General features: G+C 45.6%; 2 long non-coding RNA genes across 3 annotated transcripts; one reads left to right on the forward strand and one right to left on the reverse strand.

Moving 5' to 3' along the window:
* Window positions 1–23,832: 23,832 nt before the first annotated feature.
* LOC140696269 (uncharacterized) lies at window positions 23,833–28,046 on the reverse strand. 2 transcript variants are annotated; one of them, XR_012072409.1, is made up of 3 exons: window positions 27,811–28,046; window positions 24,221–24,575; window positions 23,833–24,002 (listed from the first exon to the last, which is right to left on the reverse strand). It is a non-coding gene; the product is annotated as an uncharacterized lncRNA (long non-coding RNA). The 2 variants fall into 2 exon arrangements; XR_012072408.1 differs by having other exon boundaries at window positions 23,833–24,055.
* On the forward strand, window positions 25,868–28,294 carry LOC140696270 (uncharacterized). The gene is made up of 2 exons (XR_012072410.1): window positions 25,868–25,994; window positions 26,715–28,294. It is a non-coding gene; the product is annotated as an uncharacterized lncRNA (long non-coding RNA).
* The last annotated feature ends 43,795 nt before the right edge of the window (window positions 28,295–72,089 follow it).

The following is a 72,089-nucleotide window of genomic DNA, read 5'->3' on the forward strand; positions in this document are numbered from 1 at the left end:
TAAAGCCTCTGCACAAAATATATAGTTTTCCACTTCAGTTGATTTCCCCAGGGTTTCATATTGGTAATGAGTGATTTTTTTTTTCTTTTATCGATATCAATTGTTGCCGTGTTCTCAGATCACTGAACATTAACAATGTTCCAATCTCATTTACAGAAAGCTGTAAAAAGTTAAATTTGGAGAATGAGGGACAATACATAAAAAGCATTCTAAAGTGTGTTACCATTTTCACCTAAAGAAATGAAGATAATTGTAATAATTTATAACATAATTCTGCTGAAGATTTCATTATGCTATGACTTTGGGATTTCATCTTTCAGAATTTATAACTGAAATGAATCTTAAAACAATAAAAGGAATCATAGAATAAAAGCAGAAGAAAATTGTTGATGTAAAAAATATATAACCATGGGATCCTTTAGGAAAAAAAAAGAACAGGACAACCCATGCACCAGTGATTACTCCCAACTAGATCATTAACTTATTTGCATGTCTTCAAGATGTTATCACCTGCCTGCAATATTCCACCTGGCTTCCTGCTCCAGAATTCTTCCTTTCTCCGCGGGTGAAGTGATTTGACATTATACTCATTTGACTTCTTTACCCTAGACTTCTTAATGGCTACATTCCAAACTATATTAAGAACTGTCACACAATGGCATTCTGAAAAATATCTGAACCACTCATGAAAATAAAAGAGATAAAGTAGCATTCTCCAAAATATTTCTTTCATACTTTACTAATACTTTATTTTCCAAAAAGTATTTGGGACATCTCACTATTATACATATAATGAAATATATGTTTTAAAGTAAGGGAAGAAAATAGAATAATGGGGAAAAAAGATAGAAAAGTAAGACAGTCTGTGCACCTGTGTTAGTCAGCTAGTGCCACAAAAGTGCTGTGTAACAAACAATGACATAACCTCAGTGCCATGCAAGTATAAACATCCTTCTTGCTCAGGTTGTGAGTCAGCCAGGGGTGGCTCTTACTTCAGGCTCTGGTGGGTCTGCTCCAGGTGACTTTCATCCTCCTTCTGGGACCCAGGGCCAGTTGGGGCATATTCTCCACATTGCAGTGACAGAATCACAGGAAGGCAAGTGGAAATGTGTGATGCCTCTTGAGGCCAAAGCTTAAAAGTGGCGATTATCACTTTCATTTTTCCAATCTTGCAGCTTTGCATAAGTTCTTCTCATGGCCAAACTCTAAACCAAAACTGCACAAGGAAAGGGATTCTGGAAAATGTAATTTCTAGCCTTAGACCCATGTGGCAGTGGTGGAGGTGTGGTGGTGGTGGTGGTGATGGTGGCACTGGTGGTGCCAGTGGTGGTGGTGGTGGTGATGGTGGCACTGGTGGTGATGGCGGTGATAATGGTGATAAACTGACACTAGATAATCTGCCATGGGATGCAAAATGTTCAATCCTTGAGCACTTTTCTAGAGACAGGCTAAAATTTTACCTTTACAATTTTTAGAAATCCATGCAAAGGGGAAAGGAACAGCTACATGATCAAAGAGATCATAAGATGTGCCTTAGGGTGGAGTCGTTTATAATTCATTGTGGACCAAGCCCTTTCAACTGATGTTTTATATTACACGTCAATTTTGAATCTCTCCTATATGTTATCTAATAGTTCCACTGTTCTGTCTGTTCTCTTTCCATGACCCTTATGTCTTATCATGTCTCTCTCATTTTCCATCTCTTTAATCTTTGGCAGAGATTTCCCTAACTTTATTTTTTAACCCCCAAAATGTGCTTTTGTTTTACAATCTTTTTTTCTTTTTCATATCCCCTTGCTCTCGGTTTATGAGCACAAACATTTAAATCTCTCTATTAACTGGAGTACTGCTCTTAGTTTTTATTTTGTATCCTGAATTACCCTGTTTCTTCTGGGGTCTATTTTTTTTGTGCATTGGTCCAGGCCGTTCTCAGTTGAGGGTCTACATCTCCTCCTGTGCCTGGTGGACCTTGGTTTTCTGTTTAGGTTTGAGAAAGAAGGCTGGATCTCTGGTGTTGTTTCTCTCTGCTGCTGGTCTATATGGTTATGGTATAGATTATTTTAGAAATCAGATTACAGGGTTTTTGTCTGTGTATCGACAGGTCACCTACTCTGTGGCTGGGGGAGTGGGGGTGCCAAGTAGAGTGGCTGTTACCTCTCAGAAGATGGAGAGCCCTGCTGCAGCCCCTCTGAACAGATGCCAGGGAGTGTCTTTCCCCACGTGTTTCATCAGGCAGTACATTTTGTCTGAAGAGTACTGTCTGCGCTCTCCATTAAAAAATCCATAACTTCTCTGACTATTTGCCTTTGCCAACTTCATAGAGTCAAATTCCTTCTCTCATAATAGAGCTAAATGGACTAAAAATTAACATAGCTTTATAGAATTTTTAATATTTGCAAAAGCCACTTCACTGGGTAATACTTCCATTTCCAAATATTAAAAAGTTTATTCTGATCACTTTACTCTTCCAAATTAACTTTGAAATTATTTTGGCAAATTTCTCCAAAAATACTATAGGGATTTCGTTTGGAATTATTTTAATTACGGAAACTGAGAAATTTTGTCACACAGAATAATTAGTCATATCATCCAGGCCATATTATGTAACATACTGTTACTGCACGTTTCTTGGTTAGCATAATAATAATATTTATATTAATAATTATGTTTTCTAAGTGGTTATAGAGACTGTAAAGACTTGATTTTTCTTTATTACTTTCTTATTTAGCCACTGAATTCTATCAATAGTCTACATATCACTTTGATCATCTCAGTGTTTGTATGCGATCATATTGGCTGGAAACAGTTATGCTTTCATCTTCTTCCTATCCAGTTCATATTCCTTATTTCGATGCTGTGTCCAGAGCCTCCAAAATAACACTGCAATATAATGATGATAATAGAGGTTCTCATCCTTCATGTCTAATTTTGTTTTGCTGTGATTTCTCCAGTTATTCCTTGGTTACACTTGTTTATTGCCTTTGCAAATAAATCACTTTTTGTTTTACTTGTTAATCCTACTGCTTTACTAATTTATTAACTTCAGCTTTTATCTAAGCCATGTTCTTTCTAATTCCCTGCATTGAATGATTATTTACATATTTATATTTTTTATTTTGCAATGAAAGAATTTTGTTTTGAAAATTGACCTCTCCAGACACCTCTCACAGACTTAGTAGTGCTCATTTTTATGATTTCCTAAATAATCTGAAATAATATTTGGTGGTGTTTTGATTCTATTTGTAATATCTAAACAATTTGGGTTATTCTTTCTAAATGTTTATTATATATTTTGAATTTTTAGAAGACTATGTCAGCAAATAATTTTTGCTTTGGGGTGTTTATAAAGCCAGATTTATGCCACTTTTGTAAATGTTCCACAGACACTTGAAAGTAAATAGTCCCACTGATGTGAGCTTGATCTTTATGGAGACTTACTGTTATCATTGTGATCGGCTGAGTAATGGCTCCAAAGACATACAAGTCCTAATTCCTGGAACTTGAGAACATGATTTTATGTGACAAAAGAGATTTGCGGGTATGATTAAGAATCTTTTTTTTAAAGACATTTTTATGGGGGGTTGTAATTAGGTTTGTTTGTTTGTTTGTTTCTAATGGAAGAACTGGGAATTGAACCCAGGACCTCATGCATGCCAAGCACGCTCTCTACTTCTGAGCCATACCCAACCCCCTGTAAATAAGAGCCTGGAGTTGGGGAGACTATCCTGAATTATCCAGGGATGCCTTAAATGCAATAACAATATTGTGACAGTAAGAGGAAGGCAGAAAGAGATTCAAAACAGAAGGAGGCCACGTGAAGACGAATGCAGGATGCCACGCTGCTAGCTTTGAGGAGGGAGGGAGGAGCCACGAGCCAAGGAGAGCAGCTCCAGGGCTGGAAAAGGCAAGGAAACAGATTCCTCTCCCGGAACCTCCAGAGGGAATGTGGTTCTCCTGAAACCACAATTTCAGCAGTGAAACTGCTTACAGACTCTGACCTCCAGAACTGTGTGAGACTAAATGTGTGTTCTTTTAAACCACCACGTTTGTAGACATTTGTTACAGCAGCCATAGGCAACTAGTACAATCATATAACTTTACTTCCTTTTCATTGATCTTCATAGAGTGATGGGATTGATAAGTCTCCCCAGTGACTGTATTTCTGACAATTTCTTCTTGGCCTTTAAAGTTTTCATTTACAGACGCCAATGCTATGTTTATCAGTGCATGAGGCTAATGACAGTTCTCAGTATTATTACCTTTCATAACATCACATGACTCTTATTACAAATCTAAGGCTTCTTAATCAATGTCTAGATTTTCTTTTTTTAAATTTTTTAATTGAAATGTAATTGACTTACAATATTATAGTAGTTTCAGTTGTACAACGTAGTGATTCGATACCTTCATATATTACAAAAGATCACTACTCTGTCTAGTTACCATCTGTCACTATATAAAGTTATTACAGTATTATTGACGGCATTCCTTAGGCTGTGCGTTAGATCCTTGTGACTTATTTATTTGACAACTGGAAGTTTTTACATCTTAACCTCCCTCACCTACTTCACTCCTCCCCCCACACCCTTTCCCTCCAGCAACCACCTGATTGTTCTCTGTATCTATGAGTCTGTTTCTCTTTTGCTGTGTTTGCTCATCTGTCTTGCTTTTCAGATTCCACATATACGTGAAATCATACAATATTTGTCTTTCTCTGACTTATTTCATTTAGCTTAATAATAAAAATCTAGGTCCATCCATGTTTTCACAAAGGGCAAGATTCTATTCTTTTTTATGGCTGGGTAATATTCCATCATGTGTATGTATGTGTATATGTGTGTTTTTATATATATATATGTGTGTGTACACCATGTCTACTGTATCCAGTCACCTGTCAAAGGACACTTAGGTTACTGCCACATCCTGACTATTATAAGTAACACTGCAGTGAACATAAGGATGAGTACTCGAATTAGTGTTTTTGTTTTCTTTGGACAATGTCTTTATTTTCTTGATGTTGAAACTGTCACCCTTCCTTTCTGCTGTGTAAGCTTGCCTCTCTCTTTGTCTAGTCCTTTATTTTAAATTGTAAAAAAGTCCCCTTCATGTCTACCTCTTGTATCAGAAAGTCAACTTCTGTTTCCTATTACAGGATTTTTATTTGATATAATAGAGTTAAACCTTTCAACGTTTATTATCATAACCCACAGGTTTGACCATAAGTCTCTCACCTTGCTTTATGTTATTAGATTCCTTTTTCATTTTGTGTTATGTGCACTGTGGGGTTTTTTTAAATTATACCAATGGATACTTTTAATTTTTTCAAATATCTTTTTCAATATGTAATTCCCTAATTAAGCCAAGAATAAAGTAATTACTTTGGCTCCTCCTTACATAAGACAAAATGTATTATATTTGATCTTTTCCTATGCTCTCAATTATTTCCTAGTCTTTGTTAAATTAATTTTGCATTATCATCTTAGGTTGACATTCTATTACCATTATTATTTTTAGTAGTTCAAATTAAAAACTATTTGGGTTTTTTCTTTTCTGTGGCCTTTTTTACAGAACTCATTTTGCACTCCACAGCGATCTCCCGAGGACCTGCTATGAGCCAGGCGCTGCACGCCGGGCTGTGGTCAAGCGCGATCAGGACCCACACGCCTCTGCCTGGCCCTCAGGGACTCTGACGCTGCGTGGTCTCTTAATGAGAAGGGGAAGGGGACTTGTCAGACCTGATCAGGTAGCTCTGCGTGAACCGTGAAATCTGCACCCTCGTTTTCAGGGGAGGAAGAGGAAGCTGAGGCAGTCCGTCAGATCCCTAGGCTGTGGTAGCTCCTGACTGAGCCCAGGACTGATGGAGAAACCCACACATGTCTTTTAGCTGCCTGTGCTCCTGCACCCTGCTCTCCCTGTCTGTTTACATCAGTGGGTTTCTGGGTCGATGTTTCTTATCTCATGGCTCCTGTGGTCCAGAGTCAGCAGAGAGGTTTGACCAGGCGTGGTCTGTGTTTGTTCTCTGGGACCTGATCTCCCACACACAGGATCCCTCCAAGCCCGGGGTTCTGGAGCAGGTGCACTGTGCCACTGGGATCGCCGCAGACAGAGCGGGAGGGGAGGGAGGCAGGTTGGTGGGGAGAGGCAGTGAACAAGGGGGTCCCAGGACCAATTAAGCGACGTCAGGCTCTGAAGCTCTTTTGAGACAATTAGAGGAGTCTGTGGGCCGGGGCTGCACACGGGGTCTGCGAGCATCTTGGGTGGGCTGAAGGGATAGTGAAGTATTCCCAGCAGAGTCCACAGGGAGGGGTTTGACCTGTCCCCTGGCCAGCGAATGGGGTAGCCACGCTCTGAACGCTGGACGCTGTCATGGGTCCACAGCTCATAAAGCACAGGGCTCCGGTGAGCTGTTGTCAGGAAGAAAATGGAGACCTGCCCCCTCCCTTTGGAGTCTTTGGGTTGATAGGAAAGGCAGACCTGGAGTCTGTGCATCTCGGCCTCTGGGAAGCGGGGTGGTACAACGTCTCCATCATCCCATCTGCAGCCACAAGCCCAGCACAGCCTTGCGGTCACCTCCAGCAGCTTGGCCATTCACCAGGCTGCAAAGTCAGGCAGGTTATTAACCTGTCTCAGTTCCTGCTTCTGAAAAGTCAAGATCATATGTCATGGGATTACCGGAGGATTAAATAAGACAGCGACATAAGGCGCCTGACACAGGAAGTGCTCCTGAAAGGCGAGGGCTCTCCGTGTCCCTCCCCGGCCACCCAGGCTGAGCCCCTGCTGACCCCAGAACACAACAAAGGCCGAATGACTTTTAGTAGATCAAACAGGTTAGCCAGGGCTCAGCTTCCATTTCTAAACCTTTTGAACAGGAAACCCGAGCTCAGAGGACGTTTGAATTGGCTCAGGCGAGAAACAATATTTGCTCGAGGTTAGCTCCTGTGTTATGAATTTTTAACCTCCCATAAATCAAACTGTAAAAATGGACAAAGGCTGAATTTCCTGTGCCAGGACCAAAATAGAAGCCGCCCTCTGCCTCTTAAACAATTCTGATTATGTTTCCATATCCAAATCACACTGAGATGAATAGCTGGAATATTTATATTTAGGTCCTAAAGTATAAAGTAAAATAAATGGAAACGGTCCGTCTTCTTAGCACTGGAGTCGCGCCATCTCTGCATTTGCAGAGACGACTCAGACCAGGCATGCGAAGGCCCTGGTGCACCAGGGGCCGGGATTTGGCTTCTCCACGCTCATTGCTTTTCCCAGTAGCTGTTGTCACCAGGTCCCCACCACGGAATGACAAAGAGCCAGCCCCCAGGAGAATCAGTCCGTAGCAAGGTTTAAAGCGCATCCCTCTGTGGAAGCTTTATACTAACAAATAGACACACTTTAATAAGAGACCCAGGAGGCAGCATCTTATAACTGCGGAGGATAATATGGTAATGAAATAATGCTTTCATCAATTTGACAAACGTGTCTTTTGTGACTCCTATGAGTTACAAACGTAGAAGAATACGAAAACCACAACTATAAAAACAACCAAGGGGTTTTTCTTCTTTTAATCTTACAGAAGAGGAAGGTATGAAAGCACCTGATTTACCACAAGGCAGGAAGAAGCCTTTGCTCGAAAGCGTCACAAGCAAATGTTACAGACTTCTAGAAGCAAGAAAGACGTCAGCACAAAAGGTGGAGCTGGAGCTGGCCTTTAAAGGACAATAAAGGTTTTCACAGGAAAAATGGAGCTGCAGAGGCCAAGAAAATTGTGGCTTGGCTGATGTGAGTATGAGGTGAAAGTATGTGATAACAAGGCTAGAAAAATAGATTGGAGGGCAGGACGGAAGCAGCTTGGGTTCCAGACTCAAGTTAGAGCCTCACTGGAAACCGGAGGCTCTTAAAGGCATTTAACGAGAGGATTGATATGATGTTAGAGGTGTGGAGACTCATTTGTTCATTAATTCATTTACTGAAATATTTACTGAGATCCTCAATGAGGGATAAAGTGGTGGGAAACAAAACCAACAGGACTCTGGCCCTTTGGACCTTACAGTCTTGTGGGGTGACAAGGATTAACAGACAAACCCGTAAGTACTTGTACAAGCAGAAGTGAGCACTGGGTGACAAGGCACGAGGCGGTGTCAGGGACAGCAAGGAATTATACTGGGGTCGGGGAAAGGGGAGACATTGTGAACAACTGACATCACGTTGAGTCCTTAAGGGGCCCCCGGGGTGGGAGGATGGGGTGTGTGTTGTGGTGAGGCTGCATCTCCAGTTGGGAGCATTCCAAGTACCCACTAGGAGTGAAGACCCTTGGGTAGATGAAGAGGTTGGAATGCTCAAGAAATCATAAGGAAAGAGAGCGGCATACAAGGTGACTCTGGAGGGATGGGGGCATCAACAGGGCCCTTCAGGGTGCACTCAAGTTTTTAATAAGTGCTACTGGAAGCCAGTAAAGTGTCTGGAAGGATAGACTCTGGCTTGCTATATAAGGCACTTGGGTTCTGTCAGCAGAGGGGATCAGAGAGGCACAAATTTGAAAGCCATTGTCATGGATTAAAGAGACATGGGCAGTGCTGGTGGACTGGGATAAAACAGGACAATCTGAGACCTACTTCAAATGCAGAACTGACAGCCCACATTAATGGGCCAGATGTTGGGAGCTGAAGAAAAAGAAAGAGTCAAGGTTGGCTCCATGTCCTGAGTTGAGCGACTGAGAGGAAGGAAACAGTGTTTCCCAGAGATGGAGAAGCCTGGAGTAATTCTAATGTTTAGGGGGCAAGGGAAGCGGATCAAGGAGTTAGCCTGGGATGTGGGAAAGGTGAGAGCCTAGGAGACATCTAGTACAGAATTCAAGTAGACAGTTCAAATTACAGGTCGGGAGCTGAGAAAAGAAGCCGGTCATCTGGGAGGAGGGCAGAGAGGAGATGGCAGCCTATGCAGTGCAGTTTTCCATCTCTGCTTCCTATGTCCAGGCTGCGCCCCACCTGGCCACTCCAGAAAGGCCAAAGGTGGTCACCTGCCCAGTCCATCACAAAGCTCTCCAGGCACATCAAGGCTCACCAGGAACTTCCCTTCCCACAGAGGGACCCAGAACTCTTCAAGCAGAAAATTAGCAAGCTCCTGGTCTCAGATCCTTTTGCAGTTGGTTACCTTCCCCCCAGTCTGGGCCCCCAGGCAACACTGACTTATTTTCTGTCACTGTGACTTAGCTGTTGCCTCTTGGATTCCTGAGTTCTTTTGATGTGACTGTGGGAATCTCTGATGGTGTCTTTACCTGATGTCATGACAAGTTCCGTCAGACTCACTCTGCAATTTCCTAGTCCCAGAAAATGTATCAGCCTCTCCAGGGAGCCCTGGCTCCTTTCAGTGGGCAATGGTACTTAGAGACCACAATCAGGGTTCTGAGGGTGCTAATTAGCACTGGCTTACTTGTTGTTTCTCAGCTTTTCTATAAAGCTTGGGCATTTTCTTAAAATTAAAATAAAACACATCTTGATTCATACCACTAACTTCCAATTAAGATTCAGGATACAGGCTTTTTACTAAAACTCATTAATCTACTTCTGTGTCTCCTCTCTCCCATACTGAATATTCTGGTTTTCAGTGACACCAGCATTATTCTTCATTTCTTTACACAAACAGCAGCCTTAGAATAAGAATGACAACACTATCCCAAAAATATAATAACTGAAAACCACTGACTATCTTTAGCAGTTCCTTTTGTCCTGACAGTACATCATTCCAAGGATGTATAATCAAATTACTGTGCTCTGAAATCACTTGAAACAGTTCTCTTTTGTGTAGTTACAAAATCAAATGCCTACATTGTGGAATTTGTACCATGTTTCTTTCCACTTTCCTGAATTGTTTAACTGTGATTTTGTTTTAAATTATGTAAAATATTAACAAGTTTCTGAAGTCAAGTTTGTACAAAACGGTAAATTCAAAGAATTCTAGTCTCTCTACCCATCACCCCCTTTCTACTCTACTCCTTCCCTTCCCTTAGAGGGAGCCTTTTCCCTTAAACTTTAAAATTTATACTTCTATTGTTTTACACACCCACCCACACACACACACCCACACACTATTCCCTTTTGCAGACATGTGGCCGCATTCTGTAGACGCTGTTCTTGTCTTTGCTCATCTCCTAATACTATGAGTCTGTTACACCCTATAAACAACGTCTTTCTTTTAGAGTGTGATACTCCATTATTTGGATTTACCACAACTTATTCAACTTGTCACCTATTCGTGAAATTTGTGATTTCTAGTCTTCTTTTATTACATACAAGTTTGCAATAAATCGTCTCACTCATCTGTCTTTTGATATTTTGAATATGCCCTACACTGTTCCAGGCCTTAATGCTATAGCAGTGAAAATCCTAGCCCTCCAAATCCTAGTCCTCAGTGAGCTGACAACCCACCGGGGAAGGAAGGGAACTAATAAGGACAGAATCCACTGGGTGGGGGTGGGTAAGGCCTACGAGATAAGCAAAGCACGTAAAGGAGGATAGAGAGGGTAGGGTGGGCCTCTGTGTTGTCTGAGATAAGGCGTCTCAGATAATAGGACAGTTCCGCAGAAACCTGGAGGAAGCAAGGGAGTGAGCCACAGAGGCTTGGGGAGGGAGAGCACCTCAGGAAGAGGCAGCAGCAGGTGCAAAGCAGAGCACACCTGGCGAAAGAAAATCAAGAGGCGAGTGAGGCTGGAACAGGATGAGTGGGGACGAACGTGGCAGGAGATGAGGTCAGGAACGTAGCTGTGGACAGACCACGAGGCTGGTGGCAGGGGGAGGTACGGTGTGTGCTAGGATGCAGGGTACCTGGCATCGGAGGGCAGGGGTTCCACAAGGGCCACCACACCCACAGCCAAGTGCTTTGCCTGCAGCATGGCATCCCTGGCCAGCTGCCCAACACCTTTTGTGATGCTGGCCCTACATGATCCACAGAGGCCAGGGGTGGGGGAGCTCCCACTGCATGGGGTGTCAGAGAGGCTGCGGTGGGAACCACAGAGGACACCCGACAGCAGCGGGGAGCAACTATGGACTTGTCCTCACCGCCTCCCATCTGTCAGCTCACTCAGCCTCCAGCCCTGCCTTCCACTCGCCGAGATCTCCCTTTGGCTCGCTGACCTGGCTGGAGTACTTCCCCGGCGCACACTTTGAATTTCTTTAAGTGATTAAAAGTGACCCCCACTGACTCCACGTGCTGTGACATTCCTGGGCAGGAAGCACCCCTCCTGACGCGCTTCCAGGCCCCAAGCTCCCCTGACTGGGATGCGAGGCTTTCTCTGCCATCACTCGCTCCCTCAGTTCATACCTGTACGTTAAACACAATGTCACAGGTCACGGGGGAAGAGTGACCATGGTGGGACAAAGAAGCCAAGCCGAATGGAGAAGCTGAAATAAAGCACGAGGAGACAGTGGGTTCTCTGGCCTTTGAAACCCCTTGGCCTCCACCTCCTCCTTTAAAGGGGTGGGGATAAGCCCATGCCTGTAAACAGGATAGATATGTGGGTTAAATGTTAACTGTTAACACACACGGCACACTTAGAGCAGTGCCAAGCACACACCGCGTGCGGAATAGGTCCTAGATGATGGCAATCAATTTCCTTCTCACCAACATCAGCACCACGCTTAGAAAAGTCAGGGAACTAGATCTGTGACTAGCGCCTCAGAAAAGTCTGGAAACTCTGTACTGGTCGGACTGCGTCCTTTATGTCCTTTTGGTGGTTGGGGGCATGAGCAAAACGTCCTAAGAGCTCAAGAGACCCGTGAGGTGGTTTGGGAAGAGTGAAGGATGGGCAGCGTCCCCGTGACAGTATCTGATTCCACACGGGAGGACAGCCGCGGGCAGTGAGTGGTGTTAACCTCCTCAAGAAGTTTTGTACCAGAAAGAGGAGAGATGGGAGGCAGTCAGAGGGGTGGCAGGGTCAAGGGGAAGATTTGTGGCATCTTTTAAAGATGGGTCCCTCAGAGCCGCACCAGGAAAAACAAAACCACAGCCGGGCCTTCAATCCAAACAGAAAGCAAAGCAGGGTCGTTGTGGAGCTGAGCGGGGCTGGGATGCTGAGCGGGGCTGGGATGCTGAGCGGGGCTGGGATGCTGAGCAGGGCTGGGATGTTGAGCGGCGCTGGGATGCTGAGCGGGGCTGGGATGCTGAGCAGAGCGGGGGCACATTCCTGGCCTCTCCCCTCCCCCGATGCTCTCTAGTCTTCTTCCACGGCCTCTCAGTGGCCAGACCTGCCCAGGCGGCCAGGGAGCCTGGGCACAAGGTCCCTGTGACCCAGAGCAAGTGAAATCTTTGAGTCAAGACCACCGCTGCCGTGCAGCACGGACAGGAGCCGTGGGCTTGGTGGGCTCAGCTGAGGAAGGTGAGAAGCAGAGGCCAGGATGGCCCTGGGAAGAGGGGCTGGAGGAGGTGGGGTCCGAGTCGCGGTTGCAAGGGTAGGGGAGGAGCAGGGGCCACACCGTCATTCCGAGGGGAAGGGGCCTTGGGCTTGCCGCCTCCCGTTCCCTAGCTGTTAGAGCAAAGCTCAGGGGGAAGAGTAGGGACAGAGCGCCACTGCCCAGGAGACCAGCCCGCCTCTGTGAGGATTCGCCGCGACCCACGGGGACACGGTGGCGAGGCCGCTGGAGAAGAGGGCACTGGCCAGCCCTAGAGGCCCACCCACCTCTGGGCCCAAGAAACTGAAGCCAGAGCGCAAGGCTCACACGACCCAAAGGGGCGGGATCGGGCCTGGAATCGGGTTCAGATCATGCCAAAGACCAGGTCCCTCCTGCCTACACGTCGCCAGACACGGCAGGAAGAGATGGGGGATCCAGTAAGGCCCCTGTGGGATGATCCCTCCCTCGGAGCCCGCCACTACCAGAAACCACGCCCACCTCTCTGGCCCCAGCTCCTGACCACACCCACCGCGCCTTCAGCCCCGCCCCGCCCCGCCCACCCCCAGCCGGATGCGCACCCACACCTGCCGGCCCCCGCCCTCAAGCACCCGCGCGCACCCGCGAACACACTTGCACGCACACACACTTGCCCTCCGGTGCTCCCACCCCTGGCACACTTACTCGCACACACACCTTGGCACCTTCACACACTTGCGTTGTCAGCTCTTGCACACGCACACTTCCTTTCTCTCAGTCACTCGACAGACACCACCACCCTCCATCCCTCCGCGGTCAGTGCTGACCCCGCACAGTCCTCCCTGTGGCCAACGCCCCTCTTTCAGGGCTCGGCGCTGACGCCCTGACCTTACCTCCAAGTCCTCAGAGGACCACATACCTCTTCTTTGAACCCTGTCTCAGTCACAGCTTCACCTTTGTTCATGGGGTCCTGGGATGAATTTCTGACTTGCCCTCTGGCCTAAGGTGGGCTGCAAGGCTGCTTTCACCGCCGCCGCCGCCGCATTTGATGCCCAACCCCCAGCGCAGGGCCGGGCACATGGTGCTTGATAAAACATGCGAGGGATGGATGGATGGGTGGATGGATGGAGCAAGGAAGCCAGACAGGCCGGCAGGGAGAGAGAGGCCGGAGGCGGGAGACAGGCGCTGACACACAAACAGGGGGGCGGTGGGCGGAGGCAGTGGGCGGTGGGTGAGGTGGGGAAATACTTGTTACCTGAAGATCTGGCGTGGGAAGCCCTCAGAGGAGAGGCCGGTCTTTGTTCAGAGCCTTCTAAGTGGGTGGCTGGCGGGGTGGGTGGGGCCGGGCAGCCACATCCCTGAGGCTGCTTGTGGGTGGGCACCTGCTTTGGGGGCAGAAAGGTTGCCCCACATGAGAGGGAGGAGCCCAGAGCCGGGCCTCAGAGCACCTGTCTCTGCTCTCTGCCCATTGCCTGCACCTCTGCCAGCAAGCCCTCCGGGAAAGTGCCCTCCACCTGCTAGTGACTTGCCTCACTGACTTACCTTGGCGGTGGGAGGAGGGGGCGGAGACAGAAGGCACTGAGCCTCACATGGGGACAGAAGACAAAGAACCATGTTTGCTTTTCTGCACACAGACGGGGACAGCTGCATGGACCTTCTAAGTAGATGGACAATGATGTGGGTTCATAAAATCCTCTGGAATTCAGTACTAGTGTCTTACTGGCAAATTTGGTTTAAGTCTGTCCCTAAAGTAAATTTGATCCAAAGGGAAAATAGCATGTCAATTTTTTTTAACTTTCTTGTTATTATATCAATGCCTCTTTCTTTTTACCCAAGATTCTCTGGTAGTACTGGCTTGTTTTAATTTTGCAGGTGACAGCGGAGTCTAGATGGCTGTCATCTAGTTGAAACATTGCATCTTCTACTCCAGGGGTCCTCAGGCCTCCCTGTGCTGCCAAAGCACTGGGGGTGGGGGGCTTCAAAGCCTGCAGGTGCCTGGCTCCATCCCCAGAGATTCAGGGCAGTTCATCTGGGCTGGGGCAGTCACACTTTTAAAAAGCCCCCAGGTGTCTGAATGTGCATCGTGGACTGAGGACAGCCACTAACTTGTGTCCAAGCCATTTCACCCAAAGTCTCAGTTGTTTACATGCCCAAACCTGTCTGCTGAGAACAAGCTTCTAGAAAACAGACAAAACCTCAATGCAGTTGGGTGGGGAGACCAAATGTTTGGGGTTCATTAGTAGTTTAGCCCAATACTTTGAAGTATTTCTTTTTTTTAATTTTTGTTTTGAAGTCAAGTCAGTCTACAGTGTATCAATTTCTGGTGTACATGTTTCAAGCATCATGTTTCAGTCATACCTATACATACATATATTCATTTTCATATTCCTTTTCATTATAGGCTACTACAAGATATTGAATATAGTTTCCTGCACCTATACAGTAGAAACTTGTTGTTTATTCATTTTATATATAATAGTTAGTATCTGCAAATCTCGAACTTTCAATTTATCCCTTCCCACCCCTTACCCTCCAGTAACCATAAATTTGTTTTTTATTTCTGTGAATCTGTTTCTATTTTGTAGATAAGTTTGTTAGTGTCTTTTATTTTAGATTCTACATATAAGCGATATCATATGGTATGTTTGTTTCTCTTTCTGACTTACTTCACTTAGAATGATGATCTCCAGTTTCATCCATGTTGCAGCAAATGGCATTATTTTATTCTTTTTTATGGCTGAATAGTACTCCATTGTATAAATATACCACAACTTCTTTATCCACTCATCTGTCAATGGACATTTAGGTTGTTTCTATGTCTTGACTATTGTTACTAATGCTGCTAAGTATTTCTTTTTGCAAATCAAATATAATGATTTTGAAGGTGGACAACATGATAGCAGAGGGGTACCCAGGGGTTTAGTTTGATAATACAGAGCTGAGAAATGAGGATAGGAACTCTGACTAGGAGTGTGTGTGTGATTACATTAATTATTTATAAGTGTTTCTATATAACTTCAAATTGTTTTTCTTGTTCAAATCCAGTGAGATCCAAAAACTATGAATTCTCTGAAATGTGGATGGATGCTGAGAACATCGTAGCCTCTTTTGCCTTGCAAAGGAAGAGGTCTTCACTGCCTCCATATAAGCTGTAGACACGGGCTTCAGGAATATAGTCATGTGACTTTAATTCATATTCAAGAAAAACTGAGCTTCCTTTTAAGAGAACGTACCACTAAGAATTCAGTTTCTACAGTGGGAAAAAGGGGGGTTCTTTTTTATCTCAAATTGCTTCGGCAATGATTAAATTTCAGTGTGGAAAAATTGGGGCAGCTTGTTCAGCATGAGACAGGAGAGAGGCATGCAACAGGAACTGAGTAATTGTGAGACAATCATCAGACGTCCCCAGCCCCGCTCCCAGGTACGACAAGGGGCAGTGGGAGCAGGTGATGCCTGGGTGCTGACCACTCTCCCAGAGCCTCCCCTGAGGCCTCAGCACATGGGGACCTGTGAGCAAGATGGAGGCCCCTGGATTCGGAGCCCTGTCCCCACCTCTCACCTACATTGTCATACGCCAGCAGTGTGACAGGTGATGCTGTTCCTAGTAAATTAGCACTGTTTCCACCATTGCCTCCCTTCCTGCTCACCCTCCCTTTTAGGAACTTAATATCCACAAGTGCTAATTAATGCAAGTGGCAATTAAACAAATTTATTTGTACACTGCTCTCTCCCCTGCTGGAGTGCAGACTCACCAGGGATGTGCTGGGACTGTCTCACCGGTGTGTACTTCCCTCAAGCCTAACACAGTGCTTGGGACTTAAGAGCACTCTTCTGTGGAACAACATTTGCATTTGAATATCTGTGTTTGCACAGAAATCTATGTATAGATTTGAGGGGCGTATGACAGGATATGCCAGCAAACAGCCCACTTTTACTCTGTATTCACGGGCTCTATTTATAAGAAGAAACTGTCCAGGACTCTCTCAAAATCCCCATTTTGTTGGCTCTGACTTAAGATAAACAAGATCTCAAAAAAGAAAAAAAATCGTCCAAGTAAGAACTGGTTGTTTTTCCTTTCTGGGTTACTTTAAAGAAAAGAAAAGAAAAAAAAAAGGCTCTCAAGAAACAGTCTTCTAGTAGAAGTAAGGATTCTGTGGACAGTGCTCAACACAAAGGGGTTCCTTTGCCTCTCCCACCAGATCTGTTTCCAAGGAAGCGGACACGTCATCTAGTCTTGAATGGTCATCAGTGCCTTTTCCTACAGCTGAGAAGATAAACCATCCACAAGTATTCTTGTCTTTCTCCAACCGAGAGGCAGTATCCTACAGCCAACGTGAGGGGATGGGGCAGGCAGGATGTCGGTGCCCTGATGTTACTGAACCAAACTTGAGTCATTCCGTTCGTCCGAGAGCAGCCAAGCCAATCTGCTGACATCGGGTTGTGGGGAAGGAAAGTGCAGCGTGTATTACAAGGCCAAACAAGGAGTACAGGCGCTCATGCTCCAAAGTCCCGAACTCCCCCATGACTTTCAGGGGAAGGTTTCTAAGAACACCTTTGTTGGGGGAACGAATATATGTATGTATATGCATGACTGGGACACGGTGCTGTGCACCGGAAATTGGCACATTGTAACTGATGGTACTTCATTATTAAAAACATAAATAAAGCATGAAGGAAAAAAAAAAGGAACCCGTTGAGGGAGAGGGTTGCAGGGTGCCTGATCAGCTCGTGAGCATTCTTCTGACGGGCTGCTGGTGAGGTCATTGAGCTCCACATCATCAGCCTTCTGGTTCCAACCCGTCTGGGGGTCTCATGCTGGTGGGCAGCACGCAGGTAACTTCTTCCACCTGGTGGGGGTTTCAGTGTCTGCAAAACAGCTCAAGAATGTGGCTCAGGATATTTTCTGTAGCCTTTGAGGACCAAATGTCCTTGACTTTGATTTATGCTTAAACTCTTATTGTGACAGTTTTCCTTTGTTTCTGCATTTTCTCACTTCTCTGATTAAATGTATTCTTTGGAGCTTGGGAAAGGCCTAGGAGACAAGTTTTTCTACAGACAGGCAGGTAGAGGAAATAGGGATGGGGTCTGTCCCGGGAAGACTCCACAGGGTCCTGCTTAGATCCTCTGATCCCCAAAACCTATGAGTATGTTACTTTACATGGCAAAAGGGACTTTGCAGATGTGATTAAGATAGGGTCTTGAGATGGGGAGATTGTGCTGGATTATAATGTCATCAGAAGGATACTTATAAGAGGGAAGCAGGAGAGTCAGAGAAAGTGATGCAAAGACAGAAGCAGAGGTGAAGAGACAGAAAAAGAGGAAGATTTTAGGATGCTCCGCTGCTGGCTTTGACGGTGGAGAAAGGGTCCATGAGCCTCGCCATGCAGGGGGCTTAGAAGCTGGAAAAGGCAAGGAAGCCAGTTTTCCCCTAGAGTCTCGAGACAGAGCACAGCCCTGCCAACCCATTTTGAATTTCTTACCTCCAGAATGGCAAGAGGAAAAATTGTGCTGTTGTAAATCACTAAATTGGTTTCAGCAGCAATAGAAAGCAATTCGGGGGGTGGGGAGTGAGCGGATTCCTGACAAAATGGTGAAGCAGACAGCTTGCTTTTACTCCCCCTGGGCTCTCCCCTGTATCTTCACTTTAATTCAATGTAACAAATGTTTACCAAGCACCTGCTAAATTCTGCGCCGGAGTTGAGTTCCTGCCTCCCCCGGGCATCAGTCTCTTAAAAGTGACCATCCTCCGTCTCCAGTGGGAATCCCTGTGGACCTGTGTCTTCCAGTTATGAAAGAAGCGTATGCTAACTTTCAACAACTTTTAAAAGATTTTCAAAAAGTAAAGGCAGCAAATGGAAAGGATCCGTAACCCGACGCTGAAGAGGGAAGCAAGTTCTCATGTGACAAACGTCCTGGCTCTCATCAGCTTTTAGGCAAGACAATGTACATTCCTTCCAGAAATTCACAGAAAGACTTTTGACACAAAGTCCAAAACAACTGAATAACTGGACCGCTTTCATTTATTCATTTATTTTTAATGTTTCATTGAAGTATAGTCAGTTTACTGGACAATTTTCAAGTGCCACACCCAGCACGTTCCAACGAATCGTCTCTCACCTGCCTTTTCATTGAGATGTGTAAAATTATTACGTGATCTCTCAGTGTGGAAAACCAACTTCTATGCAACAGGGGACTCAAGCAGGAATTCTTCTATTGTGTTCAAGAACATCAGATAGCACCGGAACTCTGCCTGAGCTAGCACGCACGTGAGCATTGCTCATACAGGAGTCTCTTGTTTCCTTTAATAGTCAATGAACGCCAAGCTGTGACAGACCTTGTGTCAGCCCCAGTCGCCGAGGACCCGCGTGGTCCTTGGGCCCTTGATCAGCCGCAGGGTTATGACCTGCCTTGGGCCTAAGCACGGAGACCATCGTTATTAACGTTTATGAGAGCAGAGTCTCATGTTGCCCTGGCACTCCGGCCCGCCCCCTGCTCTACTGCAGTCCGAAGTGCCAGCCTGCACCTTTCCCACCGGCAGGCCTCACACAGCCCGCACTTTCACGGGGAGCTCTGCCGGGACCCCGGGCAGAAGCAGTCCCTGCCTCCCCTGCGCGCCCGCAGCACGGTGCCCGCGCCTCCGTGGTGGCGCTGCTACCTCAGCCCAGGTGGGCTCTCATCTGCGTGTCTGCCTCCAGCGCCTTCTCCGGAGGCGAGCTCACTGGGGACAGGCGTCTTCGGTGCCTGGAGCCTCCGGGCTGAGCGAGCGAGCGAGCACACGGAGAACGACCGCGCGCACGCACGCTTGATCCACGAGGAACGTCTTCCTCCGTCGTCGTCAGCAGAAAATGGCTTCCAGGTGCCTTTGCAAGAGGAGACTCTCGCCTGGGCCCTGCTCTGCCTCGGGAGCGGGAGCATCGGTACGAAGCACGGCTGGACGCAGAGGTACAACCTGTGTCCGCGGAGCTGAGAAGGACCAGCGGGCTGCGACAGGCTTGGATCCACGACGCTGCACTCCCCACCTCATCTGTGGGCAAACAGGACCCAGAAAAATCACGCCGCAAAGCCTGAGGCAACAAATCGACCAGGGTCACACTTCTGCAGAAACAGGCTTATCCGATGTACCCCATGTGTAATCTGAGCCGCCTCCCCCATCCCCGCGCCAGAGCCGTGGCTGGAGCCCTCAGCGCGACTTCCCTGCGGTCCCACCGCCCGCACTTCCCTCTCCCCTGTGCCCGTGACCCCCAGGGCTGCCCTAACGGACACGGAGGCGCAGAACCCTGCCTCTTCAACGGTTTCCACAGGCACTCCGTTCACATCAAGGGTCTTGTGAATTTTGCTGGATGGGCGCTGAAGATTCTGCTTGTCAGAGAAACAGCCCCCACACACCCCACAAAGAGACCGTCTCGTGAGTTTCCTGTTTCCTTCTTCTCTCTTCCCCCTTCCTTCTGGCACAGCCAAGACGCCCCCCCCCCCATCTGATTCTGGCCCCATCGTTAGGTCTGTCCTCAGTTCCTTTAAAGTATTAGCTTCTATCCCTAGTCAGAGCATTAATAAAATTCCTCACAATGAAATTCCTCTCTCATGCTCTTATTACAGACTTTTGGTAATTTTGACTTTCTCCCTCCCACTTCGTCAAATACACAGTAGAGCTGAACTGCCCCCCACAAGCCACAGGACTCTTCTTTAGAAACTGGTATAAATAAAAATAGTGTGCTTGTCGGAACAATGACTGTGCTCGTGTTTCTACGAGGTCAGGGCTTTCGGAGCAGGGCGGTGGCATCCTGAGTGAAAGATGTCTGACCAGCAGTGAACACCGGGAGTTAAAGACCGTGACCCTGGAGAGACTGACAGCTCGTTCACTGCTGGAGACACGTGTTGACATTCCAAAGGATAACGAACCTGGAGACCTTCCTGTTCTCCACCCCCACCTCCCCCCCCCCCAGCATTTGTTTACGTCCCAGAGCAGGAGCACTCTTTCTGGGATCAGGGGAGGAGGCGCAGCTGTACCCGCAGCTCCTATATCAGCTTCAGGATTCAGAGTCTTGGAGTCCCTCTCCCGTGGTACAAACCCCTGGCCACGCACCGGTCATCCAGGTATCACCAGGGCACCCTGAGGGAGCTTGGAGCCTGGGGACCTGGTGCTAAACTGGGTGATTAAAAGTGTCTCTCTGATCTAGAAACCTCGTGTTTCCTATCAGGACAAATAAATAAATCTGGATATAAAAACATGCAGCGTGGGATAAGGACAGCCACTTTTTAAATTTTTTTGCAGTTCGACAGACGATGAATCTCTTGATTTGAACTGCGTTATTTCTTTTTTTTTAAATTGAAGTATGGTTGATTTACAATGTTTCAGGTGTATAGCAAAGTGATTCAGTTATACATATGCATATATATTCTTTTTCAGATTCTTTTCCACTTTAGGTTATTACAAGGTATTGAATACAGTTCCCTGTGCTCTACAGTAAGTCCTTGTTGTTTATTTTATATATAATAGTGTGTATCTGTTAGCCCCAAATTCCTAATTTATCCCTCCCCCTTTCCCCTTTGGTAACCATTAGTTTGTTTTCTATGTCTGTAAATCTGTTTCTGTTCTGTAAATAAGTTCATTTGTATCATCTTTTTGGATTCTACATATAAGTGATATCATGTGATATTTGTCTTTCTCTAACTTTACTCCATATGATAATCTCTAGGTCAACCTATGCTGCTGCAAATGACATTATTTCATTCATTGTTATGACAGAGTAATATTCCATTGTATATATATACACCACAAATGTATCCATTCATCTCTTGTGAACATTTAGCTTGTTTCCATGTCTTTGCTACTGTAAATAGTGCTGCTATGATCACTGGGGAGTATGTATCTTTTGGAATTAAAGTTCCCTCTGGATAGATGCCCAGGAGTGGGATTTCTGCATTATATGGTAAGTCTTTAGTTTTTTCGAGGAATCTCTATCTTGTTATTCATAGTGGCTGCACCAATTTACATTCCATCAACAGTGTGGGAGGGTTTGAATTGTGTTATTTCTTAAATATTCTAGCATGGGGTAGAGGGGTACATGAAGAGAAAACCAGGGGAGAGACCATGAAAATATCTGTTTTATGGTGATGTGTCATGATTTCATTAAATCTTAGATAGTAATAATATAAATAATTTCATCTACCACTAAAAAAAAGAAACAAGCTGCCAATTAATTAAACTATGAAACTATGCCTTCTAGTACCTAAGAATTTTAATTTTATGGAAAGAACTCTTTTAGGCTAATTTAGATATAGAAGTTTACTCTGTAAGGGGAATAATTTGGTGAAGGTACTCCTATCTTTTTCACATTTACAGTCTATCATATATGGATTTCTTTCCAATTTAGTGTCATCAATATTCATGTTGCTGACACAGCATTTTTTCCCTTTTTTTTGATGTTTGGATTTCCCTTCCAATTCTGCAGGTTTTAATACTGGAACTTTCTGGATCTCACCAGAAAGTGTCAGTGACAGTCAGGCAACCACCAGGGCCTAACTTCCTTTTTCAAATGGTCCTCTACTGTGTTGTTGACTGAACCACGGAGAGGTCGCCATGGTCCAAATAGTCCATCAGAAATAAACACAGTTTCACTTCACAGCTGTGCACTTGATGACAAAGACGTCCTCACTGTTGCCAGGACAACAAAGGTTGTAGGAAGCCACTCCCTGTAGTGTGCATCCCAATTTCAAATGTGTGCGATGTAAAGGAATGTGTACCTGTGAATCAAGTAAATATGGTATCTGATATCATCTTGTTGACCTAAAAAAAAAACCCTTAGAAGTAGCAGCAATTGACTGAAATTCTTCTATTAGCAATTTGAAGGAAAACGTATCTCGTAATCACTGTTAATTATCACAATGGAGTTTTTTTTAAGATAACTTGAGCCAATTCTTGAACCCTCTTTTCTCTCAGAATTCCCAATAAATGATTAATGCCACCAAAGACTTAGACATATGAAAAATACATGGACTCTGACTGTACTTCAATAAAAAAAAAAATACACGGACCAGAAAACAAAACAGTACATAAGCAAGACTTTGAGGATTTGATAGGAGATACAGCGCAGATCGAAGCAAGAGTTGATGTGAGCTGTAGCGTAGACAGAGATGGGGCAGAAGAAGTTGCGGGCACCCCATTGGCTCCAATCCCATACCTGTGACAGTGCAGCCCACCTGGACAGTAAGCGGACACGGTGCTAGTGGGAGAAATTTCACATATTGAGGCATGGGAAAGTCATTCTGGCTTATACATGAGTTGACTTGAATTTTATGCTAACTATAACAGCCAATTTGTGGCCTTTCAAACATACATTGTACATCTGCTTTAATCATTAAGGAAAATAGTGTATTGACTGGAAGTGGAGTATGTCCATGTTAAAATATTAAACCTTTCCTTCCTGGGATGCCAATGCCGGTGCTCCCTCAATGGTAAGATTCCCTTTCTAGGTGCCAAGGCTACACTGGCTGGCTGTTTTCCTTTTTTTAATCTGTTTTAAAGCGTGAAGGAATGTATCCCTGACTTATTTGATGTTCTTTGTTCTAATAAGATATAAAACTATGCGGAAACCATGTTTCTCCAGAGCAATTCCCCAGAGTTATCTGAGAGACTATCTCTTGGGCTACAGTTCCCAGTTTGGCTCATAAAAAAACTTTTTTCAATTCATATTACAGATTGCTTATTGATTATTTCTGTCGACCTCAAACCTCCAAACACAGAGCAGCAGGGACCCACCACAACAGCAGGATGGCGGCCGATGGGTGGGGGACAGGTATGCCAAGCAGAGCAGGGGCTCGTGGGTCCTCACCCTGAGCCAGCTCAGTGCTGGCTCCCAGCCACCCCTGAGACAGAAGTGGGGGTGCCCCAGGGAACAGAGTGTGTACCCACACAGGGAAAGAAACTTCTCCAGGGGGCCCATCCCTGTACTTCCTGGCCACGAGCCTGCCCCCCGAGGTGGGAGAGCCCACGTCTGTCTCCAGCACCCTCTCAGTGACTGGCACCAAGCAGGCCCTCACGGGCTGTTGAGTTCATTCATATATTTACTGAGAGCCCAGAAAGGGCCAAACGAGGTTGAGTTGCTGGGAATTCAGGAGTGAGCCGAGCAGTAGAGCGCGCCTCATCATGAGGACGACGTTCTCTCAGAGGCCACAGAGGAGCAGAGCCTGAGCCAGCAGGTGATGCTGACCAGTTGGAAGCTCAGGGGAGCAGGCAAGGGAGGGAGAGTTTAGGGGCGAGGTGAGGGTGATGGCTGCTTAAATGAAACGGCAGGAGTCACGCTCACACAAGTGCCGTGGGACCAACCTCCGTCTTCATCGAAGCCCACACTCTCCTGCACCTGTTTCACCGGAGCCTGAAGATCTGACCCCATACACACAGGATCGCTGAAAACTGCCACCTCAAAGCCCTGCCGTGAGCAAACGCTCCTTGGTAAGAATTCCAAGGAGGGAGCTCGCCGGACGGAGAAGGGATGAAGGAGTTGCAGAGAAAGGCGCGATTCTGATGAATTAGAACATGCGGCCCCGAGAGGCGGACCTGCTCCAAGGAGCAGGAGAGAATTATCTCCAGAGCGTTTTTTAATACACAGCTTTTACTCTCAATGCGTTTGAAGAGACAAGGCCGTTCTGGAAAGAGAACATCAACCGGAGGTCAGTGAAAATTGCTCGCGGTAGAAAAGCTATTACCAAATTTTAAAACACAATAAAGGAGATTAATAAAGTGTCCAGCTTACAAAATAAATCTATAAAAATCAATAGCTTTTGCTCTACACCAATAATAACCTAGCAGAAAATGTGATGGGAGGAAAATTCCGTACACAATCATAACAATAAATATGAAATACCTAGGAACAAGCCTCCTGAGGTATGTTGAAGTCTTAAATGAATGATTTAAAATGCACTTGCAGAGGAGAAGACACACCACGTTCCTTAAAGAGAGCAACTGATGTGCAGATCGAGTTTTCCGTGCTGGAATTCTCATCACACTTGTGTTAACTTGCTCCAGTGTCTGTATTCCCCATGGCGCCGTAAATGCAAGGATGCCAAAGACTCTGTGTCATTCTCTGCTGTGTTCTAGTACATGGTCAAGTTCCTGGTTCATAGCAGGTGCTCGTAAACATGGGCTGGATGAATGAGTGAAGAAGATGCCACAAATCCAAAGGTTTTTAAAGGAACCTCCAGAGAATCCAAGATTGAGCCCTGGAGTCCAAAAGAATGGTTTTAAGCCACAGTGGTTCCTAGACAATTAGGAATATTTTTGTCTCCCAACACAGTATTCCTGGAGCCTTGACAAAGAGAGTAAATATTAACCTCTTAGGCACCATTCCTGGCCTCAGGCAGAGGTGGCAAAGGGCGCGTCCCACAGAAACTACGTTCCTGTGGCCCCGTGAAGCAGCAAGGCCCAGAAGGACCCCTCTTGACTCCTTAGCAATGCTGGGGGCCAGTGAAGCTCCTTGGAATGTTCCAGAAACTTCCCTGGAGAACAGGAAATGCCTCTAGGACCTCTAACGTTGATGACATTAACAATTGTAATGGAAGGAAATGTTTGTTATTGGAAACGAAACCTAACCTGACAACTGCAGTCCTGGCTTCTTAGGGGCTGGGAATCAGGTGTGCAACCCACGGAGCAGTGGCACTAAATCCCTCCACGCCCCATTCTTCTTGAAGACACTGGTTAGGTGGGAGGAGGAGCAACGCTTGAAGCAGATGCCCCATCACAGGGCAGAGGACCCTGATCAGTCTCTGGTCTGCGGGGAAAGGCCCAGAGTCCAGTGTAGGGGTGAGAAACAGGGAGCACAGCCCTTCTGCACATGAAAAGGAGAAGGATTTGGGGGTTTGCTGCCAGAGGGGAGAGCATCTGAGCAGAGGACAAAGGAGAGAACAGGCAGATGGGAGGGCACTGGAGCCCAGGTTGGCGAGTTTAGTCCCTGGTCAGGGACTTTAGGAATCAGAAGTCCCAGGGCTCAGGGAAGCCAGGCGCATAGAAGATGGTTGTAGAAATCAAGGAATGGGGCTCAGCTCCACGTCTGAATCCGCACAAAGGATAAGCAGCTGCGGGAGGGAAGAGCCCAAGGAGGCTTGAGTTCCGCCAAAGGTCAAACACGAGGTGCAAGAAACCATGGGCTCGAGGCAACGGCTCGAGGGGACAACTCGATTACTTAGTGAAACTTGCAAGAAAGTGCTAAGAAAGATCATCTGATCCAGCCTCCCCAGTGGCAGGCCTGTCCCCCGCAGAAGGCAGTGGACTCTCTTGCCCCACTCTGCGCAGAGCAGACCACCCGCCGAGCTCAAGCCTGGCAGGGGCTTTGTCGGAGCCTGACTCATTTTACAACCTGGAGCTCGTCCATAAATTCCCGAGAGACAAGTGGGAGTGGAAATACACCGGATGAGGACTGATGAAAAGAATTGGAATGTTTGGCCTAAAAAGAGCAGGCTGGGAGGAGTCAATCATCTCCAAAACCACAGGACAGGAACGTGCTTATTGTGTGTTATGGTTCTGGAGGGCAAAGGTGGGGTGAGAAGACACAGGCAGGAATGACCTGGCCCGATACATGGGGGGCGTTCTGCCACGAGAGGAGGCTGAACGGGAAATGACCTTTGTGACCCACGGCAGAGGAGGTAAGAGCCCGACTGCCAGTGCTTTGCGCTGAGAGCTGGGACACAGCGTCCAGGCTGACACGGGGCGGGGTGCTTGCAGGCGATTCCATGGTTCTCCCTCCCCGAGTGTCCCGGTGTGAAGCCCACCCCCAGAGCCCACCACAGGGCAGGAGGCTGCTCCCTGCAGCCGTGGCGCCCCAGCACTCTGGGGACTTTTCTAGAGTGAGAATGGATGCCTTTGAGTGAACATAGGGATGGGCAAAGACCCTGACCAAGGTCTTACAGAGGCCCTGATCAAGTGGGCTCTTCCTGAGGGCAGAGGTTTCCAGGGTGTCTCCTCCCTTGAGTCACTGACTTAGTGTCAGAGAATTGAGAGGGCAGGGGCTGCTCCCCTGATCCAACCTCAGATTGTGTTGACAGCATTTCCAAGGAGAGCGTTGGTACCTGCCTCCACGCTGGGAGGTTGGACAAGACCAGAACCCATCACCTGCAGTTCTGGATTTCAGAGAGCAGTTTCCATGGTCATGGCCAACGCGAAGGCATCCTCAGACTGGGCATAAAGAAGAAGTGGACTGTGGTGTAAAGGGTCCAAGTGTCCCTGAGGGTCCCCTTGAAAACCATTGCTTTGACATTTTGCGTCGCTAAGGCCCCCAGTCTTCTCCCGCACATTCTGCCTCACCCACCCCCTGCCTTGAGAACTGGGTTATATAACACTTGAGCTTCATAAACGTCTCTCCGCAGCATGCTCCGGGGAGAAGCCGGGCTCTCAAATGATCCAAGGCAAGGAAGAATTGAACAGCTAAATAGGATTTGGAAGTTCCAGAGAGCAGACTGTGTGACAATATTTAGAACACTGCCATATACAATTTTCTGGATCCTTGAATACCACAGCATGGGGAAAACAGGATTTATGTAGCTAAGCACCGCTCAGATGGGTGTACAAGAAGCACTGACTTGAAATTTACTGTCTCACAGTAAGTGAAATTCTGTAGCAAGAGTAACTCATCAACATGAGGCTGAGTTGAAGGCCTTTTAACAGGACTGAGTTAAAAAGAGTCCAAAAGGAAAGATGGGAACAATGTCGTTTACTCTGATTGCTCCGACTATGATGCTTAAAGTGACATGTTTATTGCTCTTAGAAGCTAAAATTCTCTCGAGCACAAAACAGCTGAGTTTAGAGAGGGTTTGATTAATTAAGCAAGTAAACACTTCACAGAAACACTCTACCATTTGGCCGAAAATATCGTCACTGCTCAGAGGACTGCTGGGACTGGAATAAAGGAAAAGCTGTATTTCACTGATGACAGCGCATCGACAGAGGGCCAGCTGGACCCCCGCAGTCAGACCTGTCCTCTTCAAGGAGGCTGGTTCTCTCTCAACACAGGCGTTAATTGAATACAGGATGGCTCCGATGCTGTGTTTTCAACCTGTGGTTCAAATGATCTGTATTTCCTCCAAGCCCCACAGCTTTGGAGAGAAGGCAGGAGTTTTTGGAGAAGAGCTTTGTGCTCCTCAAAAGAGTCAACAGAAGCCAGAGTTTTGCGGGGGACAAAACCCAACTCTAAATGACTTCCGTGGAAAGGAAAATTAATAGCTCACAAACCCATAGGACAGAGTGCGGCCCGCGATAGCTGTGCTGTTTCAGAAGCGCGCTCTCTCTCTCACACACACAAACACACACACACATGCTCACACACCCCGTTTCTCTCTCTGAGTTGTCCTCGTTCCCTCGGGGCCTCCAGCCCAGGAAGCCGATCATACTCAGAACCCTGTTCCTACATAAACCTTGCAGCCATACACCTCTAACCAGACAAGGCAAAGGCTTCTCCCCACTTACAGATTTTTAAATCTCAGAGAAGGACTCTAGTTGGGCAGCTGAGGTCGCAAGCCCATCGCGAGGTTGACCACCAAGGCCAGGGCACAGGTTCTCTGCCTGCAGCCCCCACCAGATCCACACGGTTGGTGGGAGGAAGAGAAGGCCTCTGGGGTGGGGGGTGATCTCCCTCGGAGACAGAACATCGCTCAGAACACTGGCAATTTCCTATTTGGCCTTTCTTCTAGGAGCCCAGACAGAAAGGGCAAAGGAGCTGAAACAATCCACTCGTGAGCTGGACTGTCCAGTATGGCAGCCACCAAGCCACATGTGCTTATGGGCCCTTGAAATGGACAGGGGATGTGCTATGAGGGTAAAATACACACTGGACTTCAGAGACATGGTGGGAAATGAATGAAGATATCTCTTTAATAATGGTTTCTACTGATTACATACTAAAATAGTAATCTTTTGGATATATTAAGTTAAATAAAATATGTTATCGAAATTAACTTTACCTGGCTTCTTTCTTCTAACATTTTTAATGTGTATGAGAAAATTCTAAATGACACATTCTAGCTCAGTTGGGGACGGCTCCTCTGAGCCTGAGGACGTGCCGTCGCCGCCTGGAGCCAGCACATCCAGCATGTGCTGGGCAGAGAACAGGGCGGGACTGACTTTCCTTCTCACACAAGCAGGTTATTAGGCTCCTGGTGTGTTTGGTTCAGTGACGTGAATGTTTTTGACTCCAGCCAGAGTCCCTGCTTTGGTGTCTCTAAGCCGTGCCCGTAGAATAATCGTATGGATGGTCAGCATCCATCTCTTCAAGGAGAAACAAAGAACAGCTGGGAACTCTGTCTGGGTCCCACATCCAAATACAAATCCATAAGCTAGCAAGCCCTCACGTGGAGCAGGCTGGAGGGCGATTCAGGGTCAGACGTGCTCCTTTCAATGCCACTGTGTCACAGAGAGTCCAGACTGCGGATGCAGCCACCGCAGGCTCCTGAAGCACCAGCCGCCTGCTGAAACGGAGCGGCTTTCCTGTTTGATGCCCCCCGCCCGTTTTCGACGTGGGACCTGTTTTTCTGCGGGAAACCAATTCAGGGTGGCGAAGGGAACGGAAGTCTGGGCTGGAAAAGTCCTTGTCTTCCACTCGGAAAGCTTTAGATGGGAAACGGACTTAGAAGAGGCAGTCTTTCTTCTCTGTATACAGAAAGCATACAGGACTTCGCATACATTACCGAGTTCCCTTCCCAGCGTCCCAGGAGAGGAGGAAGGCAGGGCTCTGCCTTCTGCTTGACGGGAGGAGGGTTTAAGATGTCTATTTTTGTCAAAGCCTGCCCCTAAGGGCTTGTGACCTGGAAGAAGCCCTCCAACCTTCTGCCTGCCGGCTGGTCTCCGTTACGTAATGAGGCATGCAAGGACACTTCAGAAGATGTTTTCACGTGCAGACTACAGCATGCTTCACTTAAACCCGCCAAAGGGCTGCCCACTCCAGTGAAAATAAAATGCAAAGTCTGCCACGGCCCCTGGGGCCCTACAGGATCTGACCCCGGCCTGCCCCTCCAGCACATCCCCTGCTGCTCCTTACAGTTCACACTCCTTGGCCATAGGATCCTCCTCGCTTGAAGACATGGGGCTGGTCCTGCCACAGGGCCTTTGCCCGGGCAGTGCCCTCTGCAGGACTCTCCTCCCGCTGACCCCCTCCTCACCTCCTCTGAGCGGACTCCCCTACAGGGGTCCACCCCCACCCCACCCTCAGCCAGACTCAAACGCATTAGCTTAGCCTATTCACTTTAGGACACATAGATTTCCAAAAGAATCATCTTCCATCTGCTTAGCTGCTTATTGTCTGCTTATAACCTGATAAAATGTAAGCCCCTTGAAGGCAGTGACCCTGTCAGAGATTGATTTCTCCTAGATTCCCTGTGTCCCCAGCTGTGCGTGATGGGGTAATGACTGAGATTTAAGCACATACACAGGAGGGAGGGAGGGCGGAAAAATACATAGATGCAGATACAGACATAAACATGGTACCTGTTATGCCTGAAGGGGTGTTAGGAAGGCGTTATGGGTTGAATTGTGGCCCCTCACTTATGTGTTGAAGTCCTAACCCCCAGTACCCCACAATGTGACCTTATTTGGAAAAGGGTCATTGCAGATGTAATTAGTCAAGAGGAGGTCATACTAGAGCAGGGTGGGCCTTTAACCCAGTAGGACTGGTGTCCTTATAAAAAGGGGACATTTAGTGACAGACGTGTACACAGGACGAGCACCACATGAAGGTGAAGGCAGAAACTGGGGTGATGTTTCTACGTGTCAAGGATTTCAAGCAAACCTCTGGAAATGAGACGAGAGGAACAGAGAGAATCTCTCCCAGCCTCAGACGTCACCAGCCCTGCTGACATCTTGATGGTGGACTTGCAGCCTCCTGAACTGGGAGACAGTAAGTCAGTTCTTTAAGCCATTCAGCTTGTGGAGCCTTGTTATGGCAGCCGTCAAAAGCTAACACAGTGCTTTCAGTGAGAATCGAGTAACAGGTCCAAATGCTTTATTGTGGTGCAAAGGCACGAATCAATCCTCTTTTTCTTACCATAGTTTGTAGCTAAAAAAAAAAAATCATTGCCGCAAAGGAGCAGAGTGGGCAATAGGTTGATAAGTGGTGATCGGACTGTGTTGCTGAGCGTTTTATCCAGTGACTCTGTTCCATCCTGACAAGCCACCATGACCGTCTCTTTCCCCAGCCCTGGATGGCCCCCAGCTTCCAAGTTTATCAGATTAAATCCCAACTCCGCACGTGAGAGTACCTCGAAGGTGTTCTGATTACATAATAGGAGCTCAACAAGCATCAGTGCTCCTCTTTCCTCTCCCCACAGCGAAACAAACCCGTTCTGAAAGCACATCTCCTGTCACCAGTGCCTGCCAACCGCTGCGTTCATTAATTCAAATGCCCATTCGTTCCTGAAACATTTATGGAAGGTTTACTGTATGCCAGTGTCCGTGCAGGGTCGTAAGACTATAAAGGCAAACAGCACGGCCACTCTGCTCGGAAGCTGCTGTTCCCTCCACAGGGGTAAAGTAAACAGTGTGGGCAAATAAGTGGGCGACATGCCCAGAGGGCCCTGATAAATGCAGCCGTGCAGGGACAGAGGGGAGTGTCTCCCAGCCTGGAGGGAGTAGCTCAGAGAACCCCAGGCCACCTCCGAAGAAACGGAACAACAACATAAAAGGGCGTCCTTTCGGAGACTTTAAGACCTACCCAGACAGCCAGGACCTGAGGAGCCGAGATGCCCCAGAGGGGGGAAAGCAAAGCGGGCAGGCTGGCACGGGGCGCGCTTGCCTCACGGCGCTCAGCGGTGTGTACGCGGGGAGACGGGGGGGGGGGGAGGGGAAACGGCGCAGAGTGTCCTGTAGTTTCATGGCTCCAACAAATCAAACATTGCCATTCAGGGACCACCAACTCAGCCAGGACGGGAGAGGTCAAGACCGCAGGGACGAGTGAAGTAGAAACGATGGCGTCTGCCAGTCTCAGCCACTTTCCCTGCAGGGACATTCGCCCGTCTGTAAAGGGCACGGACCGAGAGAAGCCGGGCCGAAGGAGCAGCCAAACGGCTGAGGAGCCACCCAGAGCTCTGACACGAGGTAAGAGCTGCCCTGAGAAAGACCACAGGCATGCAACTGGGAGCCCACCAGAACCTCCTCCTAATCCTCTGTTCCCCAAAGTGTGGGCCACAGGGCTTCCAGGACCCTCCCGGGAGGTTCAAGAGGTCAGAATTCTTTTCAAATAATATTAGGGTGCTCTTTGCCTTCTTTATGGTGTTGACATTTGCCCTTTTGAGGTGAAATAGGTGATGGGCCTCAGCGCAAATCAAGGCTGAGGCACCGACGTGCACTGTTAGTCATCGTCTCCGTCATCACAGGCGTGTGCAGAAAACAAACAAACAAGGTTCACCCAGGAATGTTCCTGGACAAAGCAGTAAAAATTATCAGTTCTATTAAATCTTGACTCTTGATTACACACTGTTTTAATATTCTGTAGGAAATAATGGAAATTACATAAAAAACACTTCTGCAAACTGAAATACAATGGTTGTCTCAAGGGAAAGTAATTGCACATTCTTTTGAGTTGCAAGCTGAACTAGCTTCCTTTTCTCATGGAACGTTATTGTTTGAAAGAACAATTGACAGACAAACCATGGTTATTCAGACTTGAATTGCCAGACATTTTCTCAAAAATATACAAACTGAATCCATCTTTTCAAGGAAAATGACTGCAGTATATATTGCCAATGATGAAATCTGAGTTTAAGTGAAAATTAGAATTTTGAAAAACTTGAATCTGTCACCATGAGCTTAATAACTACTCAATACTTAAAGGCTTTTCTGATAAGATTAATGATATTAATGACTATGATTTTTTGATATTATACAATAAAATGTGTGAACATTTGGAAGATTCACATAAGTCAATGACCAATATTTTCCAAATGATCAATGCATGATGGTAGAAATTCATGCATGGATAAAATATCTTTTCATTATGTAAGATAGAATCATGATTTTCAATGTTTCAGAACACAAAAATTTCATTAGTATGGTTTCAAATTCCACGTTGCACCCAATCTTGAGGAAACTACCATTTGTTAAGCTTTGGGGCAGTATTAAAGGATAACCACAATGATCTGAAAAAGATGTTGAAATACTCCTCTCTTTTCCAACTACATATTTCGAGCTAGATTTTCTTCACATACTTTTTAATCAAAACAACATATTGAAACAGACTGAATGCAGGAGCAGATATAAGAGTCTATCTGTCTTTCATTAAAGCAGACATCACAGAGATTTGAAAAAAATGTAAAGAAATGTCATTCTTAACACTAAATATTTCTGGTTTGAAGGCAAATTTTTCATAAAAGTATGCTATTTAAGCTAGCATGGAATGGTTGTATGACCGTTGTTTTAAATAAAGTAATACATAAATGTTGTAAAAGTTTCTCCATTTTTAATAGAGTAAATATAGCTACATAAACAACTCACAGTAACAAACACTCTTTTGGGAATTCAGTAATTTTAAAGAGTGTAAAGGGATCTTAGGACCAAATATTTTGAGAACCATTGACTTAAGACATTTACTACTATTGACCATACTAGGTTATAGGTAAGTCTTGACAAATTTCTTGACAAAAGTCTTGACAAGTTCTGAAATTATTCAGAGGATGTTCTCTGATCACAGTAGACTTAAGTCAGAAATAAAAAATAATAAGAAAAAAAAGCAGCAATTAGGAAATCACCATATTTGAAATTAACCCCCTCACTGCTAAACATCCTCTATGTCAAGAAGAAATTTCAGTGGAATTTAGAAAATATTTTGAAGTAAATTACATAAAAATATGACATAAAAATTCACAGGATCTAAATGACGGTGTACATTTGGAAATTTACAGCGCTAAATGTATATATTAAAAAAGAAGAGAGGCTGAATGAGTGATCTGTAGATTTCAAGAAGAACAAAAGCAAATTAGGCCCCCAAATGTAGAAAGAGGGATGATAAACTCAGAAATAATGGTTCAAAACACAAATACTCAATGGAAAAGTTCACATAAAACAAAAGCTGGTTCTTTGAAAAAATTAATAGACAATAAATCCTTAAACCACTCAGTAAGAAAAGCGAAAAGGGCCTAAATTATCAATATCAGCAAAAGGTGTCATTTCATAAATTATAAGACTGATATTATAAAAAATACATACAATTTTTAGAAAAAGCACATTTTACCAAAACTGAAAGAAAGACATATGAATAGTTCTATACGTATTGAAAAATTTGAATCTCTAAGTCAGCATTCCTATAAGGAAAAACTCCAGGCCCAAATGCATTCAAATATCTCAAGGGGAAATTTATCTTTCCATAGAATATAAACATCTTTTTAATTCATTTGATGAAGTAAAATAAGTTTGATATGGAAATTCGACAAGGACATTACAAGAAAGAAACACTACCAACCAACTTCCCCTATGAATATAGATGAAAAATCCTAAACAGAATATTAGCAAGTTGAATTCCATTATACATAAATAGGGTAATACACCATGGCAAAATCAAGGTTACTTCAGCAATGCAAGAATGATTGACTATTTAAAAATCAGTGAAGTGTGTGCATACACACACAGATACACTATTGTGCAGAGACTCCAGTTCCCAACCCAGCACATAAAGAGCTTGGATGTCTTCACTCATCCTCGCAGAAAAAAAAAAAGAAAAGCTGAAGGAACTGAAAACCAACATTTCTTTCATCCAGCAGAGAACTGAAGACACAGGGCAAACTGCTGCCCTGAAAAACAGAGAAACAGACAGGCAGATACAGAAAACTACAGCTTAAGAGGAGCAGAAGCCCGCAGCTGGATCCCGTATCAGGAGGAAAACTTTACCTTGCAACTGATGAACTGCTTCGGGCTCAGTGTGGGCAAGATGGAGCGTTAAAAGCCTCAAGGGGGTCCAGTTTTAGAGGAATCCCCATACCACAGGGAGTTTTACCTCCAGAATCCGTACCAGGTTCTCACTGTGAAGATGCCTCTTGCTTCCAGCAGGGAGAGGTAAAAAGTAACCATTCTGAAATATGCCCAGAGCATCCTGTTCTCCTTAACAGAGGCCTGCTGCCTCCAAGGGAAATTATTTTATTGGAGCCTAACTTCAAAACCCAAGCCCAATCAGCCTGAGGGAGAGGAAACACCTAAATTAAACCCACTAAAGAATGAGACCTACTCACAGGACTACAGGATGCACACCACACTCCCACACAGCTCCCCCACTCCCGTAGGGCTCCTGCGTGAGGATGAGAGATTAAAGGGAAAAGAGCCACAAGCCTTCAACCCGACTTAAGGAGTCTCTGGGAAAACCCAAAGAGAATGGGGAGGCATAAATGAGGACACTAGAGGGAATTTTAGCCTCCAATATCACAGCTATGGCCTGTCACCTGCTCATGGCAGGTACCACGTGCCACCAAATATAAGCCTGCCACTAAAGATCCAAATTCCTCCTGCCCAACACATTATGTTGAGCTTTTGACAAAAAATTATAAGGCATGCTAAAAGGCAAAGAATAGACTGAAGAGACAGAGCAAGCCTCAGAACCAAACTCAGATGTGGCAGAGATTTTGGAATTACCAGATCAGAAATGTAAAATAATTATGATTAATATGCTAATAGTTTTAATGGAAGAAGTGAACAACATGCAAGAGCAGATAGGTTACATAAGCAGAGGTGGAAACTCTAAAAAAAGAATCAAAAAGGAAATGCTAGCAACCAAGAACACATAAGGAACGCTTTTGATGGGCTCATCAGTTGACTGGACACGACCAGAGAAAGAGTCAGTGAGCCCAAAGATACGGCAACGGGAACTTTCAAAACTTAAAGAAAAAGAAGAAAAAGTTAAAAAGATGAAACAGACTATCCAAGAACCGTGGGACAACTACAAAAGCTGAAAAATATCACATATGATAACAATTCCACTTGTAACAGCATCAAAAACATAGCATACTTAAGAATAATTCAAATAAAAGGTTGCAAGTCCTCCGCATAAAAAATCACAAAACCTTATTGAGAAAAAATAAAGAAGATATAAATGAAAAATACAACATGTTCATGAATCATAAGACTGAAAATTGAAAGATGTTCGTTCTTTCCAAATCTATCTATAGATGAAGAACAATTCTGATTAAAAACCCTAGAAAAATTTATTTCTATGAAAACTGATAAACTAATTCTATAATTTTTATAAAAATATGAGGCCTAAGAGCAACAAAGACAGTCTCAGAGAACAAAGCTGAGACTTAAATTACCAGCAATATCAAGATTTCTTACACAGTTCAGGAACTTAGGATACAAAGATAGACAAATAGGTGAATGGAACAGAATAAGAAGTTTAACAACAGACCACATAAAGCTGTCATATTTATGAGAAAGTTTCAGTAAATGATCCATTGGGTGTCCATATTTTAAAAATGAGTCTTGATTCGTATTTACACCTTGAACAAAAATCAAATCCATTTGGACTATTGACGTAAATGAGAAAGGTTAAAAGTGTTTCTGGAAGAGAATTTAAAAGAATGTGAGAGAATATCTTCATGATCTTGGGTAACAAACGTTCCTTTAGCAGGACACAGAGAGTATTAAACACACTACAAAAAAAATTAAAATTAGACTACATGAAAATGAAGAATTGTTCAACAAAGACAACAATAAAAGAATGGAAAGGAAAGCCACCGAGTGGAGCAAACATTAGCAACACAAACGTCTGACAGAGAACTTGAGTCTGGAAGAGTTAGGGAAGTCTTCAAAACAATTTTAAAAAGAAAAAAGTCAAAAGCAAATAACCTAATAGAAAACTAGGCAGAAGTCTGAATTTAATGTCAGAGAAGATATAAAGGGCCCAATAAATATATAAAAAAGTGCTCAACATCCTCAATCATCAGAAAAAAATGCAAATTAACACAAGATAGCTCTATACCTCATGAAAATGACAAAAATTAAGATGGCAAGACCATTGATGGCCAGAATGCAAAGCAGCTGGGGCTGTCGTGCACAGCTGGTGGGGCCGTACACTAGCACACGGTGGGAGTGTAGTCTCTGGAAATTTCTTTAGAAGTATCTACTGTAACTGAACATACACACACCTCATGACACAACCATTCTTCTTTTGGGTACACAACCAACTGATCTTGTACAAATATGCACCAAAAGATAGGTACAAACATATTCATAGCAACATTATTCATAATAACTCCACACCAGAAGCAGTCCATATACCCATCAACAGCAGAACGGGGAAATGACTGTGGTGTGTTCGCAGAATGAAATTCCACACGATAACCAGCACAGATGAGCTACAGCTACACGCAACCGTGCGGATGAAGCTCACAGATGCAATAATAGGTGAAATAACTCAGACACAACCATTTACATACAGTTCAAAAACAGGCAAAACCAATCTATGGTGACGGTGAGAGCGGTGGCCACTCCTGGAAGATAAAGCCTGAAAGGAGACACTAGGCGGGTCTTGGGGGGCTGGAGTTGTTCTGCAGTTCACCTGTGCACTGATTGCACCAGGGGGATTAGCTTGTGGAAATGTATCAGGCTGCAATCTCATGCTACATATACTTTCCCCAGCATATATTAGATCTTCAATTAAAAAGCTTACTTTAATGAACAAAAGTGAAGGGTCAGTTTTCCCTAGAGGGAGAGGAGCACGAGCATCCTGGAAAGAACCTGGAGCTCCCTCTCCATGTTCCTTCTGCGGGTAGATGGGCTTGTCTGCTTCCAGCCATGTGTCATTCACGAATCCCAGAGCAGTAACCGACCCATGGTAACCATGATTCAGGATCAGTTGATCCCTGATGGATGAGAAGCAAGAAGAGATGTTTTCCCTACCATTGAAATCCTCTTTAGAAGCTGGTGTCTATTTTTCCACTACTTGAGTCTCGGCTGGCCTTGTGACCTGCATTGGCCAACAGACAGTGGCAGAAGCAAGCAGCGCCAGGCCAGTTCTCGGCAGGGACCTCAGGGGACCTCGTATGCTCCAGTCTTGCTCTCGGAGCCTTGGGGCTGCTCAGCAAACAAACCTGAGCTAACCTGTTGGAGGACGAGAGGCCACCCAGAGCAGGACCAAAGACCCCACGGACAGCTGGCCGACCCCAGAGGCAGCGGTCCTTGTCCGACCTGCAGCCCCTGCAGATGCCTGAGGGAGCCCAGCCCGGACCCGAACCACCTGGCTGACCTATAGACTCATGAGCAATCATCAGGTGTTGTTTTAAGATACTAACAGTTTGATACTCAGAAATAGTTACCTGATTAAACAGCCCCAGGGGAGGCTTTCACACAAACGACAAGAAAAATGGCACGCACAAATGGAACATTATGCCTAGAAACGTGTAAAAAAGCATGAAGATTTGTGTGCACTGGCAGCGAGGATACCGAGTTTTAATGGTGAGAGGAAAAGCATGGTGTAGGCCAGGGCACAGCTTTCTTCTGCAAAGGGCCAGAAAGGAAATGTTTCAGGCCTGCAGGCCATGCATGCTCTCGGTTACAATCCCTCACCTCGGCCGGCCCTGTTAGCAAGAAAGCAGTCATGGGCAGTATACAAACAAATGAGTGACTGTGTTCCGATAAAACCTTATTTACACAAACAGCTGGCAGGCCGGATTAGGCCCATGGGCTATAGTTGGCCAACTTCTGGTATAACAGACACGCCCTAAGGCAGTGAGCCACACCCTAATATAATCTGTTTTTCTTGAGTGCACAGAGCCTGACTTGCTTTTTAGCCAATGGAATGTGGCAAAGGTGAAGGGATGTTTCAAATGTAATTCAGATTCCAAATCAGCTGTTTCCGAGTTAATCAAAGGGGAGCCTACTGGGAGGTCCCAACCTAAGTAGTTGAAATCCCTTAAAAGGGGCCCTTCTCTAGGTTAGAGATTCTCTTTGGCTGGCTTTGAAGAAGAAAACCACCCTGGATTTCATGGCTGCAAATCAGCCAACAACCTGAAAAATGTTGGAAGCAAATCACTCTTCAGTCAGGCCTCTGATGAAAATGCAGCCCAGCTAACGTGCTAATTCCCCCTTTGTGGGACCCTGTACAGAGGACGCAGCTAAGCCCGCGCAGACTCCTGACCCACAGAAGCTGTAAGACAATCAATGTGCGTTGTTTTAAGCCACTAACTTTGTGCTGATTTGCTGCATAGCCCAGAAAACTAACACGCCTGTTGCATTAGGTCTGCAATTATGTATGTAAAAAAGGAAGAAATCATCAGAATGCATATTTGCTTAAATTTTTATAAAGAAACTCTAGAAGGATAAACAGGAAATTCATAAAAATAATTACCCAGAAGGTGAGGGAGACATGGGTGTGTCCGGGGGAGGAGCAAGACTTTTTAGGCCCTAATTTTTTGTATTGTTTGGACACTTAAATCACTCAAATATATTATCTATCCAAAAAGTTAAATTAAAAAAAAAATTTTAAGTCCCCTGCTTCCTCATGTAGTAATCAAAGAGCATTTTTCAGAGTTGTAACTTTCATGTGTCAGAGTTAGGATTTATGTTCACAGGACCTTTTACCTTGATTCCTTTCTGTATCAAAATTACTATGTCCTGTTTCTTTTCCTTCCAAATGTCTTCTTTTAATCTCAAATTGCCATCTCGAGAATACTTGACCTTCCTCAGTGTTGTTCTAGCACGGGACACAGGGCCCGGTGTGGGGACACCCCAATAAACGCTTGCTGAATGGATGGATGAGTCACGGTGACCTCATCGCAGTGTCTCTGCACCTGCCAAACCCACTTGAACTAATCCTGGTTACGAAGCGCCCTCCCCCCGCGGTCCAGATTTCGCTCTGCGCTTGGAATAGAGCATCTCCCCAGAGCAAGCTGCCTCGCCGCCTCCTTACCGCCCACCCTCCATCAAGGGATGTTGATGAAACACGATGCCTAAGCATTTTAAACATCTTGTGGGAATATGTTAGGCAGCGAAGACACACGGATGGGAACAGCAAAACACGGGCATCTGCGCTTCCCTGGCTCAGTTTCCGAAAACAACTTTCCATTTTTCTAGCACGCTCGCTCTCGGCTGAGCCATCTCATTGCAGCCGCAGCGCACAGAGGCAGGAGACGGCCGCCTTCCGCGCTCCAGGCCCAGCCCTGCCCTGACGAGTGCCCCTGTCAGGAGGTGAGATGCCCTGCTCTCCAGCCTCGCAGGATCTCCATGCGCCTGGGCCACCAGGAACCCAGAAAGGCTTCCGTGAGTACAGATGAGGGCTGAGGGCTCAGGCAAGGAGCCCTCCCAGCCTGAGAGGTGATGCCATCACAGGTGTGGAGGTGGGCCTGGGAGGAGAGACACCTGCCGACACACGGGCGCACTACACAGACGCGCGCATGCCCACACGGGTCTCCTCCGCAGTCAGGTGCTTTACAACACTGATCAGAGGCCGGCCAATGTGTCCCATCCACAGCGAGTGCCTCGGAGCCCCGTGGGCACCTCCTGCCCCACCGCCCGAACATTCGTATCAACTATTACCAAGCTCCCTCCCTGGTCCTCCGCCTGAAGGCCGTGCCTGTCCAGCCCCGGTACCCTGTGCTCCTTTTTAAGGCCTGAGTGTCGCCCAAGTCCCCCAGCCCACAGAGGGAGCACGCTGAGCAGTCCCTGGTTGGAGGCCGGGGGGGAAGGGGGCACTGAGGAGGGAGACATTACAAGAGTTCCCCAGGTGGCAATAAATTATGCCCAACCGATTCAAAAGTACCAATAATGAGGGGGGAAATGCCCACAATGTATTAAGTTTTTTAAAAAGCAGGTTATAAGACAGAATGTGCTACAACCCCACTTTCTAAATATACTTTTTTTTTAATTTCTTTCCTTCTTTCCTTCCTTCCTTCTTTCTTTCTTTCTTTCTTTCTTTCTTTCTTTCTTTCTTTCTTTCTTTCTTTCTTTCTTTCTTTCTTTTTTTCTCTTTCTTTCTCTCATCCATAGAACTGCAGACTCACTGCATCTCCCCTCACACCTCCGCTTGCATTTCAGATGTGACAGGTCCTGAGCTGAGGCCCTCCCAGCCCCCAATTCAGGAACGGTTGGCCCTGTTCTTCCTGATGTTCAAAGTCTCCCTCTCTCAGGGGATGCCTAACTTAGCAGCTGAAATAATCTCCAGAAAAGCAGACGGCTACAAAGATAAACGAAATGGGAGACAAGAAATAAGAAAATCAGGGGCTCAATCTACGAGGTGTAATAGCCTAAAAGGTTCAGTAGGTGCTCCATGGGGGGAGCAGGCAGAAAATGAAGGAGAGAAAATTACTTTTTTAGAAAGCCTATTAAACGTTCCAGGGACTGACAGATCTGTTTTTAGACTGAAGGGTTTTTTGGGGGGGCAGTGGGGTGGGGTGAGGCGTTTAACAGCACAGATGAATGTAAAATAAATCCACATCCCAAAGGCCACCACTGGGAAATTTAGATCCAGGAAGGAAGAAAAGATTCTAACATTTTCCAGAGAGAAAATGCAGGTCACCAACAGGGAGTCAGGAATAGAAACAACCTTCAACTTCAGAAGAGCAACTCTAGGATCGAAGAGAAAGGGGAGTGATGACTTCAAACTTCTAAGTGGTGGTATTCCTAACCTAGAATTCTATACCAGGCCAATCAAGTTTGAGAACAGAATAAAAACATTTTCCGACATGCAGGTTCTCCCAACATTTTCCCCCCTCCCTGAGGGCTCTTTATTAGGAAACTACTGCAGGATGTGTTCCACCAAAACGAAGGCAAGAACCACGCACACACAAAAGAACAGCTCTAGAAAGCAGGTCTCCAAAGTAGGAGAGGGGAGAAAGGATTCCCAGAATGACAGTTAAAAAAAAAAAAAAAGGCCCAGCACAGCAGTTGTGCTGCAGGACTGAAAAATAACCAGTGCAGATGAAAAGCAAGAAGACCAAAGCTGAGAGACTCCTCCAATGAAAACTTGAACCTGAAGGATTATCAATGTTTCTCTACATGGAGTTCTGACAGAGTTTAGGCGTAAATCACTGACAGATACAAAGCAATCAGGAGAGACAAGGTAGTTACCGGCTCCAGGAAAAATAAAAAGTTGTGTAACAAAGGAAACGATACCACAGGACGGATGTGTTTTGGCCATGAATAGCATACATCCTGCCAAAATATATCCAAGATAGTAACAGTGCTGATCTGAGAAGTTGTAGCATCACGGGTTGGGAAGATGTGGGAAGGGGAGGCACAGAGGAAGCTGGGGTACCAAAGCCAGAGGCTCTTTCTCTCTCTCGGAGGGAAGGCATTGTATAGTCAAAGGTTTTAAATCAAAAAAGGGCAGGTATCTTCATTATCTTGAAAAATGGAAGAGCATGAAAGACAAAGACAGCTAAAACTGCTGAAACTGGTTACGTCTTGGAAGTGGACATGGGGGTGCGGAGGAGAGGGGCAGAAGACCATTGTTTTCATCCTGAGCCTGGTGGTCCCACCAGATCCTTTAAACTACGTACACATATTACTTTGGTAAAAATTTAAAATTATAATACAAAGTCACAATAGAAATCACCCATGCATATTCCCAAGATCAAAAAGAACTTCAAATTTAAAGAAATGAAGAGTAAACTACAAAGTTAAAATCAGCAAGAAGAAGGAAAGTAACACAACAGAATTTTTCACCCTGATCTACCTTATTTTCTCCTCGGTTAACAGGTTTTGTTGCCACTGATTTGTTTTGCTCCTTTTATGCAAATCTTGAGGCTTCATAATACAAATTTGAAGTCTTTACATAAATCAAGCATGTGTATTACTTACTGCTGAGTCTTAGTACCTGGCCGGGTGCCTGGCCACCAGTAGCGTCTCAAGGAATAGCTGTTGACTTGAATTAAAGTGACTTGATCTTGTTTGAGTCTGAGTTTCCTCCGATTTTTTTCAAGGGTTCCTTTAAGAACCCCCTTCAGGAAAAACACTTCTAAATTTTCTGTAAAACTTCACAAAGACATCCGTCATTAACTTGCTTAATGTTCCTTTCAGAACAATCCACGAGATAAATTCTTTGAATTTCAAACCCCTCAAAAGTCAGTCTTATACACTAGCAATAAGAATTATATAACCACACTTTTGCCTGAGATCCTAGGGCTGCAAGTCCTGTGTCTTCCCCAGGGCAGGACCTCGGGGCACCTTCCAACTGATGGAAACTCTTTGTTGCTGCTCATTCAGAGTTGAAGAGAGACTGATTTTCTTCCTTTCCTAAGGTGATGATTTTAAATATGTATTTATTTTCAAGAACATGAATTCTATTTTCCACTTTTTTACAAGTACCCATAGTGGGAAAGTTTTCCTAAATGGACACCCAAGGATGAGAATGCCCAGGAAGTGATACAACTGAAATACTGTCATTGTGCAGACTTGGCGATCAATTATGTTCATGTTTGCTTAGCTGGGGGGAATATGTGTTTACTGGTCTTAATGGTGGACCCAGACCCATCACAAGGAGCTCGGCCCCTCAGAAGCCATAGGGCATCCCCTAGGCATGGCCCGGCCATCTGGACAGACTTGTGAGGCTGGGTTGGCAAGACGCTCTCCAGAACTTTCTTTTTGGAAACTCCTGTTCTCAGTAGACTACCTCATCCCGCCAGTTCATGATTTCATTGCACTTGTCTTGAAGCTTCTTCTTATCTTCCAGTGAGGCTTCTTACTGAAAGCACAGGATTTGAGTGAGTTGTTAGAAGACACGTGTCTCTGTGCTTCTCATCTTCAGCCTGTGTCTCTTAGCCTCCTGCACCATGAACTCAAAACCTTCCTTTCTCAACAGCATCCTTCATCTTTAGTGATGCTCAGCTTGTTCTCTCGGCCTGGCTCAGCTCGGCAGACCCACCAGGTGTGCCGTTGGACTGATTGTCATTGTCATTCTGAGGAGTGTCATGAACTGCCAAGCAGATAGTCCTTGGTCGCTGCTCTCAGTTTCATAAACCTGAGTGAGCACATGAGGCTGGTTGTCTGATGAGTGGTGAAAATCTGCCCTGTTTGGTGACACCCAAGAACAGAACAGTTATGAGTCCACCAGAGATTTCCCCTCCAAGGAGCAGATCCTCAAGCCAAAAAAAAAAAAAAAATTCTAAACATTTTCAGAGCTATCCCAGACAATTCGGTGGTCTGGATGGCTTCACCTAAGTGAAAGCGTCGTCTTGCCATTGAGGACTCCTGCATGGGTTGCTTATTCTTGGGCGTATGAGCAGGGTGCCTGCCAGGACAATGTCATGGATCTGGGGCTTACTGTGCTTGCCGTTTTGAGGGACCTTTAACAGACGCTGGTGGACAAAAGAGTATTCAATTCTTAATTTGAGGATAGTTATACAGAATCAACCTCTTCATGAGGGGCTCAATCTTATCTATGACTGAGGGGCTTGCAGTGAAAGTGTGGAGGTAACCACTAGTCCTGTTGTCTTGGCAATGAGATGATTTACTGTCAAGTAATTGACATTTTCTGCACCCAAGTGGATTTCTACAGATGAAGGTTTGATATGAAAGATCTCATCACCAGAAGGGAGGATAACACATCAAGATGCTACTTCCAAAGTCCGAGATCAGCACAATTCTTTTAATGTCAATTCTTGTCCAAGCCATAAGTGGAGGTAGGGTAATTTGGATCATTGATGACTCTGAGGACAGTGGATTATACTGGTTCCCCCTTTAAAAGAGCTATTAAACTAAGCTAGAACTGTGATGACAGGAGGGTAATGGTCCTCCCTAAGATAGCTCCTGCAATGTCCTTCATCTTTTCCAGAAACATAGAAGAGATCTTCTCAGGATGGAATTTTTTTTTCTTCCCCTGCACTCTGCCTGGAACTATTGACTTCCTGTGTCATTAACACACACTGCTGCCACCACCAGCACCACTGGTACCATCACCACCACTGTCATTACCACCATTTTCACCACCATCACCACCACCACCACCATCACCACCAGCACCATTATTACCACCAGCACCATTGATACCATCTCCACCATCACCACCACCACCATCACCACCTCCAACAAATAAGCCCAAAATACCTAAACAGATCTTTCTGATGAAATGGTTCTGGTGGGTTCCACCACAGGTTGATTCATTACACCATTACTGATCATTCAGTCAACTGTTCTGTGTTGGTGAAGGCCACAAACTTTGGGGTGGTCCAGTTTCTCTGATCATTCACTCTGATCTCCATGTTCTCCTAAACGATCCCCATGTAGGGATCTATGATGCCACGATCAACAACAACCTCTGATCCATCTAGTATTATTACAAGTCCTTAACTAGGAAAACACCAGGCTTCGGGGAGGATGGGTTTGGTTGATTCAAAGTGGTGTAACTGAGAAACCAGGACTCCAGAGATGGAGGTTTTCATTCAAATTCAAAAAAAAAAGAAAAAAAAAGGTGGTGTTAACAAAAAGGAGCCCTGCTCTGTCAATTAAACAAAACTGGTTCTTGATAATAAAGAATCTTACACCTCTTTATATTCTAAATTAGGTATTTGTTTCACACTCGTTATGACATGGCATTTCCACCGTTTGAAATTATCTTGCGTCTGACACTTCTTGCCTCACTCATGAATGGGTTATATTAGTCATACTTACTGAAACTAGAGAAGATTCTATATAGTAACAAAGTCTTGTTCAAAATAGGCCCAGAAATCCTTTTTTATTCTTTCTGTATTTTATCCTGGCAGATTGTTTCCCAATTTTTCATAGTTCTTATTTTCCTTTCTGTCTTCTTTTATAATTTTCCCAACCAGGCTTCATCTTTTAAGAGAAATATTATGTTTTCAATGTAGAAAATGAACACAAATGATCATTTCCATTAAGCAGGACTATACCAGTTATCTGGTTCGAGGCTTTCTAGAGACGACAACAGCTTACTGCAAGCAGATTTCTGATTGTTGAACTCAAGTTAGAAACAAGACCTCTGGTTACACAAAGCTCTTAACAAAGAGAGGTCCAGGCCAGGGAGGAAATGTTTGCCATGTTCTGTCTTATTTTCCCCAAGAAGGTGACACCTGCTTCTGCAGGAACAGCATCCATTTACATCCCTTACCTGCATTAAGAGTTACGTATGCAACCTGAGTTAGCTGTGCCGCATTTGCAGCTTGTTCCGGGGAGGTTTGACTCTGGTTCATGAATAGGTCCTTGCTTTTTAATCTGTCCCTGGTACTGGGACAGAGCCTGCTGCATATGAAATCCATAGTAACGGTTCACTAGATAGTTATGGTTATTATCTTGTTTCTTCGCCATTCTGTTTTGCTCTTTCTCTGTCGCTCTTAGTCCTGAATTTCCTCGCTCTCTTTCTTGTTCCCTCCTGTAATTCCTTCTGTGTATACTGTGTGTCCTGAGAGAAATTATGTTTGAGTGTCAGCAACAAGGTTGGAGAAAATGGATGCTCCAAGACAGTCAGCGGTGGCAGAAAATGTGGAATCTACAGAAGGGTGAGCGTGGGGCCGTCTAATGGACTCACTGGTCAGGAAACTGTCCCTGCAATGGGGGCCAAAGTGGTTTCCCGAGGACAGCTCTTTCTTGTCAGAAGATCTTAAGCTATAGTGGAAGTTTAATTCCTGACTTCACCGACAGTGGTCGGAGGCTGGTGAATTAGTTCGGTCATACAGTCCAGCCATGAGGAGGAAGCGAAGTCCATGGCACGTTCGTGGACTGGCCAGCAGGTGTGTACAACCAGGGTTTGTCCGGAGGCAGTGAGACACAGAGGAAGGAAGCTCTAGACTGTGGTGGACTTAAGTTCCATGACCAAGCGTTTTAATTTGATGTGGTGGACGATGGAAACAAGGTTATCACGGGTATGGAAGGAGAAGAAGAATAAGAAGATCAAAATGTAGACACATTATAAACATGAAAAAGTGCACCAGATTTGATGACAGGAATCTCATTGTGTAGGGATGCTGTAAAACTGATGCAGAATTGTTTATGCAGAGTAAGGGGCACATTGGAGGTTTGGAGACCATACCAAGAGATAGGGAAGCGTAAGAGAACCGAGTATGTGTGGACTTAGCAGAAGATGAGTTGTTGGCAATAGAAGAGCATGCAGGTCAAGAACGAGTGGTCAGGGGAGGGGAGGACGGCTGTGCCTCTTCCTAGTTCTACGATCAAGGGGCTCAGAACTGGCTTCTACCGAAAAGGGGCTTGAAAAATGGGTCATCGAGGAAAACTCAGATTCAGGTAGGTAGGACACCCATTCAGGACACAGAGGGTGAGCAGGATGGAGTGTAGGCTTGGGACGGTGGAAGCCTGACCAAATAGGTACCTCATATAAGTCAAGAGTGGAGGTCCTTTCTTGAGTTGGATTGCCAAGGGCTCAGTTTCCTTATCAATAAAATGATACTGATGAGGATGGTAGTGGTCTGATACGCTCAGGACATATGGAAGTACCTATTTTGTAAGATTGTTGGTGAAGATTACATGCAATAAAACATGTAAAACCCTTAGCACAGTTTTGGCACAGTGATGCATGGCTGCAGCCTCCTGGGAAAAAAGGAAAAGGGGACATTTTTGGAGCTTTGAGTGATGTGTGATCATGACAGGAGGGAAGCTGGCAGATCAGGAGGATACGGGCAAGATTGGGGAGCAGCAGCAGGGGGTCCAAGAAAAATGTGAACCAGCAGTCTCTAATTCAAGGAACATAGAAAACTATCCAGCCCCCAGCGTTAAACTGGAGAGTTGGGGAGGAAGCTCTCAAGATACTCTTGTTCCAAATTCTGTAACTCGGTGCTGGGTATTTCTTGAAAAGTCACTTATTAAAGTATTTGCTCACTTATTCTACCAATGTTGATCGAACACCTGCTCTCTGCTATGCTGACCCCGAGAATACAAAGCAGAATGGGTGGGCTCGGATCTTGTCATCCTGGTGCCTACCGTCATCATCTCGAAAATAATAGAGAAAAACACACAGACTTTTATTTCTGAAGTATCCCCCAATAATGCTGAGGTTTTCCACCCCTCTGTTGAGACAAATAAACAAAAACATCCCGATTAAAATAATTTAAATGTATTTTTAGGGCACTAGTTGGCTGACAAAAGTGTTAGACATAGCTACTGGGTTAGGCAGTGTCCTCCAGAATGTCATGCTCCTCCAGAACCTGCGGACGTGAGCTAATCTGGAAATAGAGTCTTTGCAGATATAATCAAGTTAAGATGAGGTCATACTGGATTAGAGTGAGCCCCGGCCCCACGACAAGTGTCCTGAGAAGAAGAGGGAAATTTGGACATGGAGGGACACAGCACAGAGGGAAGATGGCCATGAGAAGACGGAGGCAGAGACTGGAGATCTGCTGCCACAGCCCAGGAACGCGAGGGCTTGCCGGCACACCCCCAAAGCCAGGGACAGGCAAGGGGGCAGTCCACCCTGGAGGCTTCGGAGGGAGCACGGCCCTGCTGACACCTTGGTTTCAGACTTCAAGGCTCCAGAACTGCGAGAGAATAAGTTCTTACTGTTTTGAGCCCCTCAGTTTGTGGTGATGTTACTGCAGTCCCGGGAAACCAATACAACAGAAAGTGGCAACGCTGAGAGGTAGTCGGAGCAGGAAAGCAGGGTTTAAGGGCACTTACACAATCAAAGTGAACTGGAGCCTCAGCTCCCATGGCCTCAGAAGATACAGTGAACCAGAGAGGACGCCCAGCAAGCTCTCAAGGGGGTAAACTGAATCGTGCCTAAAAGTAGGGCCCCATAGGTGTGTGGATAAACCAGCAATAAGGCTGCTCTCATCAAAGAGCACTGACAGGAAATTGTCCCCAAAACTGGTGCTGGGTGAAGAGGGGGACAAATCCACTCTGAAAATGTGCAGTAATAATCTAACCACCACACAGTCTGAAGCCTGAGGTTGTACCTTGATGGTCTGAAAACTTTTACACTGAGAATTAAGGTTAAAATGAATTGAAGCTGGCAACCCTGTTCAGCATGTGCACGTCTGTTCCGGTGTAGCCACCATCTGCCAGGTCTCAAGGAACTCCTAAAAATAAAGTTCAAAGGAAGAAGCTCGCTTTCAAATATCACAAAACAGAAACAAGGCAACATGACCCAGAGAAAGCAGAATCCTCAACCAGCTGAGTCAGACCCGCAAAGATTTCAGCCACTAAAGCATTTGACTTAGTGGATAAAATTTGTAGTTTAATAAATGTAAGGAAATTTAAAAAAATTAAAGATTTGAATTAGGTAAAAGAGGCTATAAATATAAATAAGGATATTTAAAAAACAAAACTAAACTCATGTAAGTGAAAGCACAATAATTTAAATTAAAAATTCAATTAGACACAGCTGAAGAGAGAATTAGTGAGCAAAAAGATAGACTGGAAGAAATCTCCAGAGTAGAGACACTAAGGATTGGAAAAGAGAAGTTAAGAAGCATGGAGGATGCAGTGAAAAAACCGAACATGCAGGTAATCACAGATCTGTAAGGAAAAAAGAAGAGAGGCTTACAATATTTGAAAAGATAATCACTGAATGACTTCCTAACTAGGCTGGATAAAAAGAAATCCACACATAACAAATCATAGTGCAATTTCCAGTTGAGAATGTCTCTGATCTTTGAGATTCTATATTCATACACGAGAAAAGACATAAAAGCCAACTGCCTTCAAAGGGATGACAAATTGAGGTGACAGCTGAACTCCCAGCGACAGTAATAATTTTTTAAAAAACTAGAAGGCAGGAGAATGATATCTGCAATAAATTGGGAGAAAGTAACAATAAACAAAAATGTATATCCTGTGGGAAGGAAAAATAGCTTTCAAGAGTGAGCACAGGAAAAATCATTTTCAGATAATGAAGAACTGAGAAAGCTTACTACCAAAAAAACTTCACTGGAGGATAATATAATGAATGTACTTCAGGCAGAATGAGAGTAATTGCACATTGATGGTGTGAAATAAAAAAAAATTATAAGCATAGACACTGACAAATATGTAGATGAATCTAAACAAAACTGACTGCATAAAAGTATAATAATTTCTTGGGGGATTACATTTTTTTAAAAGACAGAATTGATATGCATAGTTGGTCATTTGGGAGGGGAATAATTGGAGTTGAACTGTTCTAGTGTCCTTAGAGTGGTCAAGATTTTGAAACAGCAGATATTCACATCAAAATTAATTTCTAGAGTAAACACAAGTAAATGAGAAAAAAAGTGTGTGTAACTAGAAATAAGAAAAACTACTCAGTGATAAATTCCAAGAAAGTAAGAAAGGAGAGGAATACACAGAAAAATCAGAATAAATAAAAAGCACAACTGAAGATGTTAGAAATAAATCCAATTATATCAATCACTGCAATCTGAAAGAGGGTTGGATACATTTGGTATAAAGAAAATACCAAATCATATTTCAGATGAGATTTTTTAAAATTCAGCTAATTCTTTTTATGAGAAATACACTAAATTATATGGCTATGAAAAGATTGAAAGGAAAAGGTTAAAAAAGAAATAACAGGAAAACATTAAACCAAAAATAAACTAGGATATGTAATTGACAACAGATAAACTAAACTTTAAGGCAAAAACCTGTTCCTGGAAATAAGGTTACTATATAAAGCTACAAGTATAATTCACTAGGCAGAGCACTACTAACAGAGCTTGAAAATATAGAAAACAAAAATTGACAGAACTACAAAAAGAAATGAAAATGTTCACTATCATAGTGGGAAATTTTAGCACACTTCTCCCAGCAATTAACTGACCAGCCATTAACTGAGTCAGCCATTTTCGTGGACCCCAGAACTGTGGCAGAAGAAATACAAGATAAGTCTGGAATAGCTACCAGTGCCAAAAAAATATGGGAGTGCTTAAGAAATGATGGGGTCACATCAAAAGAACACAAGAGCCACTTAGAGGAGGCTCCCATTGGCCAAGTCTGGGCTAATTTCAGCAAAGGAAAAAAAAATGATAAAATGTTAGTAATGGATTCAATGTCTCTGGGTAAAACAGGAATCTGTTACACATAACAATTAGTAATTAATTAATTAACTAGTAAAAGAGAAAGAGATGGTCTCTTACAGTAGAATGCCAACTAACCAATCTGAAAGAAACCGTAGAATCAGAAAATCACTGTTTAGCAACCAAAATAGTAATAATTGATTCAGGCAAAAAAAAAGTCATTAACATCTCCAGATGCCAAGTCTGGAGAATTAAAGTCTGATGAGGAATAAAATATTTATAATCTCTAAGTACCTCCCACAGGATATTTAAATGTTACTTATTAATCAATACATTTACCATACATATCAATTAACTATACGGCCATAACACCTGGCAACCATCATTTTAATCAGCGATAAGAAATGTTGACATCCCCAGGAATGGCACACACTGCCAACATGTGCCTCCTGATACGAGGCACTGAGAAAGATGTGCTCAGGAATGTCAAGGTCAGGATAAGATGTGGAGCAGAATCGGGGGACTGAAGAGGTGGTACTACCCAATGCAATGTGAGATCCTGGATTGGCTCCTGACCCCTAAAGGACACTGTCGGGGCTATTAGCCGGGGTCTGGATGATTTGATGGTGTAAATGTACCAATGTCAGTTTCCTGATTTTGATAGCTAGACCTCGTATGTAGGAGAGGGTCCTTGCATGGAAGAAGCACTCTTAAGATATTAAGGGCTGCTCCTTCATCATGTCTGCAACCTAGTCCCCCACCACCCCTGCCTGCTGACTGGGACAGACTCTTCGCCATTCTAGAACTGTATCTCCTTGACCTTCTCTCTCACTCCCATTTTATTCTTACAATGAGCACCCTTCCCTATGTCGATGCATATGCCCATCAGAGAATTAAGAATTCAATTGGACTTTCCAAACATCCAAGACTGATTTGGACATGTGCTAATACAGAAGTAAGTGAGAAGGGAAACTGAAAAACCCTAGGAGTAATGGCCATCATCCTCCAGAACAAACCCACCCAGGCCCCTCACTTTGCAAAATGCCTCTGACTGAAATTGCTATTCCATCTGCAGCCACACATCTAAAACAAAATGAATCTTCTTGCTTTAACGGAGAGAATCCTTTGTGCAATATGACCTCCAAAACATCAGGTATGCTCCATCAGAAGAGAATTTCTACCACTTTCCAGACACTGTGACATGGTAGAAAAGAGGCCCGGAACTCCAAGCTGTGAGACCTGGAACGAGTGACCCTCTCTGGCCGAGGTCGGCTTCCTCATCTAGAAAGCAGAGTTAATTACATACACTTGGCCTCGGAAAGTTAGCTGTGGGGCTCGGGTGCAGTACCTGGTAACTAGTAAGCACTCAGTAAATAAGACCTCTTTTTATTCTCCTTTAGTTATTTGGATACATTTTTTAATTGAGTATAATTGAAATACAACATTGTGTCAGTTTCAGGTGTACAGCAAAGTGATTCAGTTATATCGATTCTTTTTTCTATTTGGATACATTTAATTTTTCCCAAATCATATGAGGAAGAAAAGTCGTCTGAGGTGCCAGTGTTTTCATTCAACCCGTTGTGCTGTCTTATAAACTATCACGAAGACAAACATTTTTATTAAAAAATAATGTGCAGAATGAAACAAGCATCAGTGCAACTTTTTATGCTGCTCACACAATTGACCTTGGTTTTTTTCCTCTTTATTTTATGAATTATGTCTTCCTTTGACATCAAGTGAGCCAGCAGCACTGCTGCGCCCACCTGGGGCAGACCCACTAGGTAGTGTTATATTGCACATTTGCTTGTTTTTTTTTTTTAATTTCTTTTTTTTATTGTATAGTCAGTTACAATGTATTGGTTTCTGGCGTACAGCACAATGTCCCAGGCATACGCATTTACTTGTAAATGCAGAGTCCATGTCTGCAAATTGCACAGGAATCTGATGGTGGTGTCTGCCGTGGGAAGAGGAGCTGGATTGGAAGGGAGATGTCCTCTTCAACCAGTGCCTTTCTCATCTTTGAAATTTTGTACCACATACATCTCATACCTTAAAAAAAAAAGTAAAATTAGTCTTTAAAGACTTAATATGTTCATTTAAAAACCCTAACCCCGACAATTTTGAGAACACCCTCACATCCCACTCATTTAAATCATGAGTATAGTAATCACACTTTATCTTTATCCAAACTGGAGTGAATGCATAATTTTTTTAAATTTTACATTATTGAGTTGGCAGACAATGAAAGGGAAAAAGAGAAACGTATGCACCACGTGTTAACGTGCATCTCAGAAAAGACGATGATGACATCTTCTCCTGAGATTGAGTGAGCAGGTTGAAAATGTGTGAGGGATGACAGCAAATGTGGAAGTGTTGGTAGAAGCCAGTGGTTAAATAGTGGCCAGTTTAGAGACCTGTTCAGGATCTACCACGTGCTCGATGTAACAATCTGATGTAAACCCTCGGATGTTACCCTTGAACATCAGAAGAGTTTATGGTTGGGGAAAGATTACAGTACAATCATACTGCCTGTGGCTATAATTAAGATCTCTAATGAGCTAACCAGCTTGCCAGGGCTGCTAACACTTAGAGGTGCAGGACAGCACAGGAATTTATCACAGGTGTGTACATGCGTGTGTGCATGCAGTCCAGAATCAGCAAACCAACCAGAGGAAAGGCTTCCCCAAAAACACCAGCATCGGCTTTCTGACAACAAAAGGAACATCCAGAGAGAGAGAAGGGAGATCGTGAATGGGAGAGGCAGAGCTGCTCAAAGAAAAGGAACTTCTGTTGCTTTGCGGGGTGAGGGGACAATTCTGGGAGCCCGTCTCACCCAGAAATGCTTGATTGAGATTCTCTGGAGCACATCAGAACTGGAGATGAAACTTAGCAGAGACTGGCCAAGAAGACCACAGCCTGAAGGAGAGAAGACCACAGCCGTGCCAAGGAGGCGCGACCCAGCCTCCCCAGGCACTCTTACTTGCATTCAGGGCTTGAGAGGGGACCCCAGACAACCGTGTCCCACCTTAGCTACTGTCCCAGTCCATGCCGCCTGCATCTCTAGCCTCATAATTTACCTCCCTGCTTCTTTCCTGGTCCCTGACACCACTCTCATCACAGCATCCAGAGGGATCCTTTAAAAACCCAAAGACTATCATGTCCATCCTCTGCTTCTCACCCTGCATGGCTCCCCATTTCCATAGAGAAAAGTTAAGTCTCTAAGGTTTTTCAACAGCATCACAAGCCCTTTTACCATCTGCCCCCCTTCTTCCTGGCCTCATCTCCTCCTGTTTCCCCACACTCACTTCACTCCATCCACATTGGCCTCCCCACTGTCCCTCTCACAAGCCAGGCATGAGCCTGCCACAGGGCCTTTGCACTGGTTGCGCTCTTTGCCTGGAATGCACTTCCCTGAGATAGCCACCAGGCTCAGTTCCTCACTTTCTTTCTGTCTCTTCTCAAATGTCACCTTTCAATCAGGCCAACCGGCCCACCCAACACAAAATTGCAGCCCCACCCCCACCCTTGCTCTCCTAATCCTCTTAACTCTGATTCACTATTTCTGTCCTCTATAATCCTTACCACCTTCAAATATTCTATATACTTTCCTTATTGAGTGGGTTGTCTCTCTGCTCTTGCTAAAATGTAAGTTCCCCAAGAGCAGGGAAATATTTGTTTTTCCCACCGATGGACTCAAGTACTTGGTCGGAGCCTGGAACAAAGAGGAAAGTTGATAAACGTTTAGTGATTTACAGATAGGAGTTTCAGCAGACCAGGAAACGTTAGCGTTCGTGAACTTCAACTCCCTTAAAGTTTATACCAAGACAGAGCCTCATTATTAAATACCTGTTCAGCTGGCCTTTCCAGGAGTGGTAATGTACATGTCCCATATATCAGGTATTCACAAGAGGTCTGGGGGAGGGGACTGGACTAGCCAGGGTGAAACGCCAGCCACACAGTCGCTGTGGGGAGCTCACTGTTCTGGATTTTACATCAGTAACAAGAACAAGTGTTCCAGAGCGTTTTGCGGGGTACAAAGAACTTGCACATTCATCTTCCCATTGGAGCCGCTCTGCATCCCTGTGAATTATGCATGAGTGTGGTTGGACGCACCTCACACGTGATAAAACTGCTGTTGAGAGAGACCCAAGGTCACCCAAGGAGCAAAGACTCAGGCAGAACTGAGATACTGTCTGGGAACTGTTCGTACCAGGCTGTGCCCCCGCCTCGTTGAAATACGCAATGCATGAGGGGACAGTAGCAGGATTAACCATTTAGGGGATGTTGGTTGCTGTTACTGTTTGTTTGGGATCACCCTTCTCCCTTTCACTGAAGAGTGAAACACAGGTCCAGGAACCCCTGTGAAACAAATGTGTGGTTTGGTGAATTATTTTACGATGAACCTTGTAACTGCAACCTAGGTCAACAAAAAGAACTTTACACCCAGCCCACAGGTCCCTCCTGGACCACAGCTCATCCCCAGCCCAGCCCAGCCCCGCACTGGGCTTCTGCCAAAAGCCACCATTATCTCCGCTTCTGCAGCAAAAACTTCCTTGCACTTCTGTATAGTTTTATCACCTGGATGTGTATGCTTATCTGCTACAATTTTAGCCTCACCCGTTTTTTAAAACTTGGTAAATCTTTTATTATTTTTAGAGGAAGTACTGGGGATTGAACCCAGGACCTCATGCTTGCTAAGCACGTGCTCTACCACTTGAGCTATACCTCCCCTGTAAAACTTGGTAAATCTTTTAATTAACAGTTTTCCCGGCCGAACTTTCTCTTCCTTCCAATGCATCTAAAGAACAATTGAGACCTGCAGACCTGCAGAGCTTCCCACAGACAGTCTGGAGAGTGTGTGTGTGTGTGTGTGTGTGTGTATGTGTGTGTACCCGCGTGTGCCTCTTGAGTCCATACTGTGATTTTAAATTCAAATTCAGGGCTAACGGGCTTTTACTTAATCTCTTTTATTTTACACCCACATAGCCTGCTTCCACCCCAGGAATCCACATTCCCAAAAACACAGGGGATGATAGAATCAGAATACCCCGCAATCACCCATAGGCTTTATCCCTTCTTATACACACATCTCAGAACTGCGTGAGCATCACCAACTATGATGGCGGAGATAGTGAAATAAACACACCCCCTGACTCTCCAATGGTTGTGCGAGACCTTGGCTGTCAGACCACCCGGGCCTTACATCCCATCCCCTCTCCCTTCTAACCTTCGCTGAGCCTTCGTCCCAGAAGCACAGAGATAATGAATGCTTCCTACCAGTCCAGTGACCACCGTTCTGGCCATTTGAAAGTCATGCTTTGATGGCCTTCTTGGGAAGGGCTCGTGGGAGCCATCATCCCTGCAGGCTTTCCTCTTCATAATGGTTTATTGTGCCCTTAATACTGGATGGCAATTTATTGGATATAAAATCCTGTATTTTCATTTGCTTTCCTTGAGTATACTAAATGTGCCACTCTACTGTATTCAGGTACAAAGCTATATGGTGTAAAAAAAAAACTAACAGAAATGGAATTGTCTTTTCCTTGTATATCGAGTCCTCCTTTTGCCCAGAGTTTCTTTTTTTTTCTCCTTTTCTTTAAAATCCAGTGATCTTGCTAGAAGATCTTAGTGTCGGTTGTTCTACAGTGACAGTCTCAGCATGCAGAGAATCCTTTCAACATACAGTTTCAGGTATAAACTTTGTAATTGCGAGACATCTTTCTTGGGCTGTAATTGTTGGTACTGACCTTTGGTTGCTTTCTCCATCAACCTGGTTCCCCAAGCTTTAGGTCCTCTCCGTCTGTCTTCAATATTGGCTATTTTCTCTCCAATACTTTCTGTATCATTTTTCTTTTCTTTTTTTTTTAAATAACATTTTTATGGGGGAGGGTGGTTATAGGTCAGTGGTGGAGAGTTCAGTCCCCAGTATCTTCATTAAAAATGTGAATCTTTATGAACTTATTCTTGAATGTTTATGTTTCATAGACATAGAAATCACTACATATATATTTATATATACACACATATGTATACACACACATACAATATTTAGCAATGATTACATAACATTATAACCTTAACTGGATGACTTAGGGCCAATGGAACAGCAGAAAGTACAATTAGTTGGGAAAAAGAAATGGTGACTTTGGTCTTAGATCTGTTACCATTGGTGGCCCTCAATAGGGGGACCTAGTTTAAACAGCCAGCGTCTTCAGTGTCAGGCTATGTGTCCTTCTAACAACTGGACTTCTGTAGTCTGTGGTTCTCTGATCCCCCAAAAACACAGATAAAAACTTTATTACGAAGACATTTTAATTTTCATTTCTCTGAAGGCATTGTCAGTTCTATTCGGTTTCTCTTGGTTTTCCTTCCAGTTACAGTCTTCACAGCAAAATGATTTTCCTTCTCATTTCTAGTTCTTTCTTGAGTTATGTCATCTCATTCTGAGTTTTTCTCATTGACGTGTTGTATCATTTTCTTAATATTTCTGAGCTCATTTTGAAAAGGCCTGTTATGATTTTGATCTGTTTATTTTTAGTCTTTGTTTTTTAGTACACAAGGGTGTTATTCCATTTCTTAATCTCTTTCCCTTATGGTAACTTTGCATGGAAGTTGACCTTATGCTTTGCTGTCGCTCATCTTTGCATGAATTTGGTTACCCTGAACTTTAAGAATTGTTATCACATATTGTGAAAAAATACATATCTACTTGGAGCTGCTCTCTGAGATTTTCCTGGCTTTGTGTCCCTCTCCTGTTTTTATCTCAGTGATCTTCCCCCACCATCCCTGTGTCCTCATCCTGCTCAATTTGGATTCTGCTCCGGCAGCTTCTCCTCAGTGGGGGTCCCTACACGGAAAGAAAGGGGGCTCGGTTTGAAAGGTTCACAGAGACCGGACTGACCGTCTCAGGCAGACCCGCCGAGGGCTCCGGGCGGTTACCCGCGACTGCAGCAGGGGCAAGATCCCAATTTAATCTAGTCTTCTCAGATTGTCCCACCCTGCTTTCCAGTGAACACCTGTTAGCTATTTGGAGGGTTCCCTTTTGCTAAAGTCACCTGACACCCTGTTCCTTCCCTCTGCTTCACCCCCATAGACGCTGATAATACCTAGACCTGGTCGCTGTTGGGAATACGTCCCCATCGACTGGATTTGGAGATTATTGGAATCCCTTGTCACCTAGCTTTTCTCAGCATCATCTGCCCACTTTGCTTCTGCCTTGCAGATGTCTGTATCTATATGTGGGTTTCAGAAAGATCTCACAATTGTGCTGCCATTTTCTGTGAACTGTCCACTTGCTTTCTAAGAGATGAGTGTTTAACCCAGTTAGATATTGTTAGAATATATATGTTACATCATATTATGTTATACTATAGGATGTTATGTTTTATTACATATGCATATATATTTATTATATTCTCAGGAATATGTCTACTTTTCTATAAGCCAACAAAATACTCCTTAATCCCTTCCCCCATCCAGTAATCAAGAGCAGGGTTTCTCAGCTCTAATGTGAATATAATCCACCCAGAAACGCGTTAAATGAGGGTTCTGGTCCAGCGCGTCTGCGGGTGAAACCTGAGTTTCTGCATCTCTTCCTGCTCCCAGGTCACGTCAGGGCTGGTGGTCCACAGACCGCAACTAAGTAGTGATGCTCTGGGTGTCAGCAATTGTCACCATGCTTCTGGAAGATTGTCAATACACACCTTACATGGTTTTAATGAAATCACTCTCAGTAATTTCTCAAAATAGAAACTACGCTTGGAAGAACAGCTTATTCTTTTGAATTATAAAAGAAACTGAAGTTTAATGCAGACGCCTCTGAGACAGCCTTACACTATACAAAATCACACACGTTCTCTAGCTTAACCCTTCCTATTCTGATTTTCATAATTGGTAAAACAGTGATAAGATTAAATAGCATTTGGGCTGGATTTGGGAGGCAAACCTGAATTTTAAATTTTTTTAACATTTTTTTATTGAGCTATAGTCATTTTACAATGTTGTGTCAAATTCCAGTGTAGAGCACAATTTTTCAGTTATACATGAACATACATATATTCATTGTCACATTTTTTTCACTGTGAGCTACCACAAGATCTTGTATATATTTCCTTTTGCTATACAGTATAATCTTGCTTATCTGTTCTGCATACTCCTGTCAGTATCTACAGATTTTGAAATCCCAGTCTGTCCCTTCCCACCACACTCCCCCTTGGCAACCACAAGTTTGTATTCTATGTCTATGAGTCTATTCCTGTTTTGTATTTATGCTTTGTTTGTGTTGTTTATTTTTTTTTTAGATTTTACATATGAGCGATCTCATATGGTATTTTTCTTTCTCTTTCTGGCTTACTTCACCTAGAATGACATTCTCCAGGGACATCCATGTTGCTGCAAATGGTGTTATGTTGTCATTTTTACGGCTGAATAGTATTCCATTGTATAAATATACCACAGCTTCTTTTTTTCTTTTCTTAATTATATTCTTTTTTTGAGGGGGGATAATTAGATTTGTTTGTTTGTTTGTTTATATATTTATTTATGTAATGTAGGGACTGCGGATTGAACCCAGGGCCTCACGCATGCTAAGCACACGCTCTACCGCTGAGGCACACCCACCCCCCAAACCTGATTTTTTCATTCCCTATTCGCGTCTCCTTCTGTGGCATCACACCTCCCCTCACCTCGGAGGACACCAGTCCTACTTTGGTCCTCATCATCTTTACCCAATATTTTCTTTACTTTGATCCAAAATATTCACTGTTGAATTTTTAACAATTTCTCTCCACTTGTTGCAGCACGTACATCCGTTTGGAGGTCCCGCTTAATACCTGCAGCCCACTCTCACCCAGAGCGGTGCCGCTCAGTTACCGTGACTTCTGTTTAGAAAGTGAGAAAACCCGAATGTGACAGAGAACATCCGCTCTGGCTACATGACTGTTCCCAGGGCCTCACAGGGCTGCCTCTCATCACTTTTGGCCGAAGTAAATTTAATGTTTAAGCCCAGCGGGTGTGCAGATTGAGGTACCCCATTGCCATCTAGATTCCTGTTGAATAAATGATGTTAATTGGCTCAGCAAAGGCTGAAGGGATGCATAGGGAATAGCAGTCTTTCATAATTGGAGAGAAAAGGAACTATGCCAGTTTTATTAAATACCACATTAATGATTAACTAAATTAACAGAGTCACAGGATTCCAGAAATAGCCTGCAGCAGATGGAGGCCCTCTTGGGGGCCCACTGCTTTTGAGCTGCAGTTTCTCTGACAGAAGCGAGGTGAAGCCTGGTTCCTGGAGAGCGCTGGCCCCTTCCGCGCCCACCGCAGCCCACGCCCTGCAGCTGTCTCTTCACCAGCTCATCTCCACCCCGCCCTCCGGGGTCTGGCTGGGTAGGTCCGGTGGAGTCTTGGCAACTGCCTTTCGGACAAGAGCTCCAGTGATTCGGGTGCCCAGCAGGAAATCACTTCCCAGAGCCTGTGGAGGGCGTGCCCCAGGACGCCAGGCTCTGGGAAGAAAGACTGGTTGGCTTGCACGGCCGTTCCACCGTGGAATATGACCAAAAATGCAACTTTGCCAGAGTCCCGCACCATCCCCCCAGCTTTGCTCAGCAGAGGTCCACGCTCTTTGGCCCCTGACTGTACACTCCCAGTGGGCCCACAGTCTTCATTTCACTCTCACGTAATGGATGATCCAGTCCAGCAGCCATGACAGTTTCCCAGCACAGATACAGGAATGATGGATTCCAATAACTCAAATTTTGAGATAACTCACTTATTAGTTTGCCAGTGCTGATGTAATGAAGCACGACAAACTGGGGGACTTAAATAAAGGTTTGTTCATGGTTCTAGAGGCTGGAAGTCTGAAATCAAGGTGCTGGCAGGGTTGGTTCCTTCTGAAGGCTATGAGGGAAGACTCTGTTGCAGGCGTGTCTCCTTGGCTTATAAACAGACATCCCTCCATCCCCTCCCACCCTCTACCCACCCCCGTCATCTTCCCTCTGTGCTTGTCTGTCTCTGTGTCCAAGGATCCTCTCCTTATAAGGACACCAGTCATACTGAATTAACCATCCCCCCCACTCCCCACCCCACAAAGACCTCATCTTAACTTGATCATCGGCAAAGATCCTATTTCAACATCAGATCAATTTCACAGAAACGGGGGGTTAGGGCTTCAGCATCTATTGGGGAAACCCAGCTCAACCCATAACAACCCGTTAGGCCACTGTGACTGAAAAGACCAGCGTGGTCTTAAGAGTAATTCGCAAACTTTAGAAGACATGGACTGGAAGCCACTTCAGCAAGTCCGACTGAATCGAACGTATCACAGCCCGCTGCCTACTTGCGCCGCCCTGCTGCGGGCCCCTGCTCTGAGGGCCCCTGTTGGTAGGCTCATGACCACTTTGACTGCTCAGCTTGCTCAGTAAGTGATGCGTCGGGAATACCTCTTACCCGGAAGAAGGAAACATTCTTTCCCCAAATGCAGCAGCTTCCACGCGCTCTAGGGCACATGGTTCCTAGGAAGCTAGCTAACGTGGAACAGGTAAATTGGCGTAAAGCTGGTGTTTGCTGGGTGAATCGGGTAAATTCCCCGTATTTTGAGAGTCCATCTGGATGAAGCGCTTGGCCTGGAGTTTGACTCCTGGTGAGTGAAACTGGGAGGAGCAGTCCCTTCCCTATCCTCCTCCTGTGCCCTCTGCCCTCTGCCCTCTGCCCTCTGCCCTCGGCCCCCAGCTGAGTGCCCCAGGGACCACGTCAGGCTCCTCTCTCCCTCCATATTACCCCTGGATACTGGCTTTTACAGCCCACCTTTGGTTGTGTGCAGATGACCTGAAGGGAGTTCACAGGCCCCCCGCAGGCTGGCCGAGGAGAAGTTGGGGCAGCGCCATGATTCCTGGCTTGAGCACAGCTGCAGAGGGACAGGGCAGAAATACTTCTCAGAGATTTCAAAGTGTGCGGGGATTTCAAAGCATACAGCCACTCTGGGTGTTTCCACCAACTGCACAAGGTTTATGCCACAGCTGACACTTGCCAGCTTTCCCACCACGCCTCCTTTGTCTCCTTTGCACCAACCCGATTCAGCAACAGCTCCCTCGTCGACCACACACCCGAGTCGTGCTAGACTCCTTCTCCCCCCACGCCTTGGCCAGTCCTCCACCTAATCCAAGGCACCGGCCCCAGACCACCCTCACCTCCTTTTGCAATGCCCCCACCACCTTCACTCGGTCTTTCTTCTACTCCCCCTGAACAGCTGGGTCCTACAGTGCCCCCCCCAATACAACACACAGAGACCCGTCACTTCCTTTCTTCTTCCAGCAGGGTCATTATGTCATTATTGGATAGGTTGCAAGACCAAGGGGGAGGCTCCTGCACATACAAGCTGTCAGATCTTGGGCGAGGTATTCCAACCCTCTGTGCCCCAGTTGTCTCACCTGTAAGATGAGGGGGATGATAACAGTAGAACCTACATCCCAGAGCACTCTGGGGAGTAAATGAGATCCTTTGTAAACCACTTGATATCATAAGGGCTCTGTTAAATGTATCTATTCTTAGATGCCTTCCCAATGTACTCCCAAACGATCAGCTCCATATTTCTTACCACACGTAGAGCCATTATTTTTAAATCCTTTTATCCCCTATTAGAGCATAAGCCTCTTGAAGGTAGTAGCTCTCTCTTATTCATGTTGCTCACCCAGTACCTAATCTAGTGCCCGGAATATGCTAGGTCTTCAATAATTATTTGAAGGATGAATGTATGGAAAAATGGATTCATGGAAGAATGAATGAATCTACCTTATATGCCAACATGTGAATCATTAAGACTTTTTCTCTTACTTGTTTAGTTGCAAAAGCTTCAAAAAATAAAAATAAAAGCCTTTTATTTTTGGCTTAAAATGTATCACCTATAAAAGGTTAGGACACCAAAGGAAAAGATTTTTGAAAGTTAATATTTAGACGTAGAAGTAAACGTTGACCCAGCAAAAATGTTTTCACTCTTAATTACAGTGGTTGCTATCCCTCTGCTATAATAATAAAAAGAAAAAAAGAAGCTCTAGTGTCCGATGTCGCCTTTACTATCATCACTGCAAAGTTTTAAGAATGAATGTACCAGCAATTATTTCCTGTTAGCAAACCCCAGGGAAAGACTGCTTGAACCATGTTATTAAGCTCCTGTTCTCTCCAGCCCTTGTGTGACACCAGGCAGAGACACACAAGCTCCTTTCCTTAAGAAAGGACTTTTAAGAAATTCTTTATATAAAGGAACATGATTTTTAAAAAACTCGTGCTCTGTATTATACAAATTGCAATCTTTTTATCCCAGTAATGTCTTTTAATATTAAGACTTAAGACTTACTTATTTACTGTATTGTATAAAATACAAGAACCACAGGTTTCATTTGAAGGCAAAAACTTTCTGTCTTCAAACTAATTCAAACCAGGAAAGATATCCTTAAAGATGAAAACAGTATAAATGTTCCATTGTACTGAAATCCACCTTCAACATCATGATGGCAAATTTTATGTTACATCTTAGCCAGGCTATGGTGCCTATTTTTCGGTCAAACACAAGTCTAGATGTTGCTGCAAAGGTATTTGTTAGATGTGATTAACATTTAAATCAGTGGACTTTGAGACCACTGAGACCAAGCAGATGACCCTCCATAATGTAGGTGGGCCTCACCCAATCAGCTGAAGGCCTTAAAAGGAAAAACTGAGGTCCCCTGAAAAGGAAGGAATCCTCCCTCCATACCGTCTTCAGACTTCAGCTGCACCATCTTCTCTTCCCTGGGTCTCCAGCTGAAGGCCTGCCCTGTAGAATTTGGACTTGCCAGGCCCCCTGGTCACATGAGCTGATTCCTTAAAATAAATTAAATCTCTCTCTCTCTCTCTCTCTCCCTGCCTTTATACACACACACACACATGCACACACACACACACACACACACACACACACACACACACACCCCTCCATTCTATTAGTTGTTTCTCTATAAAACCCTGACTAATACAATACCCTTTGTAAAATGTTCAATGAATTTTTTTTGGATGCATAAATAGTTAAAATTTAATTTGGGAATATCCTTACTCAGTGTGTAAAACTGAGAGAGAACCACGTGGGGCTGTGACGTGGTGTGGGATCACTTAGCCGGCAGGTTACCTAATCCACATTTATTAAGAGCCTACCCCTTGCAGGCACAGCACTGGCTTCTAGGCTGCCTACTAGAAAATTCCATCAAAATCGTCAAAATGACTGCTAGATATGAATCAGAATCATTTTTCATCAGGATGCTGAGGGCTTTGGAGTCAAACAGTGGGAGGCCCTGCGAACACCCACATGCACCACCGAGTAAGGGGAGACCCTCAGCTCTTCCGGCCACCGCTCCCATCTCAGTTGGCAGAGGGCACCGTCCACTTGTCCGCCCCTCTGGGAAACACTCCTCCCAATCATGTGATTCTAACGGAGCTGCTTCTGATCCTGAGTCCCTGTCCACAATAATGGTCCAGGGACCACATCCAGCTGGTCACAGAGTTCCAGTCGCTGGCCACAGGTGACTGGTCCAGCACCAGGAGCTTATATAACATGGTTCAAGCAGTCTTTCCCTGGGGTTTGCTAACAGGAAATAATTGCTGGTACATTCATTCTTAAAACTTTGCAGTGATGATAGTAAAGGCGACATCGGACACTAGAGCTTCTCCTCTTCTTGCCTTCAGCCACCTCACTGGCTCTCAGCCGAGTCTTACAGGGAAGACGGGAGAGCAAAGGACGAGACAAGGGGCCCTGTGGGCGTCCTTAGTCAAGGTTCCTGGGAGGACCCTGGGAACCAGTAAGGACAGGTTATGTCCCCACCTTTTGCTTCTGAGTCTCTAACAGCGGTTCAGCCCGAGTCATTGCAGCTCAGGTCTACATAAGTCAAGTTCTCTTGTTTTCTCTCAGGTTTACTCAAAACCAATTCAAAAGTTTGGCTGAGGCGGGGAGGGTGTAGCTCAGTGGTAGAGTGCATGCTTAGCACACGCAAGGTCCTGGGTTCGATCCTCAGCACTTCCATTAAAAAAAAATTTAACAAATAAACCTAATTACTTCCCCCCAAAAAAGTTTAGCTGAATCTCCTCCCTCTCTGAATGAACTGAAATAAATTGAGGAGCACAGAGCTACTGTGTCGGCGTGAAGCCACGCAGGGCAGTGGTACCCGCCACGTTTGGCTGCTGACACGGCCTACCTCTCACTTTCCTTCCTGTAACAGCTCAGCTCCCCTGGGCTCAGAGAGGGCCCAGCCCCAGGGGCGGAGCAGGAGCCATGAGGTCAGTCCCCACACCGGGTCCACGACCCCAGCGGAGTCCACCCCCGGGATTAACGTACAGATGTCGGGAGCGGCGCTTCCTGTCCCCTGGGACGGCGAGCGTGGGAGGCTGAGAAGTTGGGTCCCACCCCCATCTTCTCCCAGGACAGGCTGCTTCCTCATCAGGAGCAGGTGACACCAGGCAGAGACACACAAGGGCTGGAGAGAACAGAGCTTGTGGGCATCCCTGCTCACTGAGGTCCCCCCTCCCGCCCCTGGGCCGGCTCCCCAGCCCTGCCAGCTCTTATGGAGACCCGCTTCTGCTCCCGAGACCCTCAACCTCCTTGTGCCTCAGTCCTGGCAGAGCCCCCCTCGTCCCCGAGAGCCGCACTCCCATTGAGGAGTCTTGCCCAGGAGAGCTGGCCCTGCAGGCGGACATCTGCCCGGGCTGGTCCCCGCACCAGCCACGCTCCACCTCCTTCCATCACCATCCCCGCGGAACACAGGTATGACAAGTACTTTAGGCACTATTTACACTAACTTAAACTGTGTTGAATGCAATGGTGTGCATCTCTCCTAGGAGCCACCTAACTAGTTGGCCATGCCTCTATTGTTTTAAAGCCAAGAGAAGACTGGACAAGGCTTTCTCTCCTTCTCGTGCTTGAAAGTCTCCCGAGAGCTCCAGGCCCATGGCGTCCCTCCACCCGGGGCGGGCGTTTGCTGGTGTCAGGCTTTTGGACCTCGCAGAGGACTTCAGAGGTAACTCTTGAAAGCAGATGCTCTTTCTAACGTCTTGCTTTTCCTCTCCCTTCCCCCACTGACCTCTGCTCCTCGCGGAGGGAGTCCCCGTGTCCACACAGCCCTGCCTAGGAACTGGCGGGGGCGCTGAGCACTGAGGGGACAGAGACGGGCACTGCAGCTGCCAGTGGCGCCCGCGACTCTTCCCACAGCCTCCCGGGGGCCCCGACCAGCTGCAGCTGCTCAGAGCACAGTCGGCCTTTGTGAAAACCAGAAAATGAGTGTCAAAGGAGCAGGGATTAGAGCCAGTGTGTCAGCTGGATGTGCATGTAAGCCTCAGTGGAGAACTGCCAAGTCCCCTTTCTCCACCCCGCCGCGCGCGTCTGCAGCACACAGGACGCCCCTCCAGAAAGGGACAGAAATGGCGGCTGCACGGAGCTCCCTGCTGTAGTCCAGCTCCTACACCCTGTTGTCACCACGTCCACCCCTGTCTGCACCCACTCATCCCCGTCAGACCCAGGGTTGGCCTCCTACCCCCCACCATGGATATACACCCCACTCTGATAAGGAAGCCCACATCCTCAGGGCTAAGCCAGTTCGCCCAGCAGGTGTGTGAGGGAGCTGGGAGCGGGGCCAGACCCTCCACCCTGCAGCCTGAGCTCTGCGCCCATGGGTCCACCAGTTTCCCTGCCAGTCATCACGCTCTTGGTCTGGGGACCCCCACTTTGAGATGGGTGTCATCAGTCGTGTGCAGGTGTGGATGGCTCTCCAGTGGGGATGGTTCTCAAGCGGTGCAAGGCAGGGGCGGAATTTTGCTCCCCAGGGGACATTGGGCACCATCTGGAGACATTTTGAGTCATCACAGCCTGGGGATGGCGGTGGAGTTTGCTGCTGGCATGTAGTGAGGAATAGTAAACATCCTCCAATGGCCAGCCCCGAAAACCACGAATTATCCAGCCCCAAATGGCCATCGTGCTGAGGCAGTGGAAACTTCCTTACAAGGTCCTGCCAGAACAAAGCCCCTACTGGTTTCCCCAATTAGCCAAAAATGTGGTTAAAGAAGAGCACAGAGTGGTCTGATTAATTATTCATTCATTTGACCAGTATCTACTGAGCACCAACTACGGGCAAAGCATGCCTCTAACTGCCAGAGATTTAGCAATGAGCCAGAAGGATCTGCTCACCTGGAGCAGATACTCTAAGGGGGGCCAAGGACAAAGACAGAAGCGAAATGAGTAAACAAACAGAAAAATGGCAGCTGCTGCTAAGGGCTCTTTGGAGAATTGCAACAGGGTGGTGTTACAGGGAGGGATGAGGTATCTGATTTTGATCTGGTGGTCAAAGTGGCCCCCTGCAGGAGTGACATTAAAGCTGAGATCTGAACCACAAGGAAGTGCCAGCCACTGACCTGCCAGGAGAGAGATTTCTAGGCAGAGGGACAAGTGATTGCAAAGATTTAAGGCAAGAAGAAGCTTGATATGACAGGAACAGACAAAAGTCAATGCAGGAAGGGAAGACAGGAGGGAGGTGGGCGCGGACAAAACCTGCAGGCCTTCCAGAGGCAGGGGGTATAGAATGTCATCTAGGTGTGAGGGACTCCACTAGAGGATTTGATAGGACAGTGATGGACTCTGGTCTGTTTCCAAAGATGACCCACTGACGAGGGATGGTTGCAGGGAATTCCGCTTAGATGGTGACCAGATAATCACGGGGAGTGATGGGCGTGTGGACAGGGTGGTGATGGTGGGGTGAAGGGTGGGGTGAAGGGAAGTGCAGGGCCGGGGGCAGATTTCAGAACTAGGAGTCTCTTAGGAAGGGGTGAGGGCAGGACAGGCATCCAGGATAAGTCCTACCTGCAGCTTGAGCGCAGGAGACCTGGATGAGATTCAGGCTGGGGCCGGGACATGCAGTGACACCTGAGCAGGTGGTTTCGGCCCATCCAGCCTCAGATGCACACGTGACCCGCCATGGAGCTGTCAGTAGGCAGCTGGACCCGGCTGGTGCACTGGAGTTCCCAGACAACAGAGCGGGAGAGGACTTCGGAGATTCTCAGGAGTTACTCAAATGGAACCTCCTCCCCATCTGGTTTTTGCCACTGAATGGGGCACCGATGGGTGAGGCTGTGCCACAGCAGGCGGGGTGAAATCCCACAATGCCATGCCTGCAGCTGAGGTCTTCCTAAACGTAGCAGGCAACTTCTTTTCCTTCTCTCCCCTTGAACCCGTGCAAACTGCCCTCCAGAAGAGCCCAGCACAGGGCTCTGAAGTCCTGTAATGAACAGGAGAGCAGGAACAGAAGGCACAGAAAGCAGGGCGACAGGGAGGAAGGACAAAATCGGATGTTGTCTGATGCTGGGACCCCTGCAATATACCACGACACTTAATGGACGTGTCCCCAGAGGAGAATCAACAGTCCTTTGGTGCCTTTGAGGGGACAGAGGGCACTGTGATTTGCAGTGCCTGGAAATTTGCTCACATGCCTGCAATTATGGAAAGCCTCTGGCCTGTCTGGAGGAAGCTCCCCTGACGGTATAATGACACCTGACAGTGACTTGTGGCTGGATCCCTCAGTGGACACCAGGTCTCGGCCAGATCGATCATAGTGAGAGGACTTGTGCTGGGGCTTCCATGTTCAGTCACATCACATCCAGCAGCTAGCTCGGCTGGGACCCACCTCCCACATCCCTCGTCTTGATTTGATGATCTGTATCTAGACTGTATGGCACAGAAGGACTTCACAACCCAGTGAGCCGTCTGTTTGCCTTTGGGTTGGCGACGTTCCATTTTTAACCAAGTAGAAGGTGGTCAGCGACACAGATTGTTCAAAATGGACAACTTTCTACAATTCAAAGTGTGGAGGGGAAATAAATTCACTGTCACTGACGAGGTAGAGAAAGCTGTCAAGAACATGTGACTCGGATGAAGACCATGGAGCGACTCTCATCCAGGTTAAGTCAAAAGGTACATGAGTCATTCTTGGCTCTGAACCAAGGCAAAGTGTTCTCTTATGAATTTACAAAATGTTCCCAGTGAATCTCATTGTTAGATAAAATTTTTATTTCATTTAACAAACACATCTGTGCCAGATGCTAGGCTAAGTGATTTACAAATATTAACTCAAGAGTCCCCATAATAAAGCTGGAAGGTAGATACCTCTGCCCTCCCCACACTGCAGGAGGCCAGGCAAGGAGCTCTCCAGGCTCCCCAGCAGGTAGCTGGTACAGCCAGCTCCAAACGCGGGCTCCACTCTGCTATGTTTAAAATGAAATTAAAAAAAAAAAAAAAAAAGGAAAAACAAACCCGAAAAAGTCCCTGTTTCTTAAACAAATTGCAGAGAACCATTCTCCAACTTTCTTAATTAATTCCCCAACTTGGTTCCAACACTCCTTACGCACAAAACTCTGCTTTCAAGACTCACAATTACCAAGCCCTCCTCTTTGGTTCTGAAGGGTATTCGTCGCCTATTAATAACCGTGCCTCTGCTTGAGGTTAAATGATTACTCATGGCGCACAGCACAAAGTGGACCTGTCTGATCTTTGGCGAGCAGTGTCTCAGCTCAGATATTGGAGTGACAAGCTCACTTCTGACAGATGAAAACAATTAGATGCCAAGATGGGCTGTAATAAATTTCTTCCTTAGAAAGCAGATTCCTTTTTCATTCTGAGACCTCTGACTGACTCGTATCCAGCAGATTAAAAGCATGCCTTCAGGGGGAAGTGATGATATCAGAAAACCCTGCTTTTGAGTCTGATGAATTGATATTCGTTTGAATGGAATTAAGAAGAAACTCTATGTTAATAATGTTTGTCCTAAGTTATTAGCATCCATTTATCATGCCATCGCTCGTATCTGCAGCCCTGGATTATTCATTTTTCCACCATTTGTTACATTTATTTCCTCCCTTTCTGTGAGCACGCTCCCTCCCCTGCTAACCCACCCTGGATCCCACTGTTAGCAAATAAATTACCATTTTATCAAAGCTCCTGCTCCCCGTATCCCAATCCTGCAGCTACACGCCCAGCAGATGCCATACCGGGGTTAGCGCTGCAGCCCGACCATTTGGTTCTTTGGTCTCATTTTCTAAATTTCCTAAATTGCAGACTCAGGACACGGCCAGTCCATGGTCTCCAGCCCCAGCGGGACCTGGGCTTCTTCTCAGTTCTTCTGCTTGTTCTTGGGCATCTCCTGTGGTGGAGGATAAGAGCCCCAGTGATGCCCGTGTCCTAGTCCCCAAAACCTGGAAAACGCTACCTTGCTTGGCAAAAGGAACTTTGCAGGTGTGATTAAGTTAAGGAACTAGAGGTGGGGGAGATTATCCTGGATTATTCTGGATTATTCCAAGGTAGTCACAAGGCTTCTTAAGAGAGGATGACAGGAGGGTCAGAGAAGAAGTGATGACAGAAGCCGGTCCAATAGAGAAAGCGAGAGCTTAGATGTGACGCTCCTGGCTTCGATGTGGGAGGATGGGGCCAAGGAATGTGGGCCACCTCTAGAATCTGGAAAAGTCTAGGAAACAGATTCTCCCCAGAGCCTCCAGAAGGAACACAGCCCTGCTGATACCTTGATTGTTGTTGCCAGTAAGGTCCATTCGGACTTCTCATCTCCAGGACCCTAAAAGAGTAAATTTGTGTGGTTAAATGCGCTACGTTTATTGTAATTTGTTAGAGTAGCAATAAAAGACTGGGACAATTATTCTGCCCACCCCGCCAGGGAATACCCCAAAACATCACCCCTCTTCACCAGCCCAGAGCCAGTGCACTTCTCAGCAGACTACACCACCCACTACTTCACAAGGGAAACTGAGAAGCCAGACATCCCTTCAGCAGCTGGTCACGGAGCCCTCCCCCACACCCACGTCCGCACAGACACACCCACACTCGGTCCTTGTCCCGCCTCTCGTGAAGAACCATAAGCCGGCTTCACTGATCCTTCCTTCTCCATAGTTTGTCTATTTTCAGCTATGTCAGTTCTGCTCTCGTCTTCACTAGAGCTTTCCTTCTGCTCGCTTTGGGATTAATTTACCCCTTCCCCCCTAATTTCTTGCATTTCTTACAGTGGAAAAGACAGATCATTGTTTTGAGACCTTTCTCCTTGTCTTGTAGAAGCACTTAATGCTATTAATTTCCCTCTAAGCACTGCTTTAGCTGCATCACACAAACCTTGATATGTTGTGCTTTCATTTCCATTCAGTGGAAAGTATTTTCTAATGCCCTTTGTGACTACCATGTTGCCTCATGGTTGTTTAAATGCTTCTGATTTACTTTGAGAATATTTGAGATTTTCCCAGATACTTCGTTATTGATTTTTAGTTTAATTCCATTATGATCAGAGAAAAACTTCCTCTTCATGCACATTTTTCCCTCTCTGTCAATAAGTGTGCTCATGCCTCACCCAGCCTTTAAAAGCGATGAGCGCTTTGACCCGACTTTACCACACCTGCTGTTTCTAACTCCCTTTACACTCGCTGTCTCCCCGTCTTCCCTCCCATTTACTTCTGAACCATCCAATGCTTTTTGGTATCTTCCTGCTTTCCCAAGCCTGGGCCTATAGATTCCCATTGGTTCCATAAGCTTCTCTCGCCTTCTAAGAATTGTTCTTTCTGTATAAACTAGCCAGGGTTCATTTCATGTGCTTCTAACCAAGAATCCTACCTTACATAGCTTAAAAGTACCAGAGATGTATCCCTTGGCCCCAGCGCATCATAAATCCTATCCCAGTTTGGGCATCTCATCACTATGGCAACCACATCGTGTGACATGGAGCAGCCGGTATAGAGGCACAGTATGCAACAGCCAAGGGAGGAGAGCTTTTCAAGAAGGGGGAAGTTATGAACTGGGGCACATTCTGCTGAGAGATCAAGGGAGGTGAAGGCCAGAAATGACCATGTGGTTTGGCAATGCGGAGGTCAGCAGCAGGGTGGCCGTATAATTCATCACACAAACCAGAGCCATTTTGAGAGTGAAAGGAGTCACAATTAATGAAGTCAGAGCCATGGGCCATGCGCCAGCCCTGTAACAGACAAACTGAGACATATGGTCCTCTGTTTCCCCGCATGGTGCCTTATAAGAGTGGTTTTGGTGATGTAGTCAGGTTGAGAATGCGATTGGTGTGGGTGGAGGAGAGAATGGGAAGTGAGGAAGGAGATGGGGTTTTGAGGAGGAAGAGAATAAAGAGCAGCAGAGAACCGGGCAGGCAGGAGGGGGAAATGTGGGGACGATCCAGGAGACAGGGAGAAACGGGGTGACACAGGAAGGGGTTTCTTGAGGATTGAAGGGGAAGAGATAGAGTGGATGAGAGGGGGTGGGTGCAGACGGGGGCAGATTCCGCCCACCTGAACAAGAGAGGGGTCTGCTGTGGGTTGAACGGTGTCCCCTAAAACATATGCTGTAGCCCTAACCTCCAGTATCTGTGAATATGACCTTACTTGAAAATAGGATCAAAAAAATCACATATAGTCAAACATCAAAAAATTACTGCCAAGCATAAGAAACAGACGTCTCAAGTTCATGATTTTAGTGCTTTTCTACGTATGGGAAGATGCAAGTGTCTGGGCTTATGGAAACGTTCCTTTGATAGGCATCTTAACTGTCTAGGGCCAGTGTCCCCTTTTTCTGCATCCTGAATTCCCCCCAGGGTGCACCGTCAGGGGTGGCTGCGGGAGCTGATGGCTTTAGGACCCACCGGCAACATCCTTTGTTTATTGAAACAGCAGGCAAGCCTGGATATACACAAACTCCGTAACTTCTTTAATTTGCTGTCCCAAGCCCAAACTCGGTTTAGACTCTTCATTCATTAATCACTCAAAGCCTAGCTTATTCATTCTGTCAGTTCCTCACAAATGTATTGTTTCTTTGTCTAAAAAATATTTTTTAAA

The sequence above is a fragment of the Vicugna pacos genome, chromosome 5 (genome assembly GCF_048564905.1).
Source record: "Vicugna pacos chromosome 5, VicPac4, whole genome shotgun sequence".
Taxonomy (NCBI): domain Eukaryota; kingdom Metazoa; phylum Chordata; class Mammalia; order Artiodactyla; family Camelidae; genus Vicugna; species Vicugna pacos.